This window comes from Arachis hypogaea, chromosome 16 (genome assembly GCF_003086295.3).
Source record: "Arachis hypogaea cultivar Tifrunner chromosome 16, arahy.Tifrunner.gnm2.J5K5, whole genome shotgun sequence".
Taxonomy (NCBI): domain Eukaryota; kingdom Viridiplantae; phylum Streptophyta; class Magnoliopsida; order Fabales; family Fabaceae; genus Arachis; species Arachis hypogaea.
Window position 1 is genome coordinate 122,757,447 of NC_092051.1, and position 72,089 is coordinate 122,829,535.

Consider the following 72,089-nt stretch of genomic DNA (forward strand, 5'->3'; position numbering starts at 1 on the left):
AAGGATCTTCTGATGGAAGTCCATGAAACTTGCAGTTCTGTTGCATCAGAGAAACTAACTGAGGTTTCAGCTCAAAATTGTTTGCTCCAATGGCAGGGATTGAGATGCTTCTTCCATGTAAATTGGAATTTGGTGCAGTAAAGTCACCAAGCATCTTCCTTGCATTGTTATCATTTTCGTCCATGTCTCCTTCTTTTTCGAAAATTTCTGTCAGATTTTCTCTAGAGAGTTGTGCTTTAGCTTCCTCTTCAGAGTCCTTTCAGGTTTAGGATCAGCTTCAACAAGAATGTTCTTATCCTTGTTCCTGCTCATATGAAAAAGAAGAGAACAGAAAATAATAGGGATCCTCTTTGCCACAGTAGAGAGGTTCCTTTATGTGAGTAGAAGAGAAGAATAAAAGAAGGGGAAGAGAAAAACTCAAACACAGAGAGGAAGATGGTGTTCGAATTTCGGGTGGAAGAGAAGTGTTAGTAGATGAATAATTAAAATGAAGGAGATGAGAGATGAGAGAATTCGAAAATTAAATAAAATAAAATAAAAATATTTTTGTTTTTAATTTAAAATCAAAGTTATAATTCAAAAATTAAAAAGAAAAATTAAATTAAATTAAATTAAAGTTTAAAACAATTAGTTAATTAAAAAAGAATTTAAAAAAAAAAGAGGGAAGGGATTTTTGAAAATTAGAAAGAGAGAGTTAGTTAGGTAGTTTTGAAAAAGATATGACTGAAATAGTAAACTTTTAAAATCAAACAAAAAGTCAAGTAGTTAATTGAAAAAGATTTGAAAATCAAATTTGAAAAGATAAGAAGTTAGAAAAGATTTTGAAATTGATTTTGAAAAAGATGTGATTGAAACTTAATTTGAAAAAGATTTGAAAAAGAAATTTAAAAAGATTTGATTTTTGAAATCAAAGTTGATTACTTGACTAATAAGAAACTAAAAAGATATGATTCTAGAGTTTAAAGATTGAACCTTTCTTATTAGGCAAGTAACAAACTTAAAAATTTTGAATCAATCACATTAATTGTTAGTATTAATTTCGAAAATATGAAATAAAAATAAGAGAAAGATTTTGAAAATCAATTTGAAATTTTCGAAATTTATAAATGAAAAATGAAAAAGATTTGATTTTTTTTGAAAAAGATAGAATTTTTAAATTGAAAATTTTGCTTGACTAAAAAAAAGATATGATTTTGAAAATCTTTGACTAATTCAATGCAATTTTCGAAAATTAGGAGTAAAATAAGAAAAATATATTTTTATTTTTATTTTTGAATTTTAATAAGGAAAGAGAAAAACATCAAAAAGACTCAAGACATAAAAATTTTGGATCAAAACAAAGGAAACATGCAAGAACACTTTGAATGCAAAGATGAACACCAAGAACACTTTGAAGATCATGATGAACATCAAGTATGTATTTTTGAAAAATTTTCAATAAAAGAAAACATGCAAGACACCAAACTTAGAAATTTTTAATATTTGGACACTAAGAATTCAAGAATGCATATAAAAAACAAGAAAAGACACAAAATAAGAAATTTTAAAGATCAAACAAGAAGACTTATCAAGAACAACTTGAAGATCATGAAGAACATTATGCATGAATTTTCGAAAAAAAAATTTTTAGGAAAATTAAAAATATGCAATTGACACCAAACTTAAAAATTGACACTAGACTCAAACAAGAAAAACAATTTTTTTTTTAGTTTTATGATTTTATTAAATTTTTTGGTATTTTTCGAAAATTATTTGGAAAAAGCAAAATAAAGATTTCAAAATTTTTAATAGGAATTCCAGGAATCTTGCAATGTTAGTCTAAAGCTCCAGTCCAGGAATTAGACATGGCTTACTAGCCAGCCAAGCTTTCATTGAAAGCTCCGGTCCAAAACACTAGACATGGCCAATGGCCAGCCAAGCTTCAGCAGAACATTACATTCAACAGCTAATTTGCTAAGAAAGACAAAGAAGCTCTTCTCTTGAGAATAAGTGAAACATCGGTCCAAAAGATTAGACATGGCTTAACAGCCAGCCAGGATTCAACATATCTCTTGAAACTCTAGAATTCATTCTTAAAAATTCTAAAGAACATAGAATAATTTAATTTTTTTATAAATTTTTTTTTCATTTTTTTCGAAAATAAGAATAATAAAAACAAAAAAGTTTAAATTGAAACAAAATTACCTAATCTGAGCAACAAGATGAACCGTCATTTGTCCAAACTCGAAAAATCCCCGACAACGGTGCCAAAAACTTGGTGCACGAAATTGCGATCATCAACAATGGCACCAAAGACTTGGTGCTCTCAGACGTGAATCACACTTTGTCACAACTTCGCACAACTAACCAGCAAGTGCACTGAGTCGTCCAAGTAATAAACCTTACGTGAGTAAGGGTCGATCCCACGGAGATTGTCGGCTTGAAGCAAGCTATGGTCACCTTGTAAATCTCAGTCAGGCGGATTTAAATGGTTATGGTGAATTGACAATAAAAACATAATTAAAATATAAACTAGGATAGAGATACTTATGTAATTCCTTGGTGAGAATTTCAGATAAGCGTATAGAGATGCTTTTGTTCCTCCTGAACCTCTGCTTTCCTGCTGTCTTCATCCAATCATTCTTACTCCCTTCCATGGCAAGCTGTATGTAGGGCATCACCATTGTCAATGGCTACATCCCATCCTCTCTGTGAAAATGGTCCAATGCGCTGTCACTGCATGGCTAATCATCTGTCGGTTCTCGATCATACTAGAATAGGATTTACTATCCTTTTGCGTCTGTCACTACGCCCAGCACTCGCGAGTTTGAAACTCGTCACAACTATCCCTTCCCAGATCCTACTCGGAATACCACAGACAAGGTTTAGACTTTCCAGATCTCGGGAATGGCCATCCATGGGTTCTAACTTATACCACGAAGACTCTAATATCTCGGACTCGGTCCCCTGTATTAGATATCTAAGAGATACTCATTCTATCTCATCTTCATGTAGAACGGAAGTGGTTGTCAGGCACGCGTTCATAGGTGAGAATAGTAATGAGCATCACATAATCATCACATTCATCATGTTCTTGGGTGCAAATGAATATCTTAGAACAGGAATAAGCTTGAATTGAATAGAAAAATAATAGTACTTTGCATTAATTCATGAGGAACAACAGAGCTCCACACCTTAATCTATGGTGTGTAGAAATTCTACCATTGAAAATACATAAGAACAAGGTCTAGACATGGCCGAGAGGCCAGCCCCCATGATCTAAGAACTAAACGTCCCAAGATAGATCCGAAGATGTAAATACAATAGTAAAAAGTCCTATTTATACTAAACTAGTTACTAGGGTTTACAGAAATGAGTAAATGATGCAGAAATCCACTTCTGGGGCCTACCTGGTGTGTTCTTGGGCTGAGCATTGAAGCTTTCACGTGGAGAGATCTTTCTTGGAGTTGAACGCTAGTTTATAACCTGTTTCTGGCGTTTAACTCCACTTTGCAACATGGAATTGGCGTTGAATGCCAGTTTGCGTCATCTAAACTCAGGCAAAGTATGGACTATTATATATTGCTGAAAAGCCCTGGATGTCTACTTTCCAATGCAATTGAGAGCGCGCCATTTGGAGTTCTGTAGCTCCAGAAAATCCACTTTGAGTGTAGGGAGGTCAAAATCCAACAGCATCTGCAGTCCTTTTTCAACCTCTGAATCTGATTTTTGCTCAAGTCCCTCAATTTCAGCCAGAAAATATCTAAAATCACAGAAAAATACACAAACTCATAGTAAAGTCCAGAAATGTGAATTTTATTTAAAAACTAATAAAAATATACTAAAAACTAACTAAATCATATTAAAAACTATGTAAAAATAATGCCAAAAAGCGTATAAATTATCCGCTCATCAATAAGCTTTGAATTATCTGTTAGAAGTTCTAGGATTACCTTCAGCTTTCCCAGGATATTACATGTTAGATATGTGGGCACTGTTAGCATACTGAGAACCTCCGGTTCTCACCCATGCAGATTTTGTGGTTTTTCAGATGCAGGACGTAAGGCTTCTCGCTGAAGCATGCTGGAGACTTCTGGATTAGCGAAGATCATTGGTTCTCGGGACTTTATTTTGGTTTTATGTTTTTGCTTAGATACTTTTTATCTCCACTAAATAATACATACTGTGTTGACTCCTCTTAGAGGTTGTCTTGGAGAACAGGTTTCTGTATTTTTTGTCCCTTTGGGTTTCCTTTGGGTTCCTTGCTTTATATATATATGTATATACTTTATGCTCGGACCGGTTATCTTCGCAACCGGGTCTTGAGTTTTGACATTCGTGTTTTTTTTTTTGCACTCCTTTGTATATATATATATATATATATATATATATATATATATATATATATATATATATATATATATATATATATATATATTATTGCGTTAGCTTATCCCTTATTCGTTACGTTACGTTATCAATCAGAGTGTTGCGCTTTTCAATTTACGATTCTGTTTTACCCCTTTTTCTTCAAAGGCTCCTAGTTATAAATATTGTTTCCACTACTACGTATATTAAATTTTAAATTTTGAGGTCGTAATGCCTTACCATCTCTGTCTTATAACTTAAGCATAAGACTCTGTATGGTAGGGTATTACATGAATAATGTGCGTGATGTCTAATAATTATGTAAAATACACTTTAAATACTAAATAGATGACTAGTAAGGGTAAAACAGTCTATTTAGTGCTAAAATCCACTTCTGGTCCCACTTTGTGAGTGTTTGGGCTGTGTTTTGATGAGATCCACGTGCTATGAGGCTCCTAGGACATGAAACGTTGGCTAGGGGATCCTCTCTAGGAGTTTGGACGCCATGCTCTGCTCTTGGGCGCTGGACGCTAGGAAGGGGGCAGGAAGCTGGCGTTAGACGCCAGTTTTGGGCCTTCTAATCCGAAGCAAAGTATGGACAATTATATATTGCTGGAAAGATTTGGAAGTAAGCTTTCCATAGCCGTTAAGAGCGCTCCATTTGGACTTTTGTAGCTCAAGAAAAGCTCTTCCAAGTGCAGGTAGGTCAGATCCAGACAGCATCTGCAGTGCTTTCTCTGTCTCTGAATCAGACTTCTGCTCCAGCTCCTCAATTTCGGCCAGAAAATACCTGAAATTGTACAAAAACATAAAAACTCATAGTAGAATCCCAAAATGTGAATTTAACACTAAAACCTATAAAAACTTAATGAAAACTAAATAAAACACACTAAAAACTATATGAAAATGATGCCAAAAAGCGTATAAAATATCCGCTCATCAACTACCTAAATTATTGCTGTGTACTTCCTTTCTCTTCCTCTGCCTTATAATTTTTTGAGTTTTATCAGCTGGAATTATTACAAGGTTTTTTGCTCATGTTATTATAATTTTCGTTGGTTAATTATAAACTCAATAGAATCTTGCATTAGAATTCAAGGGGCCTACTGCGTGAGTAAATTTTCACGGCGCTCCAACAACCCATTTTCATACCGTCTGAACACAAAATCAGATGGGTAAAAAGGTATCACATTATTTACATGATTGAAAGAACATGTTTGGTTATATGTTGTGACGTCATTCTTTCTTTATTTTTGCTCAACAGAAATTAGTCGAGACATGATGCTCACCTTGCTACATCAACAACTTATTTTCCCACTTGAAATTACATAATGAGGATGCTAAGTTGGTTGAGGTTGAGGCTATTGGATTTGATTTCCTGTGGTAGGTACCACTATGGCATGTGAAGCAGAGCATCATGCTCCAACTTGCGAGGGCCTCTGACGTGGAATTAAACACTCTCAGGGTCGACACAGGGGGACATCCGTGTTACTACCGAACTGATCGGTAGTGTATTCGGCATACCTTCTAGAGGTTAGTAGAAGTTATGTAAGATTGAATAATTACTGTGCGTGTTTTTTGGTTTGCCTTTGTTGACACTAATTGATTGTTGTACAATGTTTCGTTAATGTAGGGGACCCAATCCCAGAATTGCAGAAGAAAAATGCATCCCATCTGGCACTTAAGAGACAATTCCAGAAGAAAACAACAACACAACTGCGGGACTTTGTCTTTGCCTGTCCAATGGAGACCGAGCAACAAAGGATGGCTTTTAGATGATACTTTAACCTCGTGGTTTTGAAGATGTTTCTTTGCCCCACAAGCCAGCAGACTATTTTCCCATGGCACCTCCCTCTGATTTTGGATGTCTCGAACCCAAGAAGATTCCACTGGTCGTATCAGATATTAAAGTGGTTGTGAGTTACAATAAGAAAATTCCAAAACGAGAACCAGAAATATGCGGCGGGTGCATGTTTGTGTTGCTGGTATCGCAAATAATTTACCTAAATTTCTACTACATGCATATTAAGCACCTGAGCCTTGGATTGATAAATAGACCGCTAATGAACTTGATAAGAAGGCCGACCATGTTATTTCACATGTACAATCCCTAATAATTTCATTTTTATAGTCAAATTGAATACAAATGCCATCGGAGGTTCAAGTTGATTTTTGCTAACTTTGTTGTCCCACATTGAACACACAGAGATGCATCATGGACAAGGCAAGGAAGGGGAAAAAAAAAGAAGAAAGCAGCTAGTAGTAAAGTAGAAAACGAAAAAGCAAGGTGTAAAAGGCCGCACAAGGACTCCGAACAAGCACCATCTGCTCGGAGGATGACCAAATCTCAGCATAGAGATATGGATGCGCAGAAGGTGAGCTCGGTTAATTAAAATTACTTGTGTTATTATCATGGATGTTTATTTTAGTAAGTATGCGACTGGTTTGAGTATTTATCAAGCATATGACGATATCTAGGAATATAGCCCCAACTGTGGTTATAAAAATTATTCCTCTCCTCTCAAGCATGATAAAGTGTTTTATATATGTTGTTTTTCATATCCTGCTGTGTCGCTTATATCTCTTAATCCGCTAAATGTATACACGTCAAAAATGCAGGCCTGGTACGAGGAGAAAGTTGCCTATTCGTAGAAGCCGATCTGGAAGTGGCATTAAAAAAGCACTTCCAAGAGAGAGTGTCCCAAAAAGCAAGGGGACACCTTTTGTAGTCCCGGACTCTGATGATGAAGATAACGTGCCGCTTGTTAGAAGGCAACGATTATTCCAACAACAGCCGCCACCATAGGATGTCAATCAAGCAGATCTCGTGGTCACGGACGATCATAAAGGTGCTCAAGAAGAACACCCTGACCACAAGGAAGCATCTCCATATATGCCGTCTGTGACACTTGTCCAGCTTACTGAGTACGATTTTGACAGGTAAGTTGTTTGTGGCTTACTTTGCTATTTCTTTTTCCTCTTTATTTTTTCCCCGTGTTGTGATTAGCAGTCATGGTAAGCGTAACTGGTCGTTTTAGCTAACGTCATATTGCATTCGTTTGCAGCAAATTTGACATCTCCATCGTACATTGTCCTGAATTTGAACAAGTGCTGGATAATGTTGAACAAAGGCGGCAAACAAAGGCCATAAGCATGCAGCCCCTGCAAACGGTGATGCCAAACAAGTCATGCTACCATACACTGAGTCTAGGGAGATGATAAACCACTATTTTATGGTTTATCTTGTGTTTAATTGAGTGGTTTCATCAAGTCTTCACCCACTTATTCATACTAATTGCATGATTCTACATTTTCCTTCCTAGTATTGTTCTATGGTTGAAAACTTGCTTCCTAGATATCTTTAGTTAGTATATTTTAATTCTCCTTTATACCATTCGATGCCGTGATCCGGGTGTTAAGTGTTTTAGGCTTTATAGGGCAGGAATGGCTTAGAGAATGGAGAGGAAGCTTGCAAAAATGGAAGGAACACAAGAAACAAAGATGATGACCAGCGAACACCGACGCGCACGCATGGCTCACGCGAGCATGCGGAATGGAGAAAATTGCAGCGACGCGTGCGCATGCCTGCGCGTACGCATGGATTGGAGTCTGCACAAATGACGCGAACGCGTGGACGACGCGTACGCGTGACAAGAAAAATCGCTGAATGACGCGCACGCGTGGACGACGCGTACGCGTGACCTACGCGATCTGTAGAATTAACAGAAAACGCTGGGGGCAATTTCGGGCCGCATTTTGACCTAGTTTTCGGCCCATAAACACAGAATAAAGCCAGGGAACATGCACAGACCTTAAGCAACAACTTTAGACACATTGATACATTCTCATTAGGATAGTTTTAGGTTTTTAGATCTGAATTTAGAGAGGATTACTCTTCCTCTAGGTTCTCTTTACATTCCCAGTTTATTGCTTTTGCTTTTGGATATTGAAGAGTCATTACCTCCATTGAAGATATTATTCTAGTTTGTTTCCCTACTTACTCTTTTATTTATTCCATATTCTTAATTCTTGTTTAAGGTGGTAATTGGATTATTTTCATGGATTGTTAGTGAAAATGATTACTTTATTTTTAATTAATTTTCAAGGCTTTATTTTATTCAATTTATTATGTCTTCTTTTTATATTTCGACGAGCATTATATTCATGTCAATGGAGTAGACTCCATACTTGATATGGGGGTTGATTAAAAGGAGACACTTGAGTTGGAAGGCTTAAGTGATGGTTAAAATTAGAAGTTGTTGGCCAGTTCTGTATTTACTAACGCTAGACCTTCCCAAGGGAGAGGACTAGGATTTGCGAATAAGAGTTAGCTCAATCACTTGACTTTTCTTTATTTAGTAAGGGTTAACTAAGTGAAAACAACAACCTTTTTAATACTACACTTAAGAGACCCCAACAAGGATAGAACTTCCAATTAATCATTCCCCCAGTCAAGGATTTTTATCTAGAATATTAATAATCATTCTTAGTTTTTATTGCTTTAATTTACAATTATTTAATTACTCGTTATCCAAACTTAAACTCTCTTGGAAATTCCTAATTAATAAAATAGCATCCTTTCTTGCAACTCGTTGGGAGACGACCTGGGACTCATACTCCCAGTATTTTTATTCTAAATTTTTGTGACACTCTTCTAAATTGGTGAGGCAGATTTTAGCTGGTTAAGAGCTATACTCGCAATGTTGTTATATTATATTATAATCTCTTAATTGGCCTAACTTCTGCCACGCACCAGGAGACCTAAGTTTTCACTCGGTTTAACTCAGGTTGAAAAGACTCCAACCCCGTCCCCGATCCATTCAATTCATCCAAGGCTTAGAAATATAAAGAAGGGGGAGACTAAGGAGAAACAAATTAGAGCATGGATACTTAACTCGTCCTTGAACAAAGAGCAACATTTGGTATCCTATGAAGGTCGAGAACATCTGGTATTACAAAGGAAGGACTTATGTACCTTGAAAGCCCGCAGTTGGGTCAACAGCACGGTAAGTATCTGAACTTAATCATGTGTTTTAATTCCCTACCTTTCTATCGATATTTAGTTTATACTTGCTCAATATATTGTGCAGGTCATTCAATGGATGTGCTACTCCTTCAACAACATCGAATCATCTAGATTCAAGCGAGATTTCTATTGCGTTTGTTCAGGGATATTGGTAATTACACTCTACTAATTATAATATGTGTCAGATTTTGTAAGGATTCTTACTAGTTGTGGGTTTGCAGGAATCAGTCACATGAAATGATAATCTGGCATCATTCATTGACAGTGCAAGTCCAATGTATGTGGAGCTTGGTCCAAGCTTTGGTGAGGATAATAGGTTTTTTGACAAAGTCGAAGCTGCAAAGAGAAAATGGGTCAGTTGTAATCTTTTTTAAATACTCTGCACTTACGATATATTAGACAACTCGTAAAATTTTGAACATCCTTGGTTTGTTTTTCCTGGTTATGTTGCATGAGTTGCATGTGATTATTTTGTTACCAAAAGTAGCACCACTCTCTCTTATTATATTCAAAATAAACTTGTAAAGATCTCCCTTCATGCTGTATGTGTTATTTAACATGGACAAGGATGGTCCGTTTGGCTCTTAGAGACTACTGTTTTGTTTTACAATATTTATATCCTGTTTGAATCAGGTCCTGGTTTATGCGTTTCCATTTTTTAGGTAAAAATATTTGCATATGTTGCCTAAAGTGGGATTCGGAATCCAATATTTATTCCATATTTAATTTGAAACGGATGGTTATTATTTCATACTATTAATATGGTTGTTTTTATCTGCATATTTTACTCTTCAGGTGTGCCATGTTATTGCGTTGATTGAATCTACTCTTCTTTGCTATTGGATACGTTTATAATGGATTGGGTGGGTCTCCTAGGCCTAGTAAATAGTTGCTTTAGGCATCCTATGTCTTCAGGAACAGTAATTTTTTTTAAGAATTATGTCGTGACTGTCATCTGATTTGAGGATGTTTTGGTTCTTTCATGGTCGAGGGAGTTGACTTGTTTTTTTAAGAGACATATTCAATCTTGTGTACTCTTTGCTGCAGTGGTTAATTCCTAATTGTTGGAGGGGCCATTGGTGGGTATATGCATTTGAGGTGAATGCGAATCGCCTAGTGATAATCGACAGTTTGCATTCTGTACCACAAGATGATGAACGGGATAATCTCGATGCATATGTGGTAAGCTAATATATTCCTTTTATCCGATATACAGTTATAATATCTAATTCTATAGCATGTTGTTCGACTATTTCGTTCCTTGATTTCCAGGGAAGACTGTTTGAGGACATGGCGAGAATTGTAATTCCTGCATTCGTCTGGACTACAGATGGCCCATCTTGTTCTTACGCCAGGGTTCCAAATTAACCGAACAAGTGAGATGAAATTACAACTCAGCTTTTGAGGCTTTTTATTTTTCTTTCCGTCATGGGGCATACCCTATTAAAATTTCTTGTCATCCTGATTGCATAAGTGTGTTATTTGCCTGTAGTTTTTATTGTGGCATCTACGTTATTAAGTTCATGGAAAGTTGGGCTGAAGACTGTGCTCTTGATGAATGGGACGAGGTGACTACAATAAACTTTTGGGCATATATCACGCGTCAATTTGAACATATATCACTGTAACAGTTCTTACTCCTAACTCGCCTGGCAAATCTATTTACAGGATTCACTCAGATCATAAAGGATGGAGTTGATGCTAGACATTGTCTGTGGGCCACATAATGCATTGGTTGACTAGGTTCTTGCATTATTGAAGGACAAGGTTGAACTTGTACGGCGCAATCAACTACGGAACAAGAGAAAGGAAGTTAGATCACCATTCACTGCACCTAACATGAGGACATTGATAGAACGTGCGGAAGGATTACCAAAGGGGAGGATAATCAAAGGGAGGAAGAAGTAGCATACTTAGGTTTAACTGCTGTGAATTTAATTATCATATGATATTTACCTTACTTTCTGCTTAGATTCTTGGGGATTTATTTCTGATACATTTCAAGGACTTATTTCTAGTAGATTATTTTTTTAAATAAACTTCTGTGAATCTGTTGGTGTAAAGTTGTTCAAGCATGACACACTTACGAGTGTGACAAACTGACCATCCATTTTGTTTAGGAAAAGTAACCATCTAGATTCTTATTGAACCGAACATCCGGTTTGTTATGTCTTATCACAGGTATGTCTCTTTTGTATTTCAGATTTGACTTCAATATGTTAAGTTATGACATCATGATCACTGGTGTTGACACAAGATCCAGTGATTCTTTTGGAATGCATGCTACAGATAGTATATGTTGAAATACACAATGAATAACCATCCACAAATACTAAGAACTAAACATCCAAAATCATACAATAACGAACATCCAATGTAACTCGGTAAAAATAACAACGTAATTACCTTTTAAAACGACCAACTGCGTACCAAATGACCATGTAAAATAACATTGTGAAACTGTGATAGTCAGATAAAACATAACCAGCAATCATTATACATAAGTAAGCACCCAACAATAACCATCCATGTTCATAGTAAAGCGAACATCCGATCACGTACTGAAATGAACATCCCAAGTATGCGAAAAAAAAGAACCATGTAGTCACTATCTAAAATGAACAACTACGTACCGAGTGACTATATAGTATAGCATGAATCAATTTAGTACAAATTTAATAACCTAACTCGTAAGTTAAAGAATAAACATCATCTATAATCATTATGCATTCAGTTAATTGAAATTAATAAAGTAAAGTGGTTCATTATGGCCAAAGAAAAATGGTTCATGGAAATTAATAAGTATAGACTCTTGCAACAGCTACCTACAAACCTTAAAACTATTTATTTATAACATAAGACTACCCTCTTCATCTAATCTTGATAATAAATGGATACCAATCTGAACCCTATAAACATGGAGATTAAAAATAAACACAAGCACACCCATGTCCAACTTATTCTAACTTTTGTTGAAAGAGCTTAACAAAGACATGAAACCACCAACTTGTTGGGGATCATTCCGACCGACAACAGCACCGAAGTTTACATCTTGAGATGCCTCCGGACGAACCACCTGCTAAACACAACCGAAAATGACAACAATTAACTTCTTGCATAGTACTATACCAAATAAACATGCAAGGTCGAGATTGATACAAACATGTACTGGGGAGGCATTCTTGTTTTTCCTCCGAGCAGATTTCTTGAAGGACTTCTCCAGGGCAGCGCCGAGCCTCTTACTCTTTGGCCGGCCCTTTGTTGTGACCTTTAATCGGCCTTGGATGTCGACTACACCGACAATGTTCAAACTCTGTGAGCCAATGCTGGTGTGGGTCTCCGCCACGCTTTCAGACCTCTTCTTGGCACGGTGCGTAGCCAGCTTGGCCCTTGTTTCTTCCAGAGCAGCATGCAGTAATGCTGTTTCGTCGTCGTCACCAACAAACTCTTGAGCAACATTGTAGAAGTGTGCATATAATCCCCTGAATGCAACATGACTCTCATCCGACTGACTGACATCGTGACTACTCTTGACATACGTATGCTTGCGCTTTATGTTCTTGCTCCATCAAGGGAGAACATAACAGGTAGGTACTTTATACACTTTATACGAATGAAAAACTGCAAGACAGTAACAGTACAACACACTTGAACTCTCAAAAAGATTGCACTCACAACGAACCTCCTGTGTGGAACGGTCAAAGTGGACATCGTATGGAACACAGAGAATAGTATCATTGACTAATTTCTTCTCTTCCACCTTCACGCATATCGATGGGCCCTCTTCAGCAACTACAGAGACTCTGCAATCAGCCTTCTTCACGAACTCAGTTTGAACATCCCTAAACATGCTAGTAGTGTACTCCTGCTGAAATTGTCTCTCCATAGGCAAGCTCGTTGCACAAGGGATAACCCCCCTCGAGTCTGCAGCATCATCCTCCAATTCCCTCTACTCCTTGATTCCAAGCACATTGTCATATTCGTGAACAAATTGGACCAAGCTAGTCCTACTGTGTAAGAATCCACCATAGAATGCGTGCATGCTCTCACTCCTTTGCGTACTCCTCATGGTAGCCTAAAATTTACCTTTGAAGTATATGGGGACCCACATGCGTTGGTCATCATAGAGGTCTACAGAAAAAAAATCCAATTTTAGCAAAGAAACCTTACACTGAACTTATTACTACAAATCAGAAAAAGCTAGATACCAAATAATTGTCAATTAAAGCGCGTAAAGTAATTGTACACTAACATACCTGACAGCCATATGTTGTTATGTAAGTTGTACTCATCTATAAATTCAGATCAGTTATCCTCAAATGACTCTTCAGTCTGAGAGTTCCACACAATGTCATTAAGGTCATCATACAACTCTCTGTACCGATGGTAACCTCCAAGCTTGTGCAGTACCTTCTTCATAATGTGCCAGATGCACCACCAGTGGTGTGTATCAGGTAATGCATTTCTGATCGCACGAAAAATAGATCTGCATTGATCGGTGATGATCTGCTATGGAGCATTCCCATGCACTTCACCCATTGGCTGAAAACCCACTCATAACTTGCGATTTTCTCATTCCCCAGCAAAGCACAACTGAGGAGGGTCGACTTACCATGGTGGTTCACACCGACAAACGACACAAACGGTAATCTATGCCTACAAGAAAAATCAACCAGACATAAGAAATCCCAATCACGACCGAAGAAAATAAAAAAAATAAAGAAAAAAACACCAACTTAACTACTTCATACTTGTTTGTGCTGTAGGTGCTATCAACTGACACGACGTCTCCGTAGTATTCATACGACGCCCTACACCTTGCATCCACCCGTACTGCACTCCTAAATTTACACTCCTCATCCAACTTCACCACGTAGAAGAAGTTTGGATTGATGTCCTTCATTCTCATGAAGTAGTTCATCATCTCCCTGACATCCGCATTCACGTTGCTAGTTCGGAGCCTTGCTGTAATATAGTTTCTTAAATCCTTTTCTGAGAATCCTAGGTTAGACGGGCTCCCAGCCTTATTTGCCAAAGCTAGGAATGTCTTGTTTGGTCGAATTCCAGCCTCATCATTTTCCTCGATCACGCACTTCGCATACATGGTCAGCTCCCTATACTCATGGTAGCGCACCGCCTTTCTCGCTGAACATGGGTGCGAGTGCCTCAACTCAACCTTGAACAAAACCACTCTTGGATGTCCTTATCAAACTTCACATATATCCTTGCCTTGCACCTAGCAGCTGAAATCATGTTCTTCCGCGTTGGTGCTTTGACACGAGACCCGCGGAACCCGTCGCGATTATAGTGGATAGCTTGGTTAACTCTTCTTTGTGATCTTGTCACATGTTGTCATCCTTATCTTAGTTGCAAATCCTACTTTCTTTGCGTAAGTAACATAGAATTCATGAGCCATCTGTAACTGCGCAAACCGTATTCCAACTCTTGGTATTTCGTCTTCTTGAAGGCAACCATGATCCGGTAACTACATTCAGATAAATTACAAAAAAATCATTACCATTAATGATCAAATCAAACATGCGGATCATGACTACACAAAATTAAACTACAGTCCAAAACCTCGTAACCAAGATCCATCTCTTCACTTTCAACCTCAGTAACATCCAACAGTTGCATGGCCTACAATTCCAAAATAAACATAGAAACCCAAAGAAAAAAAATAAATCCTTATTAATCATGTAAATAAAACCTCAATAACCAGCACCAAAAACACAACAAAAACTAGAAATCAAGTTAATCATCCTAACAATTCTAGCTTAAAAACAAATGCATGAAAATGACAATGATGGGTAATTGACTTAATTATTTCATTTTACCTATTATATAAGGATTGTAACTACTATGGATTCTCTTTCACAATGTCACTGTACCTCACATAGTTGAACATGCATTAGATACAATTACTATACACATAATTCAATCCTCGATTTCAACGCCTGCATCACCCTAAAGTTGGTTTTTTTATTCATTCAATAACCATCATGTATAATTATATACATAAATTCTTATCTACACATGTAGGAAGCATATAAGCATACCATTCATTATAAAACAATCATATAAGCATACCATTAATTAATTTATGCAAATTCTCCATACATATAAGCATATAAGCATGAAAAATAAGCATATAATATGCAGGAAGCATATAAGCATACCATATAATATGCAGGAAGCATATAAGCATAACATACCATTATAAAACAATTATATAAGCATGCCATGATTAATTAATTTATGCAAATTCTACATACATATAAGCATACCATTCAATATAAAACAATCACAGATTTGGTAGAATCACAAATTCTCCATCACATATGGGTAAGCATTAAACATAAAAATAAACACGCCATTTGCATTGAGATTTAAAATCTAAATCAGTTGAAAAATAACCATATATTATCAATGTTTTGAACGTAAGTTGCTCACCTTATTCGATTGCTCACCGTTGACGACGAAATGGTCGGCTACATTTTCATATGGATTTGATGAATTCTCATTATCAACGGTAGATGGAACACAACCCAGCAGATAAACCATATCGCACTCCATTAAGGAACTCTGGTTGGGTGATTTGCGTGAAAGAGGAAGCACACTTGAAACACCTTCATCTTGCGACGTCCACATCGGGAAGAAGGCACACACCGGCTGTGCACTGTCCTCGCTGGACGTCTGGGTTACTGCATTGCCGTGAATATCGACCAAACAAGAGGAACATCATGCTGGGCGGTAGACTGTGCAAACGACGAGGCCGGTCGGAACAGACTCGGACGGCAGGCGGTGATCGTGGCAGTGCTGCACCGGCAAGATTCTTGGAGAAATGGAGAGAATGGAGGTCACGCCGTATTAAGAGAGGGAGGTTGTTGTTTTGATTCTATAACTGATGGTAATCCTAATTTGTTTCAAATTTCAAATTAGAAACAATTCAAAATTAATTAATTGTCCATAATATATTTTTAATTTCTATTTAACCCCATTGTATGCATTGTACAATACATCTATTGGCTCTTCATACTTTTCCTAATTATAATGTTGGCTTAATCTTTGCAGTAACTAAAGTGAGTAGTGTTTTTGTAAGTATCGTTGGGATTTATTGCAAAAACTGTGATGGGTTATTTCAAAAACGGGTAACATGGAGTTAGAGAACTAATGTGTTTGGGCTTAGCCAAAATACCTTTAGTTTCATTGAAAGGCTATTTGTAGTACATAACTTAAGAGTGGATTGCACGAAAAGAAAAAAAAAGACTAGATTGGGTTGTGACCAAAATAAAGTAAATGAATTTACGCTTATCATGTTAGAAAATTTTTTATTTACTTGAGAAGCCTTAAATGAAGATGTCATTAGAAAAAAGTCTATAAAAATGTGTAATTTAATAATTAAAGTTGTGACAACAATTTTTAGCGAGATGAAAGATAGTAATAATATAATTTTTGGATTAAAAAAGTCACCGTTTCCTAAAAATTAATTGTCAATAGAAATCACCTTTATTTACTCGTAACATAGAGAGTACGGTACTCTCAGTTATTTTATTATTTAGTTTCATTATCATTATATTTATTATTTTTATTTTTTCTAAATTTTTAATAATTTTAATTAACATGAATAAGTGAATAAAAATACAAATAAAAATAAGAAACATGAATATGATAAAAAAAAAGTAGAAATAAAAAGGTTATAAAAATAAATTAAAATAAGAATATGAAGACTATGAAAATAAATAATCATAAAATTAAATAATTTGTGAAAATTATTAATATACATAGTGTGAAAATAACTGAAATAATAATTAAGGATATGTTTTTTTTTTCATGAAAAGATTTGGGTGTGAGTCTTATATATTATAAATATGGGTAAAAATATTTGCTCGTTCTTAATTAGGTTGGTATTAAATGTTTTTGTTTAATAATTTAAGTTTGAAAATGGTCTTTTAGAGTAATGTGTCATAGAAGAGAGTCCCATGTGAGCGTTACGCATGTGAGATGAATAATGTAAATCAAATATTTAAGAGTATAATATTTTATTGTGTTTATGAAAAACAAAAATAAAATAAATGAATAATGATATTCATAGTTATCTTGTTGCGAGGCTGGTTTTTTGCTTTATTCGATTAAGACATCAAAAACCAATTTTTTTTCCAATTTTTTGTGCTAATTTTTTCCTCTCTTATTTTATTTCCTTTTATTTTTCCATCTTCGATCTAAACAAAGTTTTAATTCAATTTGTCAACATTTGTCATAGTTATAAAATATTTTGGTGTGTTGTAGATATTGTAACTGTAACGGAAAAAATTATTAAAGTTGTTAATATCATTATTTTTATTCATGATGGTTATTAATAAAACAATTATTTACTAGTAATGTTGTTTTATTTATCATTTATGTTTGTTACTGTTATTATTATTATTATTATGTTTGGAATGAGTTTTGAAGTGGGTTATAAAATGCCCTCCTTATGTGTTTTACAAATTAGTGTTAGCTGAGAAGGAAGATATTAATGGTGTCAGTTGTTTCTTGTTCCATTGTTCTGTGAAAACAATTTCTCTTGTATGCTTAAGTGGTGATGAGTACCGATGGTGGTCGTTTTTCATTCTACGCCGTGCGAAGGGGTCGTGTTCCTGGCATGTATCGCTCATGGCAAGTGTGAGCAACAAGTCAATGGTTACCGAAACAGCGAACACCGTGGGTTCCATAATTTGGTTGAGGTTGTGGCTTGGTTGCGCAGCGCGGCAACTCCTCCCGCCCGTCAGCCAACACCACCTATTCAAACGGGGAGAATAAGACCTTCGAGGTTGTTAGAGGGGGCCTTCTGTTCAATCTCTTCATCCCAGCAAGTATCTTCCGAAGTAGTTCCATCGAATAGCCAGGAATGTGGTGGTGGCAGCAACCCTGATGAACAGGGAGGTGAGATGCAAAAACTTTACTTTTAAAGCTTTTATCAAAGTTTTCATTTAGCAAGCTTTTAATGCAGAGTGAGTGTGATGTTGTTGACGTGCAGTGGTGGAGCTAGTAAGTGAGAGGGCGTTCATGCATGTAGAACGCATGGAGCTAATGTTGCTGAGAGCGTGTTCGTTCTTTCAAATTGGTCCCCAATTTTGTTCCTCGAGAAATCAACTCGAAGGATGATAATGTGCTTTTTGGTTTCATGGTGGTTCTCCCCCACAATGGCAGAGGACTAGATCTTCCATTGTGCTACGAAGAACGCTTTACTCATCAAGAAGTTTCATTTAAAATGTTGGATAAGATTCTTTCTGCCACCGGTTATACTATTCGTGATTACAACCATCGCATTGTTGTACGTGTCACGATGCAGTTGAATCAGGACAAGAAGGAAGAAATTGACCAATTGAATGAGAAAATTCGTAAACTGGAGCTTGAAAATGAGTAACTTAGGAGACAAGTTGAAATGTTTGGGGAAATGTTAGACGAATAGGTTGCCCATAATGCTGTTCCTGTATGTGGTTCTTTTTTAAAGTTTCCTTTTGTTTTGATAAGATGATGCAGTTGCAGGTATCAGGTTGTAAGGGATGATCTTGCTGGTGTTTTGGTTGGGCTTTTGGTAACAAAGATACTTAATCTGGATCCTAATGAAATACAGTTTGCCGTTGGGTTCCCTCTAGGTTTAATGAAGTAATTGTTAACTTTTATTTATCTGGGATTAACTGGTTGAAGTGGGTATTCTGTGTTAGAAAGAAATATGTTAGTTTGTTAACCTTAACTCGATGAATATTCATGGGTGTATTGAAGACGATCCTCGGGTCCAAGAGGGGGTTTGAAAATTTATATCTTCGAAAACTAGTTTTCCAGAAAAAAGAGATACAAGGAATGCAAGTAGGGAGCTAATATTATCCAATAAATTCATAGAATAATAAGCTAATGCAATTAAGAGCTTATGTTTATAAATTGTATGTTGACATCTCTTTCTTCAAATTTGTTGTAGTAACATGTTGAGATAAATTACTAATGCTATGATTAATAACTAAAAGCAAGAATTAATTGGTGCAACAAAATTATTACTGGCAATTTTTCTAATTATCGTTTAAAGATATAATTGTTATGAAAATAATTTTTTATTTGAAAATCATTTATGAAATTTTTTATAATAAAATTTAAAGGATCAACAAACCTAAATAAACTAATGAGTCATCAATCCTTTTTTTCCTTTTAAATTGCTTTGCATGGAGTAAAATATTTTTATCTAATTTTTAAATTATTAATTATGTAAAAGAATATTGTATTTAAAATTTTCGTACATGAATATTCACTGTTAAATTTAATCTTTTTTTTTACATGGATTTGTATTAGATCATTCTATTTTTATAGATTTGAGTACATGAATATTTACATGTAAATTTAATTTAATATTTTCTTTTTAAACTTCTTTGTATTGGATAATATAATTTTTTTGAAGTTTTTAAATTATTAATATTGTAGACGAGTATTGTATTTGAAATTTCAGTTAAATGTATTTTTTAATAACTTTTTTCGATGAATTTATTTAAGTTATACCACAAAAAATTAAATAGTTAAGACTCATATTTAAAATACAATACTCTTCTACAATGATAATGGAATTTATTCAAACATATTTATTCTTAAGAGAAGATGTGATAGGAGTTATTCGTTATTAGTTCATACAGTCTTTACAAAAGAAAGCTTTTGAAAATTAACTTTGGGTGACGCTGGCGTGTATCATATATGCAGCTCTTAAGCAAAGGTGAGTAGTCCTTTCATCTGTCATGTCGCCGTTACCCTAAGGTCTACAACTGTGCACATGGGGAAACGCATAGCAGGTGAGGGTAAAAGGGTCATTTCAGTTTTCTTGCTTCTTCTATAAGCCTCATTGGTGGTTTCATGAATAATTAAATATATTTCTTTTGTTTAGACATGTGATACAAACTTTTTTTAAATGGAATAATAATATAATTGTGTTTGTTCAGCTGGGCCTAGCTCACTAATGGGCCATGATATTATATGAGCCCATTTCAAGGTTTCATATAACACATGTGAAACTATTCATAACCATAGTCCGTGCAAATTTGAGCAATAGAGACATGTGCTACTGTGCAAGAGATACTTGGAAAAATGAAGGATCAAGTTGATGCACAGAAGGAGAAAAATAACAATGTCTCTCTCGCTTGGTGAGTAAAGCAATCCCAGTGACACCTTTGTGATTCTTGTTGTGTGTTGTGTGTTATCTTTCTCCTGACAAGTCAAAACATGGTTGTGTTTCGAGCAGTGAAGTCGCTAAAGGGACGGATGGTGGTGACGGAACCATCGACGATGACCATAACGTTAGGTTCATCCGGATGTTTCAGGAGGTTAGTTTTTTGCAGAACATGTTGTGGCCATTTTGTATGAAGTGTATAGTTGTTACTAAGTTTAGCTTACGTAGAAGTATGTGGTTGTATGGATATTGTAGATAATAAACCAAAATGAAATTACCAGGGAGGTCATGAAAACCCTGAATGGCCACATTAGGACTATCCCCGGGATGCTGGTGGATCATGGGAAGATTCTCCAGTCTCTGATGCTTGCTGTTGGTCCACTTGCCGACCTGAAGAAGGAAGCCGTGCAAGGCAATGACGGATGGTCGAATGTAGGAAGACGCGAGCTGTAACACCCCAATTACCCTAAGCCTTACCTCTAGCCGTAAAGCAAAGGTTAATCAAGGGTTATGACAATTCTAAGACTTATATATGTTTATATATATATATATATATATATATATATATATATATATATATATATATATATATAAGGAAATAATATATTCTAGAAACCCGATGAAGGATTAAAGCTCAAAGTCGCATAATGCGGAATTACATACGTGAAGCACTCGCACACGGTAACTAAATGCATAAGATACAAGGTATAGGTATAAGAGAATAAAACATATATAAATATAAGAATATAATAATCATATAGAACTAGCTGCAACTTGCGGAGTTTAAGCCAACTAGTTACAAATAGAAAGATACAGAGTTTTAGAATTTAAAACAGCTTATACAACCTATCTCTCAAATAAGCCTCTAAGGCCATAAAGATAAATATACAAAAGGTGAGAGATTACTATGACGAAAATAAAACAGAAATAAGCAAGGAACGAACCATACTCCGCTCTGTCACCATATCCGCAATCTCACCGGAGTAGATTACAACCTACATCTGAAAAATAACAACAAAGTATGGAATGAGAACCGGAGGTTCTCAGTATGGTAACAGTGCCCAATGATGTAAGATGTAAGGCCCCGGGACGCCGAAGGCAATCCTAGAACTTCACATCGCATACCGGTATTCAAGCTTAGAACAAAATAAATAAATACATAAAGAACTTAAACCATAAACCGGGTTATCTAAACTTATGAGAATCCTAACTAGTACTAATCACACCACTGTGTCCCACGGCCTTCGCTAACCTAACCTCCGTACGATCCCATCGCCACTGCCTACCTAACCTCCTCAGCCCCAGACAATCACAATTAATGCAAGCAAGTAATACATAGGTAATAATCATATATAGCAAGTAATTCAAGAAGCAAGTAGGCATATTATACAAGTAAGCAAACCCAAGTAGTCAAAGCAAGCAAGCATATAAGAGATGCATATGATGAATGCCTATCCTATTGGCTCGTGATATCACTTGTCAGTCTATGGATGCCAACCCGACACATCCTTTCGGATGTCGCCTTTCTGCCACTTCCGAGGATATAGCGCCTAGCCCGCTCGAGGATATAGTGCCTGGCTCCCTATCGTTCCGAGGATATAGTGCCTGGCACACTCTTGTGGCAGAGAAGGAAAACAACAACACATATAACTCATCACAAATCATTCCAAGGATATAGTGCCTGGCTCACTATCCACATCCATAATTCCATCAACCTCAAATCATCATCCTTTCTCATCTCAAATCACTTCCAATTATCAACTCTCAACATTCCAAGGATATAGTGCCTGGCACACTCTCTTTCAATCATTATCATTCCAAGGATAGTGCTTGGCACACTCTCAACATTCATCAAGATCCTCATCCCATCTTGAGTTCTCAACTCTTCACAACCATCATCAATTCATGATTTCTATTCCAAGCTCATTAGTCCATCAGTTTCTCAACTCGTTGTCAGTAATTATCAGGTTCACTATTCTTCCTTCTCTCTCAACCAAACTCATCCTCAATATACCAGAAACCTAAACCTCCGTTTGCTACTTTTCAAAGAAAAACCCAAATCAACTCTCTAGGACCTTTCCCATATTCTCATACTTAACATTAAGCCCAAAAGCCTTAAAATGGTGTTATAGAAGCTTACAACCTTGTTGGGAAGGTGGAAGAATTGAAAACAAAGTTTAAAATTATGAAATACGGCGTGTGCGTCCGCACAGGGGTGTGTGTGCGCACACCCAGGAAGATTTTGAAAGTGTGTGTACGCACAGGTACAAAAATTCATAAAGTCTGTTCACTCGCACAAGCTGTGCGAGCGCCCCTAACAGACGTCTGATAAACCACTATTTTATGATTCATCTTGTGCTCAATTGAGTGTTTTTACCAATTCTTCACCCACTTATTCATATAATTTGCTTGGTTTTACAATTCCTTCCTTATTATGTGATACATATGAAAACATGTTTCCTAAGCCTTAAAAATGTTAATTTTAATTATCTTTTATTACCATTCGATGCTGTGATCTGTGTGTTAAGTATTTTCAGGCTTTATATGGTAGGAATGGCTTAGAGGACAGAAAGGAAACATGCAAAAATGGAAGGAACGCACAAAATGGAGTTTTAAAGAAAATGGCAGCGACGCGCACGCATGGACGACGCGGACGCGTACGCATGACAAGGAAAATCTCCATATGACGCGCACGCATGACCTACGCATACGCGTGACTGACGCCACGTGCAGAAAGTTGCAGAAGTTGCCCCTAGCGATTTTTGGGCTCCTTTTCAGCCCAAATCCAAGCCCAGAAACACAGAATAGAGGCTGGAGAATGAGGGAATCAAATCATTCATTAATCATTTAGACAATTGGGAGTTTTAGATGTAGTTTTTCTAGAGAGAGAGGCTCTCTCCTCTCTCTTAGATTTTAGGATTAGGATTTCTTCATTTTCTCAATTCCAGGTTCAATGTTCCTTAAATTTAATTTCTCTTCTATTTTTAATTATTCTATTACTTTAGTTTGTTTATTTTCCCCAAATTGGTTTATGGATTCCTATGTTTAATTTGATTTTCTATTTAATACAATTCGAGATATTTCAGATTTATGGTTTCTTTCTTCTATTTATGATATAAATAATTTGGATTTTTCCCCTTTTGGCTTTGGTTAAGTAATTGGTGACACTTGAGTTGTCAAACTCAGCTGTTGATTGAAGATTAGAAATTACTGATTGATTTGGATCCCTCTAAAGCTAGTCTTTCCATAGGAGTTTACTAGGACTTGAGGAATCAAATTGATTAGTCCACTTGACTTTCCTTTATTTAGTAAGGGTTAACTAAGTGGGAGCAATAACAACTCTCATCACACCAGATAAGGATCACTAGGATGGGATTTTCAGTTCTCATACCTTGCCAAGAGTTTTTCTAGTTATTAATTTACTTCCCTGCCAATTTATTTCCTTGTTCCCTATTTCAAAAACCCCAAAAAGATACAATTTCATAACCAATAATAAATCATACTTCCCTGCAATTCCTTGAGAGACAACCCGAGGTTTGAATACTTCGGTTATAAATTTTATTAGGGGTTTGTTACTTGTGACAACCAAAACTTTTGTACGAAAGGATTCTCTGTTAGTTTAGAAGCTATACTTACAACGAGAACCTATTTGTGAAATTCTTTACCGATAGAAAATCCGACCGTCAACGTCCCTTCCCGACTTGTGCGTGCGCACAGGGCTGTGCGTCCGCACAGGTCATAATTCTTCATTGATGTGCGCGTGCACAACCTATGCTAGCGCTGCTACCAGAGCCCTTTCCCCTGCCTGTGCGTATGCACAGGTTTGTGTGTCCGCACAGAATAAAATTCTCGCAAGGTTGTGCGTGCGCACATATCAGAAATCCTGAAATTCTGCAACTTTGCAGAATTTCAGATTTTTAACACCAAATTTGAATGATCATAACTTCCTCTACAAAATTCCAAATTTTACAAACTTCATATCAATTTAAAGGGTTTTCAAAGATCTTTAATTCTAGAAAGTTTCATCAGATTTTGAAAATCGAGGCAAAAGTTATGATCAGACAAAGTTCATCAAAAACCAACTTTTACCCAAAATCTCAAAAACTCAACTTTTAACCAAACCTCAATCCAATACCAATTCAATCACATATCAACCATACCAAAACAGCCCAAAATTCATACAAACACTACCTCAACCATTTTCTCACTCACACAACCTCCTAAACCATTCAACAATTCTAAATCCAACCTAATTCATATTTTCCAAGTTTCCATTAACCTTATTAACATCAACATGACTTCTCACCACTTTCATCATTATTCAACTATACCACATCCAACATTTAATATCTCAAATTATCAACCCCTTCAACAGTCATCAATCCAAACATCAAATATAAAACACTATAATCAATCTTCCACCAACACCTTCACCAATCATCATCCTTTCACTATCAGTCTTCATCAACAACCTCATTCATGCTTTGTACCAATAATTAACAATATACATTCATTAAAATTTCAATATACCTCATACCTCAATGTCATTATTTAACAACATTTACAAAATCAATTCATCAAGCATCATCAACCAACCAACATCAACAAACACTAAAACTCAATCTAACATCACACATATATACCAAAATCAAAACCTAAGATACACAAAACAACTAAACGCAAGGGTTTAGCAGAACCTTACCTTATCCAATGTGAGTAGGGGTAAAATCCAACAATTACTCGCTACTAGAGATCACCTAAACAAGCAAAACCACAAAATCTACTCAAAACTCATAACCAAAATTGCGCAGAAATTAGGGCAGAGAACTGGGGAGAGAGACACAATTTCTTACCAAGTTTGCTTGGATAAAAACGTAGAACTCGGCAAGAGCTTTGCGTGGCCGCAAACGACTCGTCAATCGGAGGTCTGTAGCTCAAGTTATGGCCCCCGAAGGTGGAGGTGAATAGTACCACCACCTCCCCTCTCTCAATCCGCGTGGCTCTCTTCGTGGAGGGTGAGAAATGAGTTCAAAGCTCATTAAATGAGCTTATATATGTTGGACCTTTGGTTCGGTCCAACCCGTTAACGTTTTAGGTCCGCTTGGCCCATTTTGAGCCAAAACCTTTAAGATTAGTGCCCGGTTTTCAATTCAAAAATTGTTTTTCTTCTTTTAAAACAATAAACCAATTTTCCAAAATCTTATTTTTCTAAAAATACAGTACCGGATAGACTTAAACCAGTTCGACCGGTTCGGCTGCCGATTCGCGGCTTTTCTCGGTTTTTCTCAGAAAATATATTTTCTGACTCAGAAAAATTCACTGAAACCAAATTTCACCTTTATATTTTCAAATTAAAATTTCTAAATTTTGAATCCATCCCAGGCACTTAAAATTATTTTTAAAACAGTTTTACGTGAAAACGCAGGTTCTTACACGAGCAAAGGCGTCGGATCCACAAGAGGTGACTGTGGTCAGTAAGAAAGCTGTGGGAGCAAAGCGTGGTGCCATAAAGCTCTCACCTCCGCTGAAGCCAACAACTAGAGGGGACACGGCTCGCCAAAGGAAGACACAAAAGAACGGAAATGGTGACGCCACTGCGTCCGCTAAGCTGAAAGTAAGTGAAGTTATTTTGTTTTGGCAATTTACTTCTAAAAGTATGAACTTAGTTGTTTCATCGTTTACTATTGGTGCAGCGCAAGTTAACATTCGAACACCAGGATTCTGTGTCAACAGAAGATAGTGACGTCTGGCAAACTGAGCATGGGTCGCCGTTCACATATCACACACACCCTGCCTTCCATGTTGCATCTGAGATGCCGCAGGTAATGAGTTTACTGTTTGGGTGTTTAGTAATATTTCTTTCCTTTGTGAAGTTCCCTTGTGTTAGTCCAAATGGAGTTAACTTACATGGAGTTTGTGTAGCTTTGCTTAGGTAGTGTCTCGAATTGGTTTTTGGCCACCAAAGGGAATGCATTTTTAGCGGTCATAGTTTACTATGGACGCTTACATTTTCTTGAAGAATCTGGATGGGTGGTACGTATATATTCGGCTTGGCTTGGTGAATGTGAGTTGTCGCAACAATACACTTGAGCGGTCTTCAGTTATTGGAGCGTGATCATGATTGTTTAATGTTTCTTTTGGTAGGGAGATTCTAGTTGCGGATGAGCACTTACAGGGTGATCGGTGTGCACTGTAGAGCCTGTGATCGGGACACCAAGTTGTTGACGACGTAAATCGTGGTTAACATACGTTCTTGTTATATGTTGGTGTGTGGGAAGCCTTTGTATTACTATTGGATAACCATGTTTCCTTCAACAGGTTATCAACATGGTGGCCTCCATGCTCAGCTTCAACAACATGTATCCTAAGTGGTTCTTGCCATCCACCTTTGCGGTAAAACTATGTTTCCGTGTCAAAAAAAGTGCACTATTCATGAGAAGCTTTAAGTGAATATGTCATTAAAAAAACGCTTAAAAAAAGTGTAAGTTAATAGAGTTGTGACAACATTTTCTTGTCAAGATGAAAGATAGTGATAACATAATTCACGTTTGATAACTGAAATAATAGTTTAATTATTTATGGAATAAGAATAAAAAACCAATAATTTAAGATTCGAAGAAACTATGTTGCGTAGTGATTTTTTATTTCTTATCCATGGTTAATTATATGGTGCTTGTAAATTGGTGTCCAATTATTGTGTAGTTTTTTCTAAGCAAAATTTAATTATTAAAAGTTAATTTATGTTTATAATTTCTAAATTGAATATTAATTTTTCCTTTTTTCTTATGAAAGTAGACACCGTTGCCTAAAAATTATTTGTTAATAGCAATCACCTTTATTCACTCGTAAAATAGTGAGTACAGTACTCTTAGTAAAACCTGAGGCAGTTGATTTTATGTTTGTGTCTCATGTAAAACTGTGTTTCCATGTCCAGCAAATTACGCTAAGTCCTGTCAACCATAGTATTGACACTTTTGAATTTATCCGCACTAATTTCATGGGCTATGTGGATAACTTGCATCCGGTAACAATATATTTTTGCACTTTAATTGACAATGGTCCTCTGCCTTTAGTTTAGTGTTGTCTTAGACAAGTAGATAAACTCGACTTCTCATGTGCTTTGAACAATGTTGGTGTCTCGTAACTTATTTGCTTGATTTGTACAGATATATGTTCCGATGTACAGGGAGCAACACTAGTACCTGATGATTGTGGATCTGGTGTTCCACAGGCTCATTTACCTGGATTTCGCGAAGAATTCATCGAAATATGAGGTCAGGATTGCTCAGATGAAATATGTGGTAAGTACACACCGCATGACCTTTACCAACTCCTCATGCATTTCATGCATTAATAAATGACTTCCACCTTAGTTGTAGGTCATATTTTGCTCTGCTTTTTTGTGATCCTCATTTACTTAGTTTCAATCTTCAATTTAGTAAGCCAATGTATAGGGAGCAAATACTATGATTTGGAGTTATAGTTTTATAATAATATATAGAACTAAGAACTTAATATGTAGTAATGGGCAGGTGCTAAACCAAAGTTACTTACAAGGACAAATATATTAAGTATACAATTTCAAAATTATGGACAATGTATTTTAGAAAAGAAAGAGAAGCCTCTTGTACTAGCAACGTTGAATTGATTTATAGTTTCACTTTTCATCCAAAAATTCAAAGGTAACAATCATAAAGCCAAAAACCATAAAAAAGAAAGTCCAACTAAATTGTCTACTGCTATGAATCTCTACTCCAGTCTTTAAGCTCCTGGGAAATTAGAACAGCTAAATAAAAGCCAGGTTCATCTACAAATTCAGCCAAATCAAAAGAATGAGCATCTGCAACAATTTGTAAACTTGTCCTATCAGGTAGGTCTGAAACTACAACTTCCGGATACTGCTTTCATTGCTGTTCTAACACTAGTCTCCCTTGCGGATGACTAATAATCACCTGTCCACCTACAGGTCAGATCCAAAATTACAGAAAGAATAAGAAGTATCCAGAGCTCTGACCTAAGTTTCAGAAAAGGGAACAACAATTGAACTAAAATATATGTGCAATAAGAAAATCTATCACGTTTGCTACTATGTTTGGTGCACTGTTCTAATACACTTGAAATTTTTAGCTTCTATACCAAAGTAGTACCTAAGGAGTATTAGAAATTTGACATTTTTAATCTATCTTCTTATTCAAACTTCAGTTCAGGCAAATTAAGAGCTAGGCTTTGGTAATAGGTGTAGAAATCTTGGAATGCAAATAGCATTCTCTCTAGAGAAATTTCATTTAATGGGGAAAAACATTATTCAAAGCTTGATGAAAGATAAGATGTGTGAAGAAGTGTAAATGTTACAATTAAAATTGCAAAACATTTTAATTTCTACCTCATAATACATCATTAATAACCAAACTATATCCACACTATCATCCTTCTTTTAACCAATTTTGGCACTATCAAACTTTTCGTCATCCAGATAAATGAATTCTTTTGAATGATTTTTAAGAAATGTGTGTAAAACATGGTGCATAAAAATCAAGTCCATTTTCAAACACACAATTTGTAGAGAAATGCAAAGTAACAAGGAAAAGAACAAACTTCAACCACAAGAGAAAAACTTACCAGGTGAACATTTCTTAGCCAAAGACCCCAAAATCTCATCAAGTTTAAAGGGCAAAGCAGGAAGAAAATAGAGAAAAACAACATCAAGAGGAGTCTATTTCTCTGGAACATACACAATCTCTCCTTGCCAACACTTAACCTTATCATATTTCTCTTTAATAAGAGCCAATATCAGAAGTGAATCATGCACCACAAAAAGAAACTTACACAAACCCACCAATGTATCCACAAACTCTTCAGACCCAGTTGAGACTAAGACCTTTGAACCCTCTTCAACATTCCCAACGGATACAATACGTCAATGCTTCTCTTGAATTCTACATTAGAATTTGACTCAACAAAATCAAGTATAGACCAGTCCTTTTCAACAACTTCTTCAATGTAAACAACAGATGCAGAACCCTCAGGGATTGAAACGTGGGCATCTGTGTCTGACTCAGTGGCTTGCAGCAAAGTTGAAATAGGCTTAATGGGTTTTGATTTTCGGGAATTTGATGAAAATTTGAAAGCACTGCCACAGAGATAAACATGTTGGTGCTTCAATTAAAGGTTTTGGTGGAATTTTCATAGTGGTGGGGTTATGGGGTGGAAGGAACCTACAAAAAAAGAATTCATGGGAAGAAAGAACTGATTTTTACAGGTGGGTTTGCTCTTAAAACCGGATCCTGATGCTCAAATCAATGTCTTGGAAGTAGAGAATAGAGGTTAGAGCTTGGGTTTGAATATTGAGGACTTGCCGAAAGAGGTTTTACTCAAAGAAGACATCAAGACAGGATATAATTCGTGGGAGCTGCTGCAATTTTCATTTATTTAAGAAAAATATCAAATCATTAACAATTTTTTTATATTTATCTTGCATTTAAATTGATTTGATTAATTTTTTATTTTACTTAAAGTATTGTCTCTAGCCTTTTTAATCAAATTACAAAAAATTATAAATCATTCTCAAGAAAAATTTTACATTCGATATTTTGGTTCTAATAAAATTGTAGAAAATTAAGTTGTCTTATGATAATTTTTTATTTAAACTATTTTGTAATAAAATTTATTTAAAATTTATTTACTCTATATACATATTAATTTTTTTTAACTGAAAATAGTAAAAAAATTAATCTGTCTCTGATTTAAAATTTATTGAAGACCAATTTAAATTACTCATTTAATAAAAATTTATAATTTGGTCTTGGATAATTTAAAATTTTTATAACCAAACTTTTTAGAATTATGAAAAAAATTTGGACCATATATTTTTTAAGATAATCACATATTTAAATAAAATGAGATTTAAAAATATCCAAATGTAACAAATGAGAATTGATACATTTGGGTTGGATAACAATTCTATGTAAGTTATAGGGGTGTACATGGCCCGGCATGACCTGAAGATCCTGCCCGAATCCGAATATTTTAAGGGCTAGTTTGGTGTTATTTTATCGGGTCTAGGGTCGGGTATGAGTCTCAAAAATAGACCTGGTCATCGTTTAAGACCGGGTCTGAGTCAAGATGAATCTGGTTTCATCTAACCCATGTGCATTCTAAAGAAATCAAAAAATGTATATATGTTTTAAATTAATTCCAATATTATGTTATATTAATTATAGGCTTATTGTTATATTTTTAATCACACTTGTTGAATTAGAAAATAGATCAAAGAAACATCAAATTAGAATTTATAAACAAATTCAAATTCAAATATGGATATCCACTATTTTGGAAAAACTACTAAAAGTACCCATGAAGTTTATGAACGTTGACAAAAGTACTTATAAACTAAGAAAATTAACGCTGTACCCATGAAAGATGGATTCTGTATGACAAAAGTATCCAAATCCTAAATTTTTGTTGATTTTTTAATAAAATTCCTAAATTACCCTACACTCAACCTTAACTCACTTTTTCAACCTTTCATAACCCAATCTGCACCAACCCTTACCATGGAGTCCGAAACTACTCCTACAACAAACCAGACCGAAATCAATGGTAGTGGTGGTGGTGGTAGAGGATCGGACCTCAATCGTCACTCATAAGTTTACAATCCACACCCAAACCAAATCAATTAAACACCAAAAAATACTCAACATATAAAAATTTTCAAATCCATTCATCCAATTTCAATTCACTTTAGCAAAACTAGAAGTAGAAATAGCCATCAACCATAAAAAACCAACAAATCCATTCATCAAATTTGAAATTTATTTCAGCAAAAATCAGAAGTAGAAGTAGCCATCAACTGGATCTTCTATAAATCAATCTCAACCTTCATAAAAAATAGAAGCAGATTTAAAAAAATAGAACAGTATCATTTTAGTAGTAACTAAATCAATTTATGAAAAGAAGAAAAATGAAATAAAAATGTTTAAAAAAAAAAGAAATACCTTTTCTTCGCCGGCTGTAACATCGTCAATGGCAGAACCTCCATCCATAGCGCCACCTCCCTTTCTTCTCTGATTTCTCTTTACCGAACCCTCTTCCTGCATGCAAGAGCACCACGACCCCTCTCTCTTCTCAGGCGTGCAACAATGGTATTCTCCTCTGCTGGGTTAGGTGCGCCACGATGATGTTCTCCTCGACTACAACAGGTGCACCACGGCGATATTCTCCTCAGGTTGGGTAACAGGCGCGCGATGAAGGTGTTGTAGTCAGCTTACGAGTGAGAGGGAGAAGCAGTGAAAGGGAAGGAGATTGGCGATAATGGAGTAGGTGGGTGGCAGACGGCAATGAGGAGGTAGGAGGAGAGTTCTGTGACTCTGTGAGGGTTTTTGAGAGAGGGATAAGTGAGGAGAGAGGAAGAAGTGAGGAGAGGGAATGGCGGTAGAATGGGATTAACGTGGGGTAGTTTGGGAATTTTATTAAAAAATTAACAAAAAATTAGGGTTTGGATACTTTTGTCGTACGAAACTCATCTTTCATGGGTACAGCGTTAATTTTCTTAGTTTATGGGTACTTTTGTCAGCGTTCGTAAACTTCATAGGTACTTTTGGTAGTTTTTCCAACTATTTTTCATATCCCTATTATATGTCATATATATAGAAATATAAATAAAGTTTGTCCTTTTTTATTAATATTTCAAGTAAAAATCAAGTATTTAAAACTTAAACTGATATTTATTGTTTTTTAAATATATTCATTTTAGAGTTCACATTTTACAAATAACAAATAAAAAAAATTGAATAGCTAACAAACATATATTTAACTAACATGTAATTTATATTTCTTCATCATTTTTGTACTGATTTTTTAAACATCTAAATGAGTTAAGCTTCAAAGTAGTTATAAATTTTTATTCAAATTTTAATTTAGTGTTTGAATTTTCAATTACCTTTATTTGATTCCTAAATTTTTATTTTAGTCCTTTTAACATTTTTCGTCATATTACAAGTAATTGAACCATATTTTAACACATGTTATTGATTAATATGTCACATTGACATGTCATTAGTAGAAAATATTAAAAGAATTACCGTGAATCATCGAATGAAATTTGATCTGAATTGAAGTAATTAAAAATTTACGAACTCATTTAAAATTTGTGTACAAATTTAAAAATCATTTTGAGACTTAAGTCAATTCCATCTTGTTAAAATTAACTGTTATTAAATTTGGTGAAAATTTCAAAAAACTATTAATTATATTTTTTAATGCTTTTTATGTAATATTTTCCAACAAATTAATAGTGGCGTGTCGCGCAAGCTGGTGTGTGAATGCTATTTCGCGTGTCTCTCGGCAGTTAAGACCTTGCGGTTTTTCAAACGTTTATACCTTTCTTACCTCCTTGTCTTAGTTACTCTCTCTGTCGCATCATTCGTCACAACCAACAACTGTTACTCTCTCATCATGGCCAAGCACCAATTGAATCGCTCCGATCGCCGCAGCACCGCAATCAACACCAAGCTCTGTCATCAGCTCCCTCCAGCTCACGATGACACTGATTATCGAACCTGTTGAGGTCTTCATTCTCGCTACCTTGCCTTCAACAACATGATTAACGGTGAACTCTACCTTTCTTTTCTCAATCTCTGCACCCTTCAGCTCTATTTTACTATTGTTTCATTTTCTATAGATCATTTTTCAAAACAAAAACCAAATGCTTGTAAATTGAAGTTATAGCATCCTTACAAGTTCAAATCTAGAAAAACAAAAATAGTGTTGTTGATGTTACTTGGTTTCATGCTTACTTTTATCTGTTTGCTTACGTTTTTTTTTTTTTTTGTAGATGAAAGGGACAAAATCGCAAGGGATGATTCCAAGAAGTTTGAGTTGATATTTGGCGAAATGGAGAGGTTGCATCAACTAGGTATCTAAGCTCATTTTTTCTGTTATTAGCAACACATTCTTGTGCTGCATTTATATTGTAAGGTTTGGCTTGGCCGCCTTGTTGAACATTTAAGAAATCAATAATAATCAACATTGTACTAGTTGACTGAATGTTAAGGTCGGAAACTAAACAAACAATAGAAAAATTATTAAATCAATCATAATAATTACGATGTTCTTTTCAAAAATTTTGCACATATGTAACGGAATTTATACTGAAAGTTTTTCGTTTGTCATTCATATGCTCAAATTTTGTTGTGCATCCTTGCAACTATATTGTCTCAGTATAGTATATTATTCCTGCATAAAATTTAAAAGATATAATATTTTTTAGTGGTTTTGTTTTTGCAAGGAGTAACTAATTGACATGGTGTGTGATGTTTAATAGTTTTTGCTACTAAAATGAATTTCTCAATTCTAATGGGCTGTTCTATATAATTCCAATTACAAAACCAAGAGAACAATTGGCTGATGCAAAGGCTCTGTTGGACATAACGGAATCCTTGGTAATGTCTGTGAAGGGTCATGCTAACGGTGGAGTCACTCCTTCAAAATTTGTATCGCACATTCTTGAAGAATTTGGAGGACAGGGTGGATCAAGTACTAACACAGAAGGTTGCACCAGAAACCCAATAGCCTAGAATGATGTTGGACTATCAATATCACATGTTTTTAAAGCGGGTTCTGGCTGCTGTACAATGTAACTTCAATGCATTTAGAAGACTTTGTTCTGTAATTTTGATATCCATAGAAGACTTTATTCTATACTCACCTATATGTTTTTCAAATATTTTTTCCCTTTAGGAATGGTCCCATCTCTGCTAAAGCAATACAGAGGAAAGCTGTCAGTCGTAGAAGTAGGAAGCGTGTGAGGCCTAATGAATTAGCTCGGCCAGAAGAGGTAATAAACTGGTTTAATATGTATGAAGTTTTCGATTGACAAAGGTAGAAAAATTCGTGTTAGCAAGAGGTTTTCACTAGATAAAAAATTCTTTGATAGACTTGTATAGCTTCTAATTTTTTACTTTTCATGTCTTAATTTCTAGTAAGTTGCTTTCTATCAGTTTATCACCCATTTATCTATAAGTAGAATGTCAAAATATTGAAGTTAAGAATATTGTGTACTGCTCAAAATGCTAAGCTTATTATGTAGTTATGATACAATTTCCTTTTCCTTCACATTGTTGTTTTTTTTTTCGCAGCTTGGCGGAGGTCCAAGAGAAGTGAAAGCTGATACAGATAAAAATATGTTAACGATGTTTAACATCTTAAGGAAAAATAGCGTTGTTAAGCTTGAGAATTTTATTTTGAATAGGAACTCCTTTGCTCAAATAGTGGAGAATTTATTCGCTTTATCATTCTTAGTCAAAGATGGGCTGGCTAAAATAAAAGTCAACGAGGCTGGATTACAACTAGTAGTGTGTGAGTTACTTCGAATATACTCCTATTAACATTCTCACTCTCTCTCGCTTTCACTGAATTTATTATCCTTTATCTATGCAGCACCAGAAATGTCCCTCATGCAAATGCAATTCGTGCTGGGAATGTTGCTTTCAGTCACTTTGTGTTCAGATTGGATTTTAAGGATTGGAAGGTATATGTATCTATGTTTACTTTGATGTCGTTAATGTTTTGGGTGTATGCGGCTATGTGCTATGGAAGGTTAACTTTCTTTGCTTCCTATTCAATTTATTTATTATTTATTTTGAGGACATTCTAGAGAGCTTTAGCAATCAAGTAGCTATGTAAATAGCTGAAACTTGTCGCGGAGCTATAAAAATAGCTGGTACTTTAAGATTTCATTGAGCCATTTTCACATTGTGCTATAAAAAGGGAGTAGTATTGGAAAATTAACAGTGTTATTTCTTTCATTCTCGAGTCTTAACCTATTGCTAAATGAACTTGTGTGAAATTGCAAGGTAGTATTTTTTTTGTGGGCTAATGTACTAGCTCGTCATGGCATTGAATTTTCAGCTAATAATCGATTTTGTTGGGATTGTGGAGGATCTAATGCCTCATAGGGAATAGTCAATGAGAGGATGTAAATAGTGGCAACATGATTTGGTTAAATAGAAGTAGGTTGGTCAACAGAGACCATTCACTATACAGTAGTGTATTAGTTGATGATCGTAAATTGGTAATTCATACTTGAATTGACGCAGTTTTTAGCCTGCGTATATATGCCTAGTTTCAGGTACAAAGATGCATACTACTGTTCCTGACACTGTCAAGGAACAATTAGGAATATCTATTTGGCTTCTGTCTTCTTCCTTTTTGACGTTCACGTAGAATGATGTCTGGAAATTGATAATGACACCAGTTGTTATTTGCTATTTTGCTTTATTGTGCTTGACAGCTACTATTTTATTAGGTGGATACTCTAATGAAGATTTTATAATTGTCTTCATGTGAACATTTTTCTTTTTGACCCTTAGATGATGAATTGAAGGGTTAGATTTTGATGTGTCATAAAAGTGTTGTTTTTATTTAAAATGTGGCCAAATAAATAAGTCACACTTTTATACAAAACATCTTTATAAAAAGATGTTTTTGCCATCTTTATTTGAGCAGCTCCCATTTTATTATGCTTAACGTCACTTCATTGAGAAATTCTATGTTTCTTAATCACATTTAATTTGTAACTAAAAATATGTACAGTTACTTATTTTAATTCATGATATTTAATTTAAAAATTGTTAGGAAACTAATATTTTTAGTGAAAAAATAGAGTTGTCTAATATTAATTTAATTGTAAAACAAAGATAAAGAAAAATGTTGATTATTTAACCTTTCTCGTAAATTTATATTAAAAATAAAAGTAAAAAGAGTGGGTATCTATATTTTACACTAAGGTAAATGTGTTCCATTTTTTTCTCATTTTAGTAAATTCACGTTAGCTTATTGCATACGATGTTATGTTTTATTTATTCAATTAATTGTTACATATACTTAGTAACTAATTAAAAGAACAAAAAACTATATACACATAAAAAGTCAATCTATGTATATACGTGTGCGCACGCAGGGGCGAGGGTGGGGCATGGTGGGTGTGCGCGTGTACTGCGTACGTGTGTGTTATTTTAATATTATGATAAGATGCGGGGGTGAGAACAAGAACAGTGAGGTAGGTGTTGGTGAGTATGTGTATATGCGTGTCATTTTAATGTTATAATAAGTGTGTGCGTATTATTTTAATGTTATAGTAAGATGCATGGGCGAGGACAAGAAATGAGTGTCGACGTATGTGCGTGTTATTTTAATGTTTTGGTAAGAGTAAGATGTCGGGGCGAGGGTAAGGACAAGAACAGTGAGGTTAGTATTGATGGATGTGCGTGTATATGTGCTTGTTGTTTTAATGTTATGGTAAGATGCAGAGATGAGGGTGAGGCCATGGCGGTGGGTGTTGGTGGGTGTGCGTGTGTACATGTGTGTTATTTTAATGTTATTATAAGATGCAGGGATGAGAGCAAGGGTAGCGGGGGTAAGTGTTGGTGGGTGTGTGTGTATACGTGCGTGTTATTTTAATGTTCTGCGTGTTATTTTAATGTTATGGTAAGATGCAGGGGTGAGGATAGGAGATAAGTGTCAGTGGGTGTGCTTGTTATTTTAATGTTTTGGTAAGAATAGGATGCAGGGACGAAGGCAAGGGTAAGAGCAGTGAGGTGGGAAGAACAAGATGTCGGGCGAGGGCAAGGGGCAGTGCGGTGAGTGTTGGTGGGTGTGCGTATGTACGTACTTGTTATTTTAATGTTAAGGTAAGACGCAGGAACCAGGGTAAGAGCATGGCTGTAGATGTCGGCGGGTGTGTACATGTGTAGGTGCGTATTATTTTAACGTTATGGTAAGATAATTCATTATTAGAATAACCAAATTTTAGTTTTATTTTATACTTTACAAAATCACATTATTTTAATAATAAAATCTTTTGTTTATATTCACATATTTAAAAAATATTATAAAAAATAATTTGATTTTAATAAAAAAATTTACATATTAATCTAATTAAATTTATATGTTTATATAAATTTTTAATTAATGAATCTAAAAATTAGCTATACAATTAGTTGTTTGTGTAATATATTATTTTACCGTCATTGTATATTAAAATTAAATAAAAAAATGTGATAAATAAATGTTGACATCATTTATTAGATTTTCACTCACGTGATCACTCACCTAAATGAACTGGAGCACGTGAGCCGTGAAATAATGAGAATCCAATCCTCATGCTAATTGGTATTTGACACCTTATAAAATTAGAAATTTTTTTGACCATAATAAATTAATAATTCAAAACTGTACAAATAATTTTCTGGAAACAAAGTGATAGTTTAACATCTTAAATTATAAGGAAAAAAATATAAAAAATTTAAAACACATGAATATATGGTATAATAATAAATAAGTGCCTTTTAAGGTTATTGTTTACCTAATATAAAATATGCTAAGCAATATGATTCTTTCTAATTGATCTTTTCTAAACGAATGTAAGTAAACCTTATTACTGTGCTTACTTCATTTGTTAACTCGCAATGGTTTTAACAAAACTACGTTAAAAACTTAAAATAATCTACATTACCAAATTTGAGGGGAAGAAAATCAATTATTAGATATCATGCCATGTTAATTATTTTGTGATGTATTCACTTATAACCATATCAGATCTGGTTCGACTCGTCAGCTAACTGAAAATTCGGTTATTTGATCGGACCGAATCATTTATTAAACCGGTTGTACAATGGATTCGATCGATCTCGGTTTGACCCTCCGGGATTTTATAAAATTCGGTGGCTCAGCCGGTTAATTTAACCCGATGTGAGTCGTTTATATTTTCCCAAATACCTGAAACGGCATCGTTTCAGCCGCCCCCTCCCCCCTCCCCTTTCCCTTTCGATGAAACCCTAGTGCCCAAATGCCAAACCTGAGACTGACTCTGAGAGTTTGAGTGGAAACCTCCCTAACCCAGCCAGTCTCTGTGCTCTCTCCGTCTCTAGCTCGGCAGTTGGCACTCACCCTCACCTCGTGATTCTCTCGTCTCTCCCTTCACCTCGACAGTCGTCATTCTCAGTCTCTCACGGCCTCACCTCGTCCCCTCACCTCGAGTGGTGGTGGTGGTCATCGTCTTCTTGCTTCTCACGGTCTCTGACTCGCACCTGGTCTCGATCTCTCCCTTCCCTGCGCTCTTCGTCGCCGGTAGCAGAGGCAACAGATCCCGGTGGACTGGTATTCGTTATCGTCTTCTTACTTCGAGCCTTGCCGTCAGCTTCTCCCTCGCCATCAGCTTCTCCTTAGCCGTCAACTTCCTTCGTGCAACCCGATTTGGTGAGTCCCCCTGTGCTTTCTGTTTCAATTTTGTTGCTGCATCACTGCTCTTTGATTTTGTTGCCAAAATAATTTGTTGCTGAAAATGAAATGTGTTGCTGAAATTTGTTACTGATTATCATGAACCTTGAATTTGTTGGTGAGTTCCCCCTGTTCTTTCTGTTTCAATTTTCTTGTTTTTTTTTTGTTGCTGCCTGAAAGTTATCATAGTTTAAGTTTTTGTTGCTGCCAGAAAGTTATCATAGTTATCATAGCTGAATTTGTTACTAGAACTCTAGAGGTAGAATTTGTTGTCAGCTGTAAGTTGAATTTGAAGCTAAACATATCATAAATGTGGTTGTTGCTGGAAGTAGAATTTGTTGCTGGATAACTGAGTTGAGTTGAATTTGTTACTGAACCTTGTTGTGTTGATTAAAAGAATGCTAAATCTTTTGTTGCCGTATGTTAAGGGATAAGAGATAAGAGAGTTGGTCAATAACAAAATCAGTTTGCTACAGTTAGTTAGGATTTGTTATTCTGATCTCTGATCTTTCTCTCTTTTCCAACTCTGTTATAAATGAAGCTCTTGCATCCCTCTAAGAGGTGTGTAAAATTGATTCATTGATGGAAGAATAAGATGAAGTTAATTCAATTCACTAGTTTCTTGTACCTCTCTCTTCAAACTCTTCTTTCTCTGTTTCTGATGTTCCGCATAATGCAGTGATTCTTATGGAAGATATAGATGCAAATCAAAATGAGGAAAATGTTGATCAAGTTCCAAATTTATCCCATGAAGATATAGATGTCGATTTTAAGATCACTTGGACTTGATTTATTGCTTGTGTTATCTTTTGCTTGCTCTTGTTTATTTAAATGGAGAAAGTATTTTGTACTAGAAACTAGTTTATTATCTCTTTTTGCATCATTAGTTATGTCTAAAAATTAATATTTGATTATTATGTTTGTAAAGACTTGCATTTTAAGTTTTAATACGTAATTTTAATTTCATTCATATAATTTTATTTTTTTTTAAATTATGACCGGGTCAACCGGGTGAATCTGTGACCCACCGGTTGAACCAGTGACCCGCTGACCCGGTCATATGACCGGATTGATTGCCGATTTGGTTATGATAACTATGCTTATAACGTCACTCCTGTAGTAAATCAATAAAAATCTGAGAAAAAAACTATGGAAAAGAAAGATTTTATAATCTCAGCGTTGCCCTTCTATCGCTCTCTTTTTTGAAGCTACCCTTTCTCAAATTCTATGTGTTCCTCCGTCCTCCAAACACCCCCCCCCCTTCTTTAAGGGTGACGGCTAGGGTTAGGGTTAGGGTTTTTAGTTTTTACACCACCCTCCGCAATTGCCATTCTCTCCTTGTTCTTCTACTTCCCACTTGGATCCCTCTACTTGAAAATTAAATCCTTATTCTTTCTAGGGTTTCCCCTGTTCGGCCTTCTGATTCAGAACTCGTTAACGGAGGACTCAAGAAAAATTTGTTTTTTAGCATTCTAGTTCTTATGGGTTCCTCTTACTTATGTGCAAACTTCTTCCTTTGTGCCTATAAAATGTAATAATAATGAGTTAAAAATTAAGCTTATCCACACTGTTATGAAACTTTTATGTACGTATGTGTGTGAGAGAGAACAACTATAGATTCAGTCTGCTGTGGAGCTTAATGAGGAGGAGTTTTCTTCTCCCATGCTCACAGACACAAATATACCTACATATGTTTTATGTGGTTGCCCCCATTGCTTTCTTTAAAATGTTTCATAATGAACTCAAAACATCCAAGTGTGAACATAAAAAATTTCTAAACATATTACAACTCAAAAGCAATTTTTATTCTTTAAATTAAAAGCTTGCTATGTTAATTAATTAACTGAAAGTGTATACAGGTAAACTTTCTAAAATCTCTAAAATCTTATTACTCAAGTAAATATGATATTCTTCTTCCTTAAGTTCTTAACAGCTTTAGAACAAAGTGTACTAAATTAATAAGCAAGAGTATGTTAACTGAGAAGAAGTAATAATGTTTTGCAACAGAATTGGACTCCTTATCAACTGGTGTAGGAAGCAAATCGAAGCCATGTACCAAGTTTTTTAGGTTCTAATCTATTCCTGTCTAAATAAGTCTTATCAACTGCATATTTTATATTTTAATATAAATTTAATTGCTAGAAAACTAAATTGTATAATTCCACTAATGAATCGAGCATCCAAAGCTTCTATACAGGTACTTACTGTTCTTTGGTCTAAACAAGTTGTGAGAGAATTTTGGTTTATTTAATGGAGCACGAAATAGATAAGAAGTGGGAAGATGATAATTGGCACTGAGACCACTACACAAATGATAAATTGATCATTTTTGTCTCCATATAACCTTAGAGCCAATTAGCTTGTTTACATTTAATTATGCTCAACAGTAACCTTTTGGCTTTTACTTATTCTATTTCTTATGAACCCACCTTTCAATTGATAAGCTATGAACAAGCTAATATGAATTGAATGTTGATTGGTTGTGTCAGGTATGATGTTAAAATTTTACACGTGAATTTACTAGTTTTGGTCTCCTGTTGAAGCAAATAAACATATTTTTTGCCATCATAACCTTTTAAGAAAGACTCATAATAATATAATTTGAAGTTCTGATATAAAACTTTCAGCCAGAAAGAAGAAGTTAATCTGAATCATGATTTTATCTATAATAGCAAACCACCTTATGGTAGTCTTTAAGTATTACCTTGTCTTTGCTCCTGTAAACCTGTTTGGTCTTCAATACTTGATATAAAAATTTTAAATTATCCAAGACCAAATTATAAATTTTTATTAAATGAGTAATTTAAATTGGTCTTCAATAAATTTTAAATCAGAGACAGATTAATTTTTTTACTGTTTTAAGTAAAAAAAAATTTAATATGTATATAGAGTAAATAAATTTTAAATAAATTTTATTACAAAATAACTTAAATAAAAAATTATTATAAGATAAGTTAATTTTCTACAATTTTGTTAGAACCAAAATATCGAATGTAAAATTTTTCTTGAGAATTATTTATAATTTTCTGTAATTTGATTAAAAAGGCTAGAGACAATACTTTAAGTAAAATAAAAAATTTATCATATCAATTTAAATGGAAGATAAATATAAAAAAATTGTTAATGATCTGATATTTTTCTTAAATAAATGAAAATTGCAGCATCTCCCAGGAATTATATCCTGTCTGGATGTCTTCTCTGAGTAAAACCTCTTTCGGCAAGTCCTCAATATCCAAACCCAAGCTCTAACCTCTATTCTCTACTTCCAAGACACTGATTTAAGCATCAGGATCCGGTTTTAAGAGCAAACCCACCTGTAAAAATCAGTTCTTTCTTCCCATGAATTCTGTTTCTGTAGGTTCCTTCCACCCCATAACCCCACCACTATGCAAATTCCACCAAAACCTTCAATTGAAGCACCAACATGTTTATCTCTGTGGCAGTGCTTTCAAATTTTCATCAAATTCCCTAAAATCAAAACCCATTAAGCCTATTTCGACTTTGCTGCAAGCCACTGAGTCAGACACAGATGCCCAAGTTTCAATCCCTGAGGGTTCTGCATCCGTTGTTTACATTGAAGAAGTTGTTGAAAAGGACTGGTCTATACTTGATTCTGTTGAGTCAAATTCTAATGTAGAATTCAAGAGAAGCATTGAACGAATTGTATCTGCTGGGAATGTTGAAGAGGGTTCAAGGGTCTTAGTCTTAACTGGGTCTGAAGAGTTTGTGGATACATTGGTGGGTTTGTGTAAGTCTCTTTTTGTGGTGCACGATTCACTTCTGATATTGGCTCTTATTAAAGAGAAATATGATAAGGTTAAGTGTTGGCAAGGAGAGATTGTGTATGTTCCAGAGAAATGGGCTCCTCTTGATGTTGTTTTTCTCTATTTTCTTCCTGCTTTGCCCTTCAAACTTGATGAGATTTTGGGGTCTTTGGCTAAGAAATGTTCACCTGGTAAGTTTTTCTCTTGTGATTGAAGTTTGTTCTTTTCCTTGTTACTTTGCATTTCTCTGCAAATTGTGTATTTGAAAATGGACTTGATTTTTATGCACCATGTTTTACACACATTTCTTAAAATTCATTCAAAAGAATCCATTTATCTGGATGACGAAAAGTTTGATAGTGTCAAAATTGGTTAAAAGAAGGATGATAGTGTGGATATAGTTTGGTTATTAATGATGTATTATGAGGTAGAAATTAAAACGGTTTGCAATTTTAATTGTAACATCTACACTTCTTCACACATCTTGTCTTTCATCAAGCTTTTAATAATTTTTGCCCCATTAAACGAAATTGCTCTGGAGAGAATGCTATTTGCATTCCAAGATTTCTACACCTATTACCAAAGCCTAGCTCTTAATTTGCTTGAACTGAAGTTTGAATAAGAGGATAGATTAAAAATGTCAAATTTCTAATACTCCTTAGGTACTACACTTTGGTATAGAAGCTAAAATTTTCAAGTGTATTAGAACAGTGCACCAAACATAGTAGCAAACTTGATAGATTTTCTTATTGCACATATATTTTAGCTCAATTGTTGTTCCCTCTTTTGAAACTTAGGTCAGAGCTCTGGATACTTATTCTTTCTGTAATTTTGCATCTGACCTGTAGGTGGACGGGTGATTATCAGTCATCCGCAAGGGAGACTAGTGTTAGAACAGCAACGAAAGCAGTATCCGGAAGTTGTAGTTTCAGACCTACCTGATAGGACAAGTTTACAAATTGTTGCAGATGCTCATTCTTTTGATTTGGCTGAATTTGTAGATGAACCTGGCTTTTATTTGGCTGTTCTAATTGCCCAGGAGCTTAAAAACTAGAGTAGAGATTCATAGCAGTAGACAATTTAGTTGGACTTTCTTTTTTATGGTTTTTGGCTTTATGATTGTTACCTTTAAATTTTTGGATGAAAAGTGAGACTATAAATCAATTCAATGTTGCTGGTACAAGAGGCTTCTCTTTCTTTTCTAAAATACATTGTCCATAATTTTGGAATTGTATACTTATATATTTGTGCTTGTAAGTAACTTTGGTTTAGCACCTGCCCACTGCTGCATATACTTGTACATTGTCCGCCGGCGCCATTACCACTTCCGTGTCCGTTGCAGTAGAGAGCTTCTGGATCGAGCCACCTATCTTATCAACATGTTTTCAGATCTGTCTCTCTATACTGTCGTTGCTGTCACTGTTGCCACCGCAGTTTCCGCCGCCGTTGTCGCCACAGTTTTTGACGTCGATGCCGCCGTAGTTGAAGTGGTACAACGCATTTTCAAATCTGTTCACTCCCGAGCTTCTTCTTCAACGCCGCTTTCTCTCACTCCAATTTCTTCTTTGAACTGCCGCTGGTACTTTTTCTTTTTCTTCCCTATTAATTTGCTGATATTTCTTCTTTGTTAACAATAAATTTTTTCTCTGACTCTTTCATGAAGTAGCTAGCTCTCTGTGCCTCTCACTCCACGCACTCAAAAATCTAAACACTCTTCAATTCATTCATTCACTAACTCGCATTCCGCACATGAATTCTCTACTTCTTGGTTCTTTTCCTAATAAAGCTTCGCTAGTTACCCCTAGTATGCTATGCTATTTGTAATGTTGTTTTGTAACTAAAAATGACAATGGAATCTGCAAATGTGATGTATTCGAATCTAGTATTTTTTTCTATTCTTCTTCGTTTTTCTTTTCCAGTAATTGGAGGATGAAAAATTGATTGATTTACTGTGAAGTGTGTACATAAATAGTTTTTGCTACTCTTTCTTTAATTTTTTTCTTTCTTTTTAATTAATTTTTCAGGTGGAAGTTGTTGGAGGAGTAAGAATTGGAATTGTTTGACTAGTATGTTCAATATCTCATATTTATTATTTTTTTGTTTCAGTAAACTTGATAAACATGAATGGAAAAAGAAAAATGGAACCATTTATGAATATATAAATCTTCAGTTGTCATGATTTAATGACTATTAGCAGTTTAGCAATGCTCTTTTTAAGTTTACTTGGGGTATGCCGCTCTGGCTATGATAATGATATCAGTTAGTTGAGTAATTGACTCTCTTCACAGGGTCCTAGCTGTTCCCTTTGACAATAATTATGAAATTCTTATTTTAACAATAATTATGTTAAAATTCAATTTTTCTGTATGCATTGTTTTCGGCTTCTCGCCTTAGGGTTTTAACGTTACCTGAGCTGTTTATGCAGACAACAAAGATTGTTGCAAACTTGATTGTGATGGGAGGGAGCATCTTGGCAAGAGCAGTTGTTTAGGCATATCGCCAAGCACTTACTAGTATGTTTTATAAGTTCGTGATTGATAGATTTGTCACTTGTGTGAACAGCATATCTGCATTTAGTTTACCATTCAATTCCTGTAATCCTGTGATTTTGTCATATTCTTTATTTATAAATATTGTTGGTTCCCCTTATATTTACCATATGCTAATATTGCTCAATTATCACCCAGCAGAGAAATTATTTTATCATTCAATTGTTACTCATTCAGTTTCTAACTAGCATTTAAGGGGTACTGATTGGTGTGGGATGATTTATAGCTGTGATACCTCCCCTATGAGCTTTAGTGGCTATATTGGAGCAGATTTCATATGGGAAGACAGCCGCTAATAATAATAGCAGAGGCAGAGCTTTGTACTGAAGTTGGAATTGTTATCAGAGGTATTGTTATCACTATTACCCTTTTTAATGCTCCTTTTCAATCTTAATTTCGATTCATTGTTATGCTTCCATAATGTATTACCCGTTGTTCAATGGATTTGTGGTCAACTCCTGATTTTAATTCTTCTTTTGGCGTCTACTTCACTAATGATATATGATAACTGCTAAGCTGATAACCCTCTTATTTAACTTCATATAACTATTTTCATAAAGCATATGGAGCTGGTTATTCTCTGCCAGCTTTACATACATGCATGTGTACTGTCATCACCAATCATCAATAGTAACATTTTTTGTGATTTTAAAATTCAGGATAATATAAAGAGGCCTAATATTTTCAACAGATTAATACTACTCATTCACATACTTTTTTTTTCTCTTCAGTTGGATAAAAATATCTGGACATTTCAAAATGCATGATAACATTGGTTAACACTTCAGTAGTACAACTACTTAAAATGCATTGGCTAGCTGCTGAGGTTGTTACTAATGATGGGATTCGCAGACGTTTTAGTTGGGCCAGACAATTTTTTATTCACACTAGCATAGTATAAATACTTCTTATGGTAACATGAGTCATTCTTTTTTTAGTTATAATGATGTGGCGATTGTGGTCTATTCTTTTGTAACAGTTACTTGTATACTCAAAACATGAAGTGCCTGTTTGGTTCATGTCTTCAGCTGGAGAAAATGTGAATTCCCACTCAATTTTACACAAAGATCTTCTCACGTAGATTTTCACCTGTGTCCGGGAAATCATGCTTCTCTATGTCAATTGTAAACCAAAAGTATGTGATTCTAACTTCTTGCCTCTTATGCACCATTTCAGGTTGAGACTACTTTAGAAAATACTTAATGTGTCATTTATAAATACTTTTTGACTATTTCTATGCATAAAACCTTATTTTGTATATAAAAATATATATACACAATAATTAGAAACAAATAGTAGAAAATTGACGAGAATTGAATGATCTGCTAACGTAAAATATATACATGTATGTGAATGCAATCCACCAATGCATGGTATTTTATTTAGCTTCTAAATCAGGTATGGACAGGATTTTGGATTTGTATTTACTTTAATTAGCATATATGGAAATCAGTAAAGAATAATCTACATTTGCATTTGCATGTGTTATCAAATATTTATACAGTCTCGTCATATTTCTATTTATTTATGTTCTGCATTTGCATATGTTATCAAATATTTATAGGTATTTTTGTATCTACACAAAATTATTATGTTCTGCTATTTCCCCTCTTTATTAATTATTCTCTTTCATTTCTTTATTTTTATTTTACAAATTAAACTCACTCATGGATTTAATTTCTGTTTTATTAGGCATTTGGTTGGGTTTCTTCTGTTTCTGGGATTGAAGTAGGTATTGATTTTTCTTTCACCAGTTTTTTGCTATTGCTTTTGAACAAGCATTTGTTGAGGTAAGATAATAATTATATCCTATTTTGTTTTAAATATGTTAGAAGTCTATTATAGCTTTGTATTTTATTATGTTAGAAGTCCCATATATATTTTTTTAGTAGTACACATGTCTAGTAATTGTTTTCCCTACTTGAAGTTTAATTAGCAACAATGGATAAATCTTGGATTGCTAAGTCACGAAACTCAGATGAATATATAGTTGGTCTAGAAAATTTCTTGGTCTTAATTGAAGTTATTATATTTATTTTTAGGAGCTTTGCATGAAAAATAAGGAAAATCGAAGCAAGCAAACCATTCCTCACACTTGTGGATCTAAATCCAACTCTCGGAGGCGACATGAGATGGTATATATATACAGACACTTGGTACATGTGTGATTTTACTTGCATTATATATGTTAATTGTTTAACCCTTTATTCCTTCCTTTTTAGTACCTGGAAACAGGAAAGAAGCCTAGTAGAAGAATGATGTACATTGAAACACATAAGAGAAAGGATGGGTCTTTTATAAATAACGAGGCATTAACTATAGTGGTAAGTATTTTGTAAACCTTTGCTATTTTATCTTATTTTATTTGTTTGTGATTATGTGTAAATTAGATAAATGCTTTAGATTCTGTGACATAATATACATAGTAAACATCAATTATGTAATGAAGGTAATGAGGCAAAATAGATTTAGGCCAGGGTCTCATATCTCATATCAATTAGGTGGTGCTAAAATAGATTAGGCTAGGGTCTCATATCTCATATCAATTAGAAAAAAAAAAAAAGAAGGTAATGATGCAAATATTTACCCTTTTCCCAATAGCTTTAGTACCACTGAATGCTGAAAGTGAGTGAAAAAGAAAATTAGTTCATTGACAGTGCAAAATAGAAAATTAAATATTATGGGGCGTGGAATGGAACTGCCTTAAGGTACTTGAATTTCTGTCTACACATTTGTTTTAGATAGATAGATAAATTGAATAGTTTCTGGTTTTACTATTTTTAAATAGGAACAAATTGAGCTGAATATGACACAGTCAAATGCACAATATTGAAAGCGAGCTACTACTCTCTTTGATGCTAGGAGATCAGTTGGTAATAGCAACAGACACCCGAGGACAAATATTTCAGACTTTTATGTAATAGATGATATTGAAATATGGAAGTTGTTGTTTTATTTTACTTTTTAAAGAAAACCAGTAATAGTTATGTGGAACAATACCAAATGCAATTATATTTGGAATTATTGATATTGAGAATTTTTTTTATATAGAGTTATGTCTTATATCGAGGAATTGTGTTATAAAAGATTTAATTTTTAAATTTTGATATTAAAAAATAAATTTCTAATTGGAGAGAATGTAAATGAGATGAGATTAATGAATGTTTTGAAATTAAAAATAGAGGTAACTACCAAATCGGTACCCGGAAGATTCTGGCGCTGACAAAATGGTACCTGACTTTTGTTATTGACAAAATAGTCCCTAAAAGATTTTAAAATTTGACAAGCGTGTCTCCGACCTCGCCGGAGCAAATCTCCGGCAAGCACAATGCTGACATGGCCACCGTATTTTGGTGACCTGGCAAACCACCTCCCAAACCCTAATTCCTCCTTCTCCAACGCAGACTCCCCCTCCATCTCGCTCCCCATCGCCGCACACCCCCTACCCAACGCAAACCTCTCCCCCTCCCTCCCATCGCAACCCCCTTTCCTCTTCCTCCTCATCGCAGCCCCCTAACGCACACTCTCCCTTCCCTTTCCCTCCCATCGCAGCCCCCTTCTCTCTCTCTCTCATCGCAGATTATATAAAGGCACAGATAGAAACACAAACACGCACAACAGAATACAATATCACAATTCAAAAAGAAGAAAAAAATTCAGTTACAAACCCCCCAAATTTCTTTTCCTTTGATCATACATCCAGATTTACAATGACTAACACACCCACAATAACCGCAAAAAACAGCAGAGGAAGAGAAGGATATCAATTGCTTTAATAAGCAAAACCAAGGAAATCACGATGATAAAATTATAGATGAACATCAAAAGCGTGACCCAAAGGTAAGTGATGAACAAACGCTTGAAGACTTTGGAGATTGCGAAGACGGTGGAGGAAAAGGAGACAACTTTATTGGTGTAGAGGGAAGCAACGGTGAAGACGACGGCGGTGGTGGAGAGGAGAGAGAAGGCGAAGAGGAAGAGAAGGTAGCAGAACTGGATTGTGAGGAGAAGAGTCCATTCATGGTTAGCCTGGGAAGAGTCCTGATAAGGGTTCTGAAACTGAGTAAGGAATGGGTGTGTGAAGAGTGAGTGTGCGAGGATTGCGAATGAGAGAGAAAAAATTAGGGTTAGGATTATGAGGTAGAACGTCTCTGGTGCTAGATTCATTATTCTTTCTTCTTCTTCTTCTTCTCAAATTCTCGTTTTGGTTTGTGATTGCTGTGAAGGGATGAGATTTTGAGGTATCAGATTTTTGTTCTTCTTCGTTGCAGAAATGAGATGAGATGAGATGATATGAGAGGGAGGGAGAGGGAAGGGGGCTGCGATGTGAGGGAAAGGGAAGGGGGAGTGTGTATTGGGGGCTGCGATGGGGAGGAAGAGGAAAGGGGGGCTGCGATGGGAGGGAGGGATTAGGGTTTCAGGGGTGATTTGCCAGGTCACCAAAATACGGTGGCCATGTCAGCATTGTGCTTGCCGGAGATTTGCTCCGGCGAGCTCGGAGACACGCTTGTCAAATTTTAAAATCTTTTAGGGACTATTTTGTCAATAACAAAAGTCAGATACCATTTTGTCAGCGCCAGAATCTTCCGAGTACCGATTTGGTAGTTACCTCTTAAAAATAAATAAACAATTACAGGGTTTGTGAAGGTTTGAAAATATCACAAAGTAGTTTATTTTTGCTAAATTAGAAAATCAATTTGTAGGGGTTTTAAACTGTCACAAAAGTGATTTAAAACTGCCACATCCAATATAAAACTCTCACTAAACACACACAAAACTCCCCACTAAATAGATCGTGGAGGTTTTTAAAAATCCCATTAAACATACACAAAGCCCTCCACAGAATAGATCGTGGGGGTTTTTAGAAACCTTCACAAAAGACTTCGTGGCACTTCAAATTTTAGTAGTTTTAAAAACTCCCAAAATTCATTTGGTGGGGGTTATAAACCTTCACAAATAGGAGAAAAAACTTCCACAAATAAACAAAAATCTTGTAGTGTAGAAGGGACACGACCCGCCAGAGAAAGACACAAGAACAGAAATGATGACGCCACTGCGTCTGCTAAGTTGAAAGTAAGTGAAGTTATTTTGTTTTGGCAATTTACTTACAAAAGTATGAATTTAGTTGTTTCATCGTTTACTGTTGGTGTAGTGCAAGTTAACATTCGAAAATCAAGATTCTGCGTCAACAAAAGGTAGTGACGTCCGGCAAACTGAGCATGAGTCGCCGTTCACATATCACACACACCCTGCCTTCCATGTTGTATCTGAGATGCCGTAGGTAATGACTAATGAGTTTACTGTTTGGGTGTTTAGTAATATTTCTTTCCTTTGTGAAGTTCCCTTGTGTTAGTCCAAATGGAGTTAACTTAGATGGAGTTTGTGTTGCTTTGCTTGGGTAGTGTCTCGAATTGGCATTTCGGCCACCAGAGGGAATGCATTTTCAGGGATCAAAGTTTGCTGTGACCGATTACATTTTCTCGAAGAATCCGGATGAACGGTACGTATGTATTCGGCTTGGCTTGGTGAATATGAGTTGTCGCAACAATACACTTGAGTGGTTTTCAGTTATTGGAGCGTGATCATGATTGTTTACCGTTCTTTTGGTAGGGAGATTCTAGTTGCGGATGAGCACGCAACGGGTGATCGGCGTGCACTGTGGAGCCTACGACCGGGACACCAAGTTGTTGACGACGTAAGTAGTAGTTAATATACGTTCTTGTTATATGTTGGTGTGTGGAAAGCCTTTGTATTACTATTGGGTAACCATATTTCCTTCAACAGGCTATCAACATGGTGGCCTCCATGCTCAGCTTCGACAACATGTCTCCTAAGTCGTTCTTGCCAAACCACCTTTGCGGTAAAACTATGTTTCCGTGTCAAAAAAAGTGCGCTAACCGTTTTGTTTTCATGAGAAGCTTTAAGTGAATATGTCATTAGAAAAACGACTTAAAAAACATGTAAGTTAATAATTAGAGACATTTTCTTGTCAAAATGAAAGATAGTGATAACATAATTCACGTTTGATAACTGAAATAATAGTCTGATTATTTATGGAATAAAAATAAAAAACCAATAATTTAAGATTCGAAAAAACTATGTTGTCAAAAAATTATATTATCACTATCTTTCGTCTTATCAAAAAATGTTGTCACAACTTTAATTATTAAATTATACATTTTTATAGGCTCTTTTTTTTAATGACATCTTCATTTAATGCTTCTTAGGAAAACAAAAAATTTTCTAACATGATAAGGGTAAATCCATTTCCTTTATTTTGGTTAACCCAATCCAGTCTTTTTTTTCTTGTCATGCAATCCACTCCTAAGTTACGTACTACAAATAGCCTTTCAATAAAACTAAGTTTTTTGGCTAAGCCCAAACACATTAGTCTTCTAACTCTATGTTACCCGTTTCTGAAATAACCCATCATAATTTTTGCAATAAATTCCTACATACTTACAAAAACACTACTCACTTTAGTTACTGGAAGGATTAAACCAACATTATAATTATAAATAGATGTGTAAGCAACCGACAAATGCTGCTTTTGTGAGACCCATAAACTGCTGCAAAGCAGAGACTCATTATCCCCTTGCTTTCTCACTCACCGCGTGCGTGTCATCCCTGCACCCTGCACCCTGCACATCTGTCCTCAGCACCTACTGAAGGTAGAAGGCTTCAGCATTGTAGAACTCCCCTTTTCTTTTAGGTATCTAACCAAATCATTATCATCACCCATCCCAAACCGAGTTCGATACAAGCCACGTTCTACCACCAACTATCTCATGGCATCACATTTCACCGATGTTGTCACGCCAGATGTTCCAAAAATATTAAAAATCTTTTCTGCGGAGAATTTGGAGGGAAAATTGCTAACAGGATGCAAGTGACAGGCCTAACTTTAGACAGAAGAATTGGGTAACTTAAAAAGGAGAAATACTTAATCCAAGAGACCAAGACAGAGCGCACTTGATATTCTTGCATCACCCATATCCCACATATCATAGAAGCGCATGTATAAACTACAACCATCTAACAAACGTGGTAGAGGTATCTCTGAGAAAGTTCTCTCCTTTAAGTCAAAGGCAAGTAGGCAACGATAACATTTATCTTAGCATTGTAGTTATAAGCCAACCAATGAATAGCTTCATTGAACAGCGTCCCAGCTTTAGGAATGTAGAGGTGACATTTCTGATAAGGAAAGGGGTGCTTACTATTTTCCAAGAATTTGCTCTCAGAGAGAAAAACCCAATTTGGTTATCAGCGAAAAGTTTCTGTTTGTCAAACTACCAGATAATCACCCGTTGAGGGGTCGTGTCCAAAATCATAGAAATCAGATGAGGAAAAAAGTGCTAGTTTTTTGTGGACACCATTCGATGGGTTCCACAAACAAAGATTTTCAACAGGAACATTTCTCTTAAATAGAAGAACCCTCTGCAGGATCAAACCAAGGTTCCAATTCACGGTGGAGAAAATCCATTTCCATTTTGACACTGGCAGAATCATCGTGAAGCGATGGATCTGAGTCAATGGATAGGGCGTGAAGAGCTTCTGGTGCTATGACCATAACTCTATGGGTGCATGCGGCTTCTAGTTCAAAATGCTTTTTTTCAGAGTGGGGATCGGATATACTATAGTTAAGAGAGAGCCATGACTTAGACACACACTTGAAACGTAATAAGGACTTCACCGGCAACCTCAACAGGATTTCAGGTAACAAATCATCAGGAAGGGGCGACATGCTCACCTATAATTGAGATATGAAAAGCATAAGAAGAGTAGTGCGGTGTGATATATGAAGCAAGATTGTGGTTCCTTGGAAGGTGTTTTAAATGGCTATTACTTAGCTCTTATGAATGCTGAAGAGTTAATTATATGTGCTATAGAGATAGAGACAGGTTATTTTTACACAAACACTGGTATGAAAATATGAAATGGTTATCAAAGGGCATCGCCAACTCGTGTTAGATTTTTAATTAAACAGAAACTCAGACATGGTTTTTAGTAATTTTGGCCAGGATTTAACTAACATAAATACCAAATTATTTTCAACAAATAAATTTATTAATTTATGTATATAAATTCTGATAAATATGAATATAAACTAAATTGACACATATACAAACTCTGATAATATAAGTGCAAACTAAGTATTTTTTATGTGTAAACTTCTATAAATGAGTGTAAATTATTGCTCATTAAGTACTAACCCAAAATAATATTTACTGATCTAATATTACTGGTTTAATTTAAAAACTTTAACTACCAAGTGAAATATTGGATAACATATACATGGATTTCCTAGTACACTTGGGTGCGTGCCTCCCCTAGCATATGCACATGGTTACACGTATATATATAAATATTATGGGTATGAGGGTATGCACTGAGTGGTGTGTACACATGTCTGTTACATGCTCGTTTCCAGATAAGTTTACAGAACCTCACCTCAAGAGACCTTAAACGGCTAAAACCAAAGGAAAACTAGTCAATAACAACATATACTTTTGTTGGAGGTTTGTCTTTGCTGTGAAACACAGTGAACTAGTGAAACTAAAAAGATTAGGAGAACATGGATACCCGTATTGAGGTTCGGAGAGAGAGAGAATCTGCTTGGGATTCATACATGCCATGCCATTTCTTGGACCAAGTTGTGAAAACCCTCTCCAGATGCCTTGGTCTTGACCCTACAACTACTCAAAGTGAAGAAGAAGAAGCAGCTTCTCTTGAAAAAGATGGAAAGTGACACCCATAACGTCACAAGTCTTAAGGAGATCACCAAGACCACCCTTAAGTCTAGGACGAGAAAGCCAAATCCACGGCACTTCTTAAATAATAGAAAACTCTCTAGGCTTAGCTGATTCTATGTATGTGTCCATGATTTTAATCAAGTAATATCTCAAATTTCCTTGTCCTACATTTTGGGTTTGGTTTTCCGTTGTACCTGATATAGAGAAAAAATCTGCCTCTTCCAGGTTCAAGGGTTTTTTTTTTTAATTATTACAAAGAAACTCTAATAGAATTATTAAAGTGAGACCAAATGTCAGGATACAACAGTTTCTGAGTATATACTCAGTACTAAACAAAAGAACTCATCAAATACACTTATTCAAGGTTAGAAACAGGGTTTGAGCTTTGATGTTTATTTTCATGCCCCAAAATCAATGTAAATCCTAGTGGCCTTGAATTTGAGATACAGTGTCACTTTTCTTAGAACACAAATCCGATATTTAAATTTAATGATTTTCATTTTGTTATTTCTCCTTGTAAGCTTCTTCACTGGTATTATTGTGTTCTAATACAAGTGCACAACCACATCAATGATCAAATAGCACTTCAACATATCACCAAAAAAGAGATTGCAAAGTCGCTCTTTTTATACTATAGATTCCAGAGCTGAAATGTAAATCTCTAACTAGTTAGGGGAAAAAAAAAAGGGGGATTCAGATCCAAAAGAAAAAGACTGACACAGAAAAACAAAAACAGAAACAGAGCTTACAAGCTTAGGTTGCTCACCATGATGACGTTCATCTTCTATCTATGATTCTTAACATTATCTACGTCCACCTATATAGCTAAGAGCAAACTTTGAGAATCTTGCAAGTGTGAAGAACATTTTCATGCACGACCCTTGACAACGCCCTCTCTCATGTTTCTTGCCGCTCTGGCCACCCCAGGTCCACCTGAGTCAGCCTCTGCTTTGGGACTCACCATTGCCTGCAAGGAAACTATATCCAGTGAACATCAAGTAAAATTCTTCCACCATCTACAATGCAAAATTGCTAACAATCTAATACAGCCATGATTTAAGGTAGGTAACCTGAAGAGGGAGGAGGAGACATGGTTGCCAAGCGGCGAAGCCTCTGCTCCGCCGAGCGAACAGCGCGTGTGGAGCTTCTAACACCTTGAGTAATCCCCTGTTAGTTGATTATTAATCAGCTTGATTAACTGATTAATAATGACGAAGCATGACATGAAATTGGACTATCATTAACCTGATTAATAATGACGAAGCAGCAGTTAATCAGGCTTAATTAACCAAAATCAACTAATTAACCAACTAACAGGGGCTATAATCAACTAACAGCAACTAATCTAACTAAGCTAATTAATCAAAATCAACAAATTAACCAAAATTAATCAAACTTAATAAAAATAAAAAGGAAAATGGACAAAAACCTGAAAGAACTAGAACAGGGGCTACTGCTTGTTCTGGTTCAGTTTCACGAACTTTGTTGTGCTCCTGGGTGGAAAAACAAAATTTGCACTGCAATCAATTGCAAAATCAGACATGACAACCCAAAATTCCTCTAGAAGAAGAACGAGCAGAGGTAATGGTACTAACGCTGTAACCAGTGGCAAGAAGCACGAGCAAAGGCGAATGGAAAGCCCACACCTGTGACGGCAAATCGGCAAGACGGAGACAGTGAAACCAAAGAATGACAACCGCGAACGAGAAAGGAGAAGACTGAAGGAGAAGCGCCGAAGGAGAAGACGCCACAGTTGAAGGAGAAGCGCGACCCCACAGTTGAAGGAGAAGCGCGTTTGTGGGTAGTGTGAACTGTGAACTGGTTCACTGAATTCGGGTTTTTCCAATCCTAATTCGGATTTGGTCTGGATTTAAGTTGGTTAATTGGTTTGAATTAAAAAACCAAACCGTAAAATTGATGCAATCTGGTTTTGATTTTTAAAAAAAAATTTATTTTTTTAAAGTGGTTTGATTTGGATTAGGTTTAAAATCCAAAATTTGAATTTTTTTGCCCAGTCCCACTAAACACAAGTCGCTTTATTTCAACATCAGTTATCCAAAAACAAAAGCACTCTTTTAAATCCTGGCCAGTAGACGTTATGGAGTGCCCTGTGTAAGCACCAATGTTTTGAAAATCGGAGAACCAGCCTGTCGAACTGGTTCGACCGTGAACCGGCAGCTTAAACGGTTCGGTTTATTAACAGAAATTGTTATTTAAAAACTGAATACGAATCGCTGAACCGACCAAAAATCGGCCGATCAGATCGGATCGAAATCCGGCCGGTTTATAAGAAACGGCGCCGTTTCCTTCCTTCATTGAAAAGAAAAGGAATTGCACGCGTTTGTCGCCCCACCCCCTTCCTTTCTCCAACTCTTTCCTTCAGCAAATGCCCTAGCTCCACCAAAGAAAGCAAACCCTAGCCTCCACCAATCTTGTCGCCGTCTGTCGGAGTGAGAAACTGCTGCTGCCGCCTCCGTTGCACTCAAGAACTTCTGTCTTCGTGCTATCGGCGCTCGCTACTTCGATCTCTCCATCCCCTGTTCGCTCTCACGAATCGCCTGGTTGCCGTCGTCCGCGCGCTCAACAGCTCTCCGTCGTCCGTCGAAGGTCAATGCTCACTGCTAGTGGCTTGTTCTTCGTGTTTTTTTTATTGTCTGTTCAGAAATCAGACCCTCTCCGTGCTTGTTCTTCGATGGTCAGTGATAGTCGTTTCTAGTGTTTTTGTTTTCAATGCTTGATGATTATTGATTAAGTGATGCGTTGCTGTTTTCTTTTTTTACTTTGTGCTTGAGATTGGATGCTCTGTCAGTGCTTAGTGCTTGTTCTTAGTTGATTGGCTTTGCTCACTACTCTGGCTTGTTCTGGCCTGCTCTTGATTGATTAACTCTGTTAGTGGCTTATTGATTGATGATAAATTGCTACTGATAAGCTGTTACTGTTTTGTTAGGGATAAATTGTTACTGTTACTGATAAATTGTTAGGGATTACCTGTTACTGTTTTGTTATGTTCGTTGCTTAATGCTAAAATGGAAATCAAATCAAATGCTGTTTGTTGCTGAATGATAATTTTTGTTGCTGAATGCTGTTGGTAGTATTAATTTTGTGCTGCTATTAATTTTCTGGCAGTGCTGCTGCTGTTTTTAATTTTGTGAATGATTTATTAATTTCAGTTATGGATGATAGTATTAACCTGCTGTTTTATGCTATTAATTTCAATGAAAAATTTGCCAGAGATGTTGAGGGACTCTTAAGCTTATATGAAGCTTCACATCTTAGGATTCATGGAGAAGACATATTAGATGAAGCTCTTCGATTCACCGTAAATCCATAACTCTTATGAACGTTATTTTGTTTTATTTTATTTTTCAATTTGATGATATCTTTGATCTTTGTTGCCTATGTTAGTTGGTGTTTGTTGATGGCCTGGAGTTTTGAGCTGTTTGTTAGATGAATTTAGTTGTGATAAATTTTGATAATTGTTATGTTTTGAGAAGGTTTGGTTAGTAATTAAGTTGAGCTTGAGTTTAGATTGTGATAAATTTTGATAATTGTTATGTTTTGAGAAGGTTTGGTTCGGTGATTAGATTGAGCTTAATTGTAGAAGAGGTCTTGCTACTCAATTATAAGATTGTACATTGCATTTTGTTTGAACAGTATTGACCTATTGAATAGTATTCCGTGATTGGAATTGCATTATTATAGATGGTGATTTTCTTATGAAATGACCAAGTTTTTATTAGACTACAAGTATGTGTTAGGCGTTTATTTATATTATTAAACGGTTTTTCCGGTTAGACAACGGTTGAATCAGTGAATCAGTGAACTAGTGATTAAAACGGTTCGATGACCGATCTGGTTTTCATGGTAAGCAAACCTATTTTGGAAGGTGCGCCACAAATGGAACCTCATTTCTTAGTTACATAAACATACTTTCACATGCACTCATCAGCATAGTATCTTAATTTCAAATAATAAACTTATCGCATTTTAGAAAATTTTCAAGCTTAGTAATAGGATTTTAATAGTAATGCTTGACGAAATCTGTTATATAGTTTTACCTCCGGTTCCGGGAAGACCAGAACATGTCGATTTAGAAGGATATGTAAGAATTATTTAAATAAAATTAGCATGACTACAAAATTGGGAATATAATTCAACACTTCATTCACATCAAAACTCCTTCCACATTATTAAGGGCTCTTTTTACCAACTTAAACTTCTGATTTAGATCTTTGTTGGATTTGACAATGTACTCTTTACCGAAGAATTCAATGCCTTGTCGAAGACCCTCGAGTTCAGGGGCCACGGCCACACGTGTGAATACATTCCAGACGGTGCTATCGGGGTACTCGAAGATGGCCTCAAACAGCATGCGGAAATGCATAACTCTTCTGGGGGATAACAGGTTGAGATCACTGAGCTCCACAGTCTTCAACACTGCAAGGGAGAGGGTGAAAGAGGAAACCATTTCAGCCACAAATTTGGCAAGGTGCATTGACCTCATAAGCTGCATTGAATCAAGTTCCTTAAAGTGGTCCCAAATGCAAAACTGCAAAAACAGTAGGGTAAAAATGAGTCATAAATTAATATGAAGTGCTGTTATGATAACATAAATCAAGCAAAATAATGCAATTCACATTCGATATCCAAAGCATTTGAGAATTCCTCAGCACTATTTTGTCACAACTGTGCAAGCACCCACATTGGTGCAACTATTGATCACAGTCCAATAGTTTCTCATAATCACCTACCTCTTGTCATATTTTCCATACACAAAAGCAATATATAGTTCTGTTTCAAATTAGCATTCATACCAGTTTTATAACAAGAGGAACATTACCTGCAGGGTAAACTTGTGATTTTTGTCATGCTCGCACAACTTCGTCGCCAGCACCGTATAATACTTGTTAAAAACTTTCTCTTGCAAGCAACACTCGAGAAGAACCCGCATTATATCTCTGTCCTGTAGCATTAAGAAAATAGATACGTCAACATGATACGTCAACATGGAGGGTCTCATAATTGAAAGAACACAAAGTTTAGTAAACATAAAAAAAAAAGGCTGACCTGCTTCCCAGGTAATTCCAATCGAAGAAGCTTCTCAAATGCATCAATATAGTCCTCACCACTCATTATTATACAGAAGATTGCTCTTCTGGCATCTGTGTTCATCTTTTGTGCAGCAGCAAGCTGAAGCATTCGTTGTGTTTCAAGAACATCTTTGTCTATTCTGTTAGCAACTTCTTCAACATTATCTGTTGCAGAAGCCAAATCCCCAGTTAACCACCACTGACCCTTCTTATCAGGATCAAGTAACTTGCTCCATTTAAGACCTCTAAGTAAAATATCATCCACTCTTAACTGGAAATAACACAAATGAAACAGAAGTCACTGGGAATGAAGAAAAGAATAGTCACCAGGAACACTTTTCTTTTCTTCACATCTTTTAAAAATAAAAGTCTTAAAATAAATTCGTTCACCCCGCGCCAAAAAAGTAATTATCTTTTACAAGTAATATCTACAGAGAAAGGTGATTGAATAATAAACAATGCCACATAAGAATGCAACCTTCTGCAACCACTTCTTAATCCGAGTGTGGTGTGCAGGGTCCTCCTTTTGTCTTTTCTTGTTGTTCTTGATGTCACATATGGTTTCAAGCATGAACTCCATCTACAAGTGTTACCAAGTAATCAGTGCCGAACTATGTGCAGAAAAACCAGAGAACTTCTCTGATAATAAAATATAGCATGCTCACTCTTTTACTATTTCTCTTTTCATGATTATCTCTGGAGGAAGCCTTCAGGTCATTTGTCGTCTTCTGAACACTAACAATAAAATTTTTCATGGAAATCGGATCATCAGCCCTAATTTTCATTCCACAACCTATTAAGACAAATGGAATAAAGATAAAAGTCAGATATGCTTCATCCATTGGGAATTTCTTATAAAAATATCTAGAGAAGTACATTAGTAACAATTATAAATTCACATAAGCAAAGGAGATAAAAGGATTAAAATAAGGAAATATAAGACCAACCCCAAAGACCGAAGAGAATAAACAGACAAGGGTAAATTACATTAGGTTATCAAAATTACACATACCATCCCTCTATTTGACCAGTATACACTCACCTCTCCTCTATTATGTCATTAAACTGAATTTGTGTTAAAACTAGGTGAAAAAAGGTCAGTTTTAACACCCCCCACAATCTCATTATGCATAGAGAACACATAAAGATAGAATAATAATTATAAAGATTCTTGTTCTTTTAACATTGTTATTTAAGGGTATTTTTCTTATTAGTACACAGGTGACACACACATGTATAAGGATCTGTTAATTACATTAACACCAGAGGATCTAAGTGTATTGTTTAGACGTGCAGTTGGCATAATACAAGGGAGGAGAATGTATACTGGTCAAATAGAAGAATGGTCAAGTAGTTTTGATAAATCTTAAAGGATGTGAGCGCAATTTACCAAAGATACAACAAGTCAACCACCACAAACAAATTAAAACAAATACAAGAGAGAGAAATTAGATAAGAAAACTCCAAGTGCTCAATACACCTATGGAATATTTCATAAGATGCATTTATGGCTTGTACAATAAAAAGTTGGTCAAATGTGTCAAAAATGCTTCTGAAGAGTGCAAAAGCTTAAATTTTGACTTTAAAATCTGAAAATTTATAGCATTCAGTCCCTTAGGCTGCGTTTTTTTACTAGGGCAGAACACAGAGACACAAAATCGTATTTGACAGATGAGACATGGACAAAGACATTGGGTCCAGAGACACTGAATTAATGTATTTTGTGTCCATCCTGACAGAAACACTAACAAGAGACAACTTATTTTTATTTTTTCTTTCATTATTATTGTTAATTTTTCATAATTATATTTTTTATTATTTTATTTTTCTTCTCAAATTTTTTGGATGAAAAAAATGAAAATAAATTGGATTTTCATAATTTGTTCTAATTTATCACCAAACAGAATACAAGAACACAAAATTGTGTCTCTATCCTTTGTGTCTTATTCTCAGTGTTTTGTCTTGTCCTGTTCTCAGAAACAAACGCAACCTTAATGTCAAATTGTCCCACCTCCCCACGAAACAACAAACAAACTGCAGAGGGGGAACATTACAAACTAGAAAAACACCCAAGGGAAAAACAGAAATCTTACACTGTAGGACTGCCAATATGATAGAGACATCTATCTCGGTCAAACGCTTGCTCAACATGACTAGAAAGTCATATATTAAATCACTAAAGCATTAAAGAAGATATCTGTCAGGGTACAGTTAAAAATCACTTAATACTTCAAAATGCTTGGTGCAGTATACCCACCTAGAACAGACCCCAAATATGCATAAATAGGATAAGAGAAGTGTAAGATTCCGCAGAGAGAGATTATCCTCTTTAAGGTACTCATCCTGGAATGAAATATGTGAAGATTATAAACTACAGTCGGTCTGCACAATACAATGAGAGCAACAAGGGTGATCTGATGAAGAAACTAAAACTAAAAAAGAATATATATATATATATATATATATATATATATATATATATATATATATATATATATAATCAGCATGTTGGACTTCTTTTTCAAGCATTACCTCAAAGCATTTGGCAAAGGATGCCATAAACTTTGCACTGAAGTCAACACCAACTAAACAGGCCATCCCTGCAACAAATGCAGCAAAAACAGCAGCATACCTTCACCAAAAGAGGAAGAAGGGGAGAGGGATGTCAGTTAAACTAAAAGCAACATTGTGCAGTATTCAATGTAAGATCAAAGAGGAGGGATCTGACATACTCAAGGACTGAACACGACATTATGAACTAGTATTATAATATTTAAAATAGAAAAATATATGATTCTAAACTCAAAATATGAAAATAATTTGTCCTAAACCAACACCGATTTGTACACAACCTTTTCCTTTCAATCATATATTTCTTCTAAGCTCTACAAAAAACATTATCTGCCTTTTTCCCACTTCTGTGCTGGGTACTCTAGCAGTAGGGCTATAACTAAATTTGAGTAATTGACTGAAGCCCTGTACAATGAATTTTAACGGCTTAATAATATTTATCTCTTCATTTAAGGCTAAAACTGAATTTGGTTCAGGATCTTCATTTATTATTATTATCATCATTTTGAAAATTTTTCATTGATAATACAATGCTTCCCAATCAAATTATTTTAAATACAGAAACAACAAATCCACCAAATAGCAATTCAACAGGGAAGGTAACTAAAATAGAAAGGCTCAAATGCTTAACTGTTCATTGCCCCGTGGCCCACCTGAGCATGATGCCAAAGCCTCCTCAATCATAATGTGTGAAGCTACACTACGTGCAACAGACTGGAAGAGAATTGCATCAAAACTTTATAGAATAGTACAACTTCTTATGTGGTTATATTTCATAGAAACAACTTGTCAAGCAAACAAAAACTAAATAAACAAGTTAAATGATTGGGGTAGCAACTACACTGTGCATTAGTACAATATGGTGTAATTTGAAGCATACACAAGGGACAAAGGAGCAGTTCAGATGCTTTGACAGTGGACATCCATTCTTTACATAGAGAAAATCACCAAGACCTTTTGAAAAAAAAAAAAAAAAAAAGCCAACAGACGCAGCAACAACATATTCTACTTATAAGAAATATTTTTTACCAGAATTTCAACCTTCATACTAGAGTTAGCAGAAGGTCATTTGACCCTTTACCTTTAAATATTCCAAATTTTGAAAAGAACAAGTACATTGTATTGCTCTTCGAGATTAATCATTGAATCTTCATTATAAAAAATGCAGTAAGATTTTTTTTTCTTTTTTAAAAAAGAGACAATTGGTAAGATTTACTAGTGTCTACCCAAGTTCCCTCTCTTTGCAACTCTTTGTTTTCCCATTTCAAAATGACATAACAAAGTTTCTTTCGATAACGCACCACAAAGAGACAGTTAAGCATTCATTTTCAATACAACTAGTGGTGCAGCGAACCTGAAAGATTGTTGACAATTCTCCGGTAATTGATTCAACATTAGATTCAGAAAGCCTATTAAGAAGTCCTACAAAAGAGCTCAATTTAGAAGAAAATCAATACATGGTACACAGTTAGACATGTGAAGCCAAAACTAAAGCCTGTCCTCCATACCTCGTATACGTCTTCGTATCTGAGTATGCTCTTCAGGTTCATTTCCAGCACGAGCTCTCAAGTGAGGTGCAATATATTTTCCCTTTTCTTTCTTTGCTGGAACTTCAGCAGAAACATTCTCTGATGCCACCTCCATTGCCACGGATTCTACAGTATTCGATATGCACAAATCATCATCCACCACATTATCTTCTTGCTCTTGTCTCAACAACTTTCTCTTCTTATGCTTCTTCCTCACAGTTCCACAATCAGCAACATCTCCTAATGCTCCATCTTGATCAGATGTTCTCATGAGCTCAAACACTCCATCTATTGTCTCTGCTTCCATCCCTTCATTTGGCAATATTTCCTCCTTATGCTTCTTACTCAACAAGCTCTTCAACCTTTTCTTCGGCAATTCACTAGCACCATGAGTATCCTCTTCTCCAAATAAATCCATAGCAGGCAACATTCCTTCGAGCAATATGTTCAGCCCATCATCCAAACCCCTCAATTTCCCTTCCTTCACCTTAAGCTTCTTGGAAAGCTTCCTTTCCAACTCAAGATCCTTCTCCGCAGCTATATCAGCATCCAGCCCAAAAAACTCTTTGCCACTCTTCTTCCTGGAACTTCCTTTAGAACCCTTCTTCAACTTCTTCATTTTCTTAGTATCAGAGCCACAAATTGCCACTGATACAACACTCTCTTCAGCTGTCACATGTTTCTCAGAATCCGAATCAAACCCTAAACCCTCTTTTTCCTCCAAACTAGTACTAACTGGTTGCTCCAAGTTTGTCTTAGTTTTCCTATCCAAATCATCTTTACTTCTTTTGATAGCTCGAGATTTCTATACACAAACAATAATCGTAAAAAAAAAAAAGGTTACATTGTTCAAGTGAGAAACAAGGCATAAATATTGATTTATTTTTCAGAAAAGAAAAAAGAAGGAAGAGTAGAGGAATGAGAATAGAAAGGTACCTGGTGGTGAAGCCATGATTGGTGTTTGGATGCATTCTTTGCCAAACGGGATTCTTTCCTCCGTTCTCGCCGCGATTTCTCAGCCTCTGTTTGAGGCATTGCAACTCGATATGAGAGAGTGAATAGAATTTTTTTTTTTCCTTTTTCTCCTTCTGTTTGAAAAAGTGGTGATTGATTAATAATTAGCAGCAGGTGATTGTGGCCATAATTATCAGAACCGAACTGATAATTGAACCGGTCAGACTACTGAATTACTAATTAAACCGGTTTACCCAGTCTCACTTAAATAATCAATTGTCCAGAGATTAATCAAGAAAAAGAAAACACCCTGAAAATTAAAGTTATAATGCAAAGGCTGAAATTATGACTTTTTTTTTTTTCAAGGAAATATATTCCGTTGGAAAATAAACTAATATAGCAGCATTCCAAATTTTTTTTATAAAGATTATTACTCTAGAAAAGCCTAAGTCACATCCATAAACCCAAAGAGGGTGGTCAGGAGCAGAACAACTACAAAAACCAGCAGCAACAAGATGAAAAGATACAACCAAAACACGAATACAAAGTGCAGATCAATCAACACAAAACAAAGTAACTAGTAATCACTCCTAACACAAAAAAAAATCCACTGGCTACTGGCACAAAACAAAACAGCTTGATGATCAATTATCCTGTCTTCCCTTCCTCGTTTCCAAGACTCCATATAAAACCAAATCAACCTTTTCATCTCCTCCACATTCACATATTAATTGTTGAATATTTTCTTGTTTCTAGTTTTCCATACAGTCACTCTCTTTTTTGCACTTTTTAGCAACTTTGTTCTAAACATGCAAAGGAAAACAGAAGGGCCAAATAACAGAACATAGAAGACCCCTTCCTGAATGCAAAACAAGAAAAATATAACAAAAAAACTTCAACTCAAATGAAAATTCCATCTTGAAACTTAAACGGCTAGAACCTTCCCATTTTCTCTTTTTTAAAATAAACTCTTATTTATTACCACTGACCTCCAAATCAAACCACTGAGGAAATTAAAGAATGCTACACAACACCAGAAGAAAGACTCTTTTATTGAATCTTCATCATTTGATTATCAAGCTAGGAGACAAATTTTGTAGTGTTAATGAAAATGTCTTCTACTCTATTATCTCTCTCAGTTTCTCCAACTTTAGTATACAAGCCTCAAAAAGGAAAAGGAACAAAGAGAATAACAAATTAAATCAATTAGTTTTACATACAAATACAATTCATCTAACCCTAATACAAATTAAATCAATCAGTTTTACATTCAAATACAATTAGCATCAATAAATTAAAACATAAAAATCCAGTATAAAAAATTAATAATAACAACTTAAAAAAAAGACTCACCTACACTACACAGCAGAAGCAGAAAGTCAGAAACAGAGTCAGGAACGGTTTTCCAACTTGGGACCGTTGCAGAGCAGGCCGCCGGCGAGAGATAGCAGAGCTTCGAAGAGGAGCAGAGCAGAGCCTGCAGAGGAGCCAACACGATGACGACGGAGGAAGCAGAGGCAGACGAGGCACGAGGTGGAAGCGGAGGCAGAGACAGGCAAGGCACGGCGGAGACAAGGCGGCTGGGAAAACACAGACGGAGAAGGAAGAGGCGCAGACACTGGCGGCTCGGGGACGAGGCAGAGTAGCCGGCGAGAGGATCGACGAGTGACCGTGCGGAACTGCGGCGAGTGAGATGGAGGCGCGAGAGTGAGTGAATCTGTGCTTCTTGGGAGAGACCGAGAGAGTGAGCTTCGGGATGCTTGGGGCCTTCGGTTTGCTGTTAGCAAAATAGCAAGTTAGGGTTTTTGTTTTTTTTAAAACTAAAACGCAAGGTACTGAGAACCGGATCGGTCATCAAACCACTCTAGTTACTAGTTTACTAATTCATTAGTCTAGTCGGTCTAACCGGTGGTTTAATCAAAAAAACCGTTTTAGAATAAAATAATAAATAAATTATAAATAAACATCCTAAAATATAATTATAGTCTAATATAATCTTAAAATATCTTCGAAATTTAAAACACTACATAAAATATCATCAACCAAATCTATATGATCTTATCAAAATACAAATTCGACAAAAAAACATATCTAAATATTAAATCCCAACATCATGATTTATCAATCATCAAAATCAGCAAGAACTTATTATCAGCAATTGCTTCTTGATTAATACTACTATCCATAATTGAAATTAATAAAACAGATACGAAATTAAAAACAGCCACAACACAATGAAAAATCAAAAAACCATCAACAAGACCATATCTGAATTAACCCTACAGCATTCAGCAACAATCACAAAACCCTAGACCTTCACCAAGCAATTAGCAGAATACAAAACACCGGAACAAAAATAATTAGGAGCATACAAAACACTAAAAGTCATTAGCAGAATACAGCATATAGAAAACAAAGCCATTAGCAGAATACAGTAAACCTTTACCCAGCAAAACCAGCATCTACAAAACAAAGCCATTAGCAGAATACAAACACCAGCAAATTTGAACAAAATAATTAGGAGCCATCAGCAGAATACAAACACCAGAACAAAAAATTCAGCAGAAATAATGAACTTCATTGGCACAATACAAACAAATTGCTTTAAAATAAAATAAAATTCTTGAACCCAACTAATACAACAGCACGTCGTAACTCAAGTTGCACAAAGTAACCAAAGGTGCTTGAACTCAGATATACGCACAAAGAGCAAAATTCTTGGCACAGTGTGCTAACTAACTAAGCCAGCTATAACAAATGTAAACAAAGCCAAATTTTTTATTGAATCCTAAATCCTAAATAAAAAAAATATTGCGGATTCCCAATTCTTGGCACCGTTTCTGGAGGTAATCTAACTGCCATGGTGTTTAATCACATCAGTAAAGAACCAATAATCAGTAGAGAACCTGAGCTAATCACAAAATATTCATTAATCAATAAAATCGCAACACATAAAACCAGAGCTAATCACAAAAACAGAGCATAAAAAAGTAGGAAAAAAAACGAACAACAACTGAACAATTGAAGAACAAGCAAGCAAGACATTCACTCACCTTCGAAAAAGACGCCAACAGACCCTTGATTGATGGACGACGCCGACCAGACGACGGCAAGAAGATGAAGCCGACGGCAAAAAGATGCAAAGAGTAGGGGATGGGGCGAGCTCGCGGAAGAAGAGAGCAGGGGAGTTGGAGACTTGGGGGCAGTGGCTCGATGGAGAGGCGACAGTGGGTCGAAAAGAGTAGCTAGGGTTGGATAAGGGAGAGTGAATGATTCGGGCAAGCAGAGCATAGGCTGAAAGGAGTGAGAACTGAGAAGTGAAGTGGTTCAGTTCAGTAACCAGTAGGCCAAAGTTGCAAACGACGCCGTTTCCTTCAAACCGGCCAGTTCTCAGTCCGGTCCAATCGACCAGTTCTCGTTCGGTTCACTGGTTTTTTATCGGTTTTTGTTTCAGCGGTTTTACATATCTGACTGGACTGTTTATATCGTCAATTTGCGGTTGGACCGATTCGACCGATCGGTCCGGTCCGATTTTCAGAACATTGCTAAAATGACGTAATATTGGCATGTTTTTTTAAAAAATAATTTTTTTTATCTGGTCCGGTTTTCAAAAACCGAATAGGTCACCGGCTTTCACCAAACCCAAACGGGCCATACCAATTTTTAAAAACTAGTGTATTAGAAAGACTCACATAATTATCAATCTAATTTTCTATAAATATGTATAAATATGATATTAATTAAAGTGATAACTATTTTAACTTTTAATTACAAAGTATTAGATTCAAATCTTAAAAATAATAAAATAGTTTATATAAATTATATTGAATGAATTATACATAGTAGATAATAAGTAACTACTCAATATGATTTTTCTCTTTCCTAAATTTACAACTACATAGAAATTGAAATTACAATAATAACCTCCTGAAAAAAAATAGTTTGTTCTTCCATATCCTATTATTCAACTTTTTTTAATTTCAATGATGGTGATAAAAGTTTAATTTAAAATTTTTCATCACAAACATATTACTATTTAATATTTATTGAATATAATTCTTTTAATTGAGTTTTTTTTCATTTGAGTTTATTTTTGATAAGCAAATATCAAAAATATTATACATCAACTAATTTTTTAATAACTAAGTCCAATCAAAATAAGTCAATAATTTATTGGCCGAAAGTCATACCTAAACCAAGGTGAGTTATATGTTGCACCTGCCAACACGAGAAGAATGATGCTCTTCGTCTTTTCTACAGTGCTGTCACACCTGATGGAGTACCACGTGTAGAAGATGAGCGATGAGGAGGTCAGGGCCTCTTCTAATCGGTGAATGGGGGGAGTGGTTTGTGGGTTAATTATAATTTAGCTCCCATTGAGGGATGATTTGAAAATGTTAAAAATTCATGGGTAGGGGCTGAAACCCGATTTTTGGTGGGCTGCCGAATTTGTTTGGTCCACTTTTGGGGCCTATAGTACGTTAAAATTTGTGGGCTTAATTTTTTTGAATCCGAAAACATAAAATTACAGAGGTTAATAGGAAAAAATTTTTTAAAATGGAAAATGACTTGTAAGAACCCAAACTTAAGAGAATATGTTGAAACCCTTAAAAAGCATGCATCTAATTTCGAATGGACAATAAATGTTATATATAGGGGCATTCAGTTCATATTGTAAGAGTGGTAAGAGTTTAGTCTGAAGGATAAGAGAGATGGAGGAGAACATGTAACGATTCTTATTTTTTGCTGTTACAAAGGGTCATAAGCTTGGTGTATATACGAGAGGATGCGAACCAGCAAGTTGTAGACTTTACCTCCGGCGACGGCGGGAAGAAATTAGCTACCTCTGGCGGAGACAATCCTTGTCGACCAATCGTATTATGTAAGTTTTGTGAAATTATTTTCATTTTTTATTAAGTAGTATATTTATGAAATTATTCAATGTAGTAATGAAATGTGATGTTGTTCAATTTGGAGATTCGTAAGCATTGTTTATTTTGGACATTTTAAGGTCTATTATTATTCTTTTTAAGATTGAAAATTAATTGATTTTTGGGTTTTTTTTTGTGCCATGAATTTGCTAAAGGGCTTCCTGTAATTCTGGCTGAGGAGCTTAATGCGGATTTTGCAATTGTGAGCAGCATGGAGGAGTGGTTGCTGAAAGTTTGCTTGGATGCAGAGATTCCATGCCCCTATTTTTTCAAGGTGAAACGATTTGTCAGAGACCAAGGGCCGTTCTTTGGCTTCACGGTTGTTATTTCTAGTCATCCATTTGAGATAGAGCTATTCGTAACTGGTCGTTTCTCGATGGTTGAAAAAGCTGCAAGAGAATATGCTTCTTATGAGATGCTATGCGTCGTGCTTGAGGTAATTGGAAAAGAGATTCGGGATTATAACTACACAAAGGCGAAACTTTTTGGCGACTCAAATAATGCGCATCGGGCCAAGGTAAGTCAACTAGAAGAATCTTATGAGAAGCTGAAGGCCAGTTACAAATCACTTGTACGACGCCATGTGGAAGGAGAAAGAATGTGATATGTGTGTTGTTTATGTGTTGTTGGTTATTGGTTATGTTGTAATTGTTAAGTTATGGTATCTGTCTTTTATGTTGGTGATTAAAGTGCAAAAGAACTCTGTTTAAACTTTATTTTGTTATTGAATGGCATGGTTTAGTAGATAATCCCTGAATTGCGTGGTAATTGCTGATGATGGCATGATTAAGGAGCTTAGTTTATAATTGAATGAAGTACCGTTGTTGTCGAAACGAATTTGTTTTCCCCCGCATTTTTTGTCGTTATTTATAGAGGACAGTGGTTGTCTTAAATGTTGGTAGAGATATGCCCCTCATCAGAAGAAGATCACGTTGGCTGTGATTTTGTCTTTTTCCTTCCACTACTCTGGACCTGTTGTTACACAACCTTGTGGTTACACATTGTACAGATGAAATTTTTCGTTGGCTTACTTTTGCAATGCATGTTTCGTTGTGGTCATGTGTCATAAATAGAGGATGAGGACCAGTTTGACCTCACCCCCACCGTTTATGATGATGAAAAAAGGCTTAACGACAGAAAGAACTAAAATGACTTTTAAATAATTATATAATACTGAGATTATGACATTTAAGCTGGAATAACTATCTGATATTATGCATAATCTGAAGATTACATAAATTGATACAAGATATGGTTAAAAACTTAAGAGCCTACTTCCTAACCAGAGCTAAGTAAAGGACCAAAATGGTAATGAAGAAAATTAGAATGCACGGGTAGGAAATTTGTTGCCGCTGTATTTGGTTGGGTCGGTTAGTTTGACGGAGAATTGGCTAGTTGTCCGCATGTTCATTCGGATGATCACCCTGTATGTCTTCATCCAAGGGGTATTCGGTCAACAAGCAGCAGTGGATTCTGCTGAATGGTTGGTGGTTGATTTTGATGCAGTAGAATACCATTGTCATTGAGTTGATTTTGATGATGATGTAATCGTCCAGCACCGAGAAATTATTCTCAAGGCATAGAAGCTTCCTTGAACGTGTCGTAAGACTTATGGAGGTTCTCGCTAAATGCATTAACTTGGTTATGGCAGGCTAGCCATGTAGTATAAATACCAGGGACCCTCCCACGAAAAATAACATAGTGTTTCTTGTTGGTCCAGAGCATTGTAAGATTCCAAAGAAAAGGTGTGTTGTGTTTGGGCAAGTTGAGAGGTTAGGATTGGAGGTTTTTATGCCAAAGACAATGGGTGTTATGATTCGAATAAGAAATTTGTTTTGTGTTTAATTTCCAACGGTTGAAAAGTATTTGAATGTAGGATTGACAGTGATAGCAAGTTAGGTGGAACTAATTTGCACGTGTGGGTTGTATTTATTAAGTTGGAACGAAGCCTTGAGGGTTTTTATATCTTAGTTTTGATGTGACATAAGGGTCTAGGGTTAGGGCTTGTGTGACATGAGGGTTTAGGTGTAGTTGATAATAGTATGTGGTTTAGGACCTATATAATGATATAGGTTAAGTTTTATGGTTTAAGGTTTAGGGGTAAGGGTTTAGGACGTATATGAAAGTAGGGTGTAGTGCTTTAGGGTTAATGTTTTAGGTTGAGGGTGGTGGGTTAGTTATTAGGGTAAATAATGTGTTGGAGATGAGGGTTTGTGGTTTATGGGTTATGTAAGGCAGTATGATAGTTTAGGGTTTAGGGTTTAGGGATGGTTGATAATGGTATGTGGTTTAGGATTTAGGGTTTAAAGTTTAGGTTATGTGTGAAATTAGGGTTTAGGGTTAAGGGTAAATGATATGTTGGAGATGAGGGTTTGTAGTTTAGGGGTTATGTAAGGCAATGTGATGTTTTAGGGTTTAGGATTTATGGGTAGTTGATAATGGTATGGGGTTTACTATTTAGGTTTTAGAGTTTAGGGTTTAGGGATAGTTGATAATGGTATGAGTTTTAGGGTTTAGGGTTTATATAATGTTATAGGTTTAGGTTTAGTTTTTAGCGTGTAGGGTTTAGGGTATGTGTGAAATTAGGGTTTATGGTAAATGATGTGTTGGAGACGCGGGTTTGTGGTTATGGGTTATGTAAGGCAATGTGATATTTTAGGGTTTAGGATTTAGAGTTTACGGTTTAGGATTTAGGCCTTATGGCTTAGACTTAAGGGTTTAGGGTTTATCCTTTAGAGTTTAGGATGTAGGGTTGACGGTTGATGGTTAAGGATTTAGGGTTGAGGATTTAGTGTTTATAGTTGAGGGTTGAGGGTTTAGGGTTCAAGATTTAGAGTTTAGGATTTAGTGCTTAGTACTTAAGGTTTAGGGTTTAGGATTTAAGGTTGAGGGTTTATGGTTTAGGGTTGAGGGTTTAGGATTTAAGGTTGATGGTTCTGGGTTTAGGGTATGTGTAAAATTAAGATTTTGGATTAAGGGTAAAGGATGTGGTTGAGTTAAGGGTTTGTAGTTTAGGAGTTATATAAGGTAATGTGATGTTTTAGGGTTTAAGGTTTAGGGTTTAGGGGTAGTTGATAATAGTATGGGGTTTAGGGTTTAAGGTTTAGGGTT

At 35.6% G+C, this 72,089-nt stretch overlaps 3 protein-coding genes, 1 long non-coding RNA gene and 1 pseudogene across 6 annotated transcripts; 3 read left to right on the top strand and 2 right to left on the bottom strand.

Moving 5' to 3' along the window:
• Positions 1-28,189: 28,189 nt before the first annotated feature.
• Positions 28,190-31,603, bottom strand: LOC112757458 (uncharacterized; annotated as a pseudogene).
• Positions 31,604-38,330: 6,727 nt separating this feature from the next.
• Positions 38,331-43,808, top strand: LOC140172860 (uncharacterized). Of its 2 annotated transcripts, XM_025802608.3 has the most exons (4): positions 38,331-38,816; positions 40,845-40,905; positions 41,999-42,792; positions 43,450-43,808. In XM_025802608.3, the coding sequence occupies exons 3-4, from the start codon at positions 42,177-42,179 to the stop codon at positions 43,653-43,655; spliced, it is 822 nt and encodes a 273-aa protein (XP_025658393.1). In that variant the 5' UTR covers positions 38,331-38,816; positions 40,845-40,905; positions 41,999-42,176; the 3' UTR covers positions 43,656-43,808. The 2 variants fall into 2 exon arrangements, with proteins under 2 accessions (XP_025658393.1, XP_025658392.1); XM_025802607.3 differs by lacking the exon at positions 40,845-40,905 and having other exon boundaries at positions 38,350-38,816.
• A 135-nt stretch (positions 43,809-43,943) lies between these two features.
• On the top strand, positions 43,944-48,217 carry LOC112754825 (uncharacterized). 2 transcript variants are annotated; one of them, XM_072221040.1, is made up of 8 exons: positions 43,944-44,180; positions 44,626-44,667; positions 45,027-45,114; positions 45,377-45,497; positions 46,179-46,285; positions 47,193-47,285; positions 47,373-47,474; positions 47,939-48,217. In XM_072221040.1, the coding sequence occupies exons 5-8, from the start codon at positions 46,256-46,258 to the stop codon at positions 47,981-47,983; spliced, it is 270 nt and encodes an 89-aa protein (XP_072077141.1). In that variant the 5' UTR covers positions 43,944-44,180; positions 44,626-44,667; positions 45,027-45,114; positions 45,377-45,497; positions 46,179-46,255; the 3' UTR covers positions 47,984-48,217. The 2 variants fall into 2 exon arrangements, with proteins under 2 accessions (XP_072077141.1, XP_072077142.1); XM_072221041.1 differs by lacking the exon at positions 44,626-44,667 and having other exon boundaries at positions 44,041-44,180; positions 46,130-46,285.
• Positions 48,218-56,216: 7,999 nt separating this feature from the next.
• Positions 56,217-57,625, top strand: LOC112754828 (uncharacterized). Its single transcript, XR_003178764.3, has 2 exons — positions 56,217-56,598; positions 57,135-57,625. It is a non-coding gene; the product is annotated as an uncharacterized lncRNA (long non-coding RNA).
• Positions 57,626-57,919: 294 nt separating this feature from the next.
• LOC112754826 (uncharacterized) lies at positions 57,920-65,845 on the bottom strand. The gene is made up of 13 exons (XM_025802610.2): positions 65,401-65,845; positions 64,030-64,181; positions 63,073-63,898; positions 62,919-62,986; positions 62,196-62,278; positions 61,526-61,625; positions 61,251-61,336; positions 61,087-61,169; positions 59,659-59,786; positions 59,472-59,573; positions 58,971-59,264; positions 58,744-58,866; positions 57,920-58,452 (listed from the first exon to the last, which is right to left on the bottom strand). The coding sequence occupies exons 2-13, from the start codon at positions 64,126-64,128 to the stop codon at positions 58,069-58,071; spliced, it is 2,376 nt and encodes a 791-aa protein (XP_025658395.1). The 5' UTR covers positions 64,129-64,181; positions 65,401-65,845; the 3' UTR covers positions 57,920-58,068.
• Between the last annotated feature and the right edge of the window lie 6,244 nt (positions 65,846-72,089).

Excerpts from the sequence above, each read along its gene's own strand:
- LOC140172860 (XM_025802608.3), top strand. The coding sequence starts at position 42,177 with ATGAATTCTGTTTCTGTAGGTTCCTTCCACCCCATAACCCCACCACTA. Across the intron at positions 42,793-43,449 it reads GGCTAAGAAATGTTCACCTG|GTGGACGGGTGATTATCAGT; the intron begins GTAAGTTTTTCT and ends TCTGACCTGTAG.
- LOC112754825 (XM_072221040.1), top strand. The coding sequence starts at position 46,256 with ATGCTTCTCTATGTCAATTGTAAACCAAAA. Across the intron at positions 47,286-47,372 it reads CTCGGAGGCGACATGAGATG|TACCTGGAAACAGGAAAGAA; the intron begins GTATATATATAC and ends CTTCCTTTTTAG. Across the intron at positions 47,475-47,938 it reads ACGAGGCATTAACTATAGTG|GAACAAATTGAGCTGAATAT; the intron begins GTAAGTATTTTG and ends ATTTTTAAATAG.
- LOC112754826 (XM_025802610.2), bottom strand. The coding sequence starts at position 64,128 with ATGCCTCAAACAGAGGCTGAGAAATCGCGGCGAGAACGGAGGAAAGAA. Across the intron at positions 61,626-62,195 it reads GGGCCACGGGGCAATGAACA|GTATGCTGCTGTTTTTGCTG; the intron begins GTTAAGCATTTG and ends CTTTTGGTGAAG. Across the intron at positions 59,265-59,471 it reads TTAAGAAGTGGTTGCAGAAG|TTAAGAGTGGATGATATTTT; the intron begins GTTGCATTCTTA and ends TGTTATTTCCAG.